The sequence below is a fragment of the Bombina bombina genome, chromosome 3 (genome assembly GCF_027579735.1).
Source record: "Bombina bombina isolate aBomBom1 chromosome 3, aBomBom1.pri, whole genome shotgun sequence".
Classification (NCBI taxonomy): Eukaryota; Metazoa; Chordata; class Amphibia; order Anura; family Bombinatoridae; genus Bombina; species Bombina bombina.
In genome coordinates, this window is record NC_069501.1 from 1,065,734,854 (window position 1) to 1,065,806,942 (window position 72,089).

Here is a 72,089-nt window from a genome sequence, read left to right on the forward strand (position 1 = left end):
TTATTGCTAGCCTGTCACTAAGCACTCACACTAAACTACACAGTTCTATCCCTATACCGGCGCCCCCGGAGCCTCCCGCAACTCAATAAAGTTACTAACCCCTAAACCGCCGCTCCTAGACCCTGCCGCAACTCTTATAAATGTATTAACCCCTAAACCGCCGCTCCTAGACCCTGCCGCAACTCTTATAAATGTATTAACCCCTAAACCGCCGCTCCCTGAACCCGCCGCAACCTATATTAAACCTATTAACCCCTATCCTGCCCCCCCTACACCATCGTCACCTATAATAAATTTATTAACCCCTAATCTGCCTCCCCTACACCGTCGCCCCTATAATAAATTTATTAACCCCTATCCTGCCCCCCACTACGCCACCGCCACTGTAATAAAATTATTAACCCCTAAACCTAAGTCTAACCCTAACCCTAACGCCCCCCTAACTTAAATATTAATTAAATAAATCTAAATAATATTTCTCTTATTAACTAAGTTAATCCTATTTAAAAATAAATACTTACCTATAAAATAAACCCTAATATAGCTACAATATAAATAATAATTATATTCTAGCTATTTTAGGATTTATTTTTATTTTACAGGTACCTTTCAATTTATTTTAACTAGGTACAATAGCTATTAAATAGTTATTAACTATTTAATAGCTTACCTAGCTAAAATAAACTGAAATTTACCTGTAAAATAAATCCTAACCTAAGTTACAATTACACCTAACACTACATTATACTTTAATAAATTATTCATATTTAAAAATAAATACTTACCTGTAAAATAAACACTAAGATAGCTACAATATAATTAATAATTACATTGTAGATATCTTAGGATTTATATTTATTTTACAGCTAACTTTGTATTTATTTTAGCTAGTTAGAATAGTTATTAAATAGTTATTAACTATTTAATAACTACCTAGCTAAAAGAAATACAAAATTACCTGTAAAATAAATCCTAACCTAAGTTACAATTAAACCTAACACTACACTATCATTAAATTAATTAAATAAACTACCTACAAATAACTACAATTAAATACAATTACATAAACTAACTAAAGTACAAAAAATAAAAAAAGCTAAGTTACAAAAAATAAAAAAATATGTTACAAACATGTTAAAAATATTACAACAATTTTAAGCTACTTACACCTAATCTAAGCCCCCTAATAAAATAACAAACCCCCCCAAAATAAAAAAAATGCCCTACCCTATTCTAAATTAAATAAAGTTCAAAGCTCTTTTACCTTACCAGCCCTTAAAAGGGCCATTTGTGGGGGCATGCCCCAAAGAAAACAGCTCTTTTGCCTGTAAAAGAAAAATACAACCCCCCCAACATTAAAACCCACCACCCACATACCCCTAATCTAACCCAAACCCCCCTTACAAAAACCTAACACTAATCCCCTGAAGATCATCCTACCTTTAGTCGTCTTCACTCAGCCGAGCCACCGATGGAACCGAAGTGGACATCCGGAGCGGAAGAAGTTAATCCTCCAAGCGGCGCTGAAGAAATCTTCCATCCGATGAAGTCATCATCCAGGCGGCGCTGAAGAAAAGTCTTCGATCCGGCCGATGTCATCTTCAAAGAGGCGCTGAAGAGGTCTTCTATCCAGGCGAAGTCATCTTCCAAGCCGGGTCTTGAATCTTCCTTCCGCCGACGCGGAACCTCCTTCTTCACCGACGGACTACGACGAATGAAGGCTCCTTTAAGGGACGTCATCCAAGATGGCGTCCCCTCAATTCCGATTGGCTGATAGGATTCTATCAGCCAATCGGAATTAAGGTAGGAAAAATCTGATTGGCTGATGGAATCAGCCAATCAGATTGAGCTCGCATTCTATTGGCTGTTCCGATCAGCCAATAGAATGCGAGCTCAATCTGATTGGCTGATTGGATCAGCCAATCGGATTGAACTTGAATCTGATTGGCTGATTCCATCAGCCAATCAGAATTTTCCTACCTTAATTCCAATTGGCTGATAGAATCCTATCAGCCAATCGGAATTGAGGGGACACCATCTTGGATGACGTCCCTTAAAGGAGCCTTCATTCGTCGTAGTCCGTCAGTGAAGAAGGAGGTTCCGCGTCAGCGGAAGGAAGATTCAAGACCCGGCTTGGAAGATGACTTCGCCCGCATAGAAGACCTCTTCAGCGCCTCTTTGAAGATGACATCGGCCGGATCGAAGACTTTTCTTCAGCGCCGCCTGTATTTCTTTTAGCTAGGTAGTTATTAAATAGTTAATAACTATTTAATAACTATTCTAACTAGCTAAAATAAATACAAAGTTACCTGTAAAATAAATATAAATCCTAAGATAGCTACAATATAATTATTAATTATATTGTAGCTATCTTAGTGTTTATTTTACAGGTAAGTATTTATTTTTAAATAGGAATAATTTATTAAAGTATAGTGTAGTGTTAGGTGTAATTGTAACTTAGGTTAGGATTTATTTTACAGGTAAATTTCAGTTTATTTTAGCTAGGTAAGCTATTAAATAGTTAATAACTATTTAATAGCTATTGTACCTAGTTAAAATAAATTGAAAGGTACCTGTAAAATAAAAATAAATCCTAAGATAGCTAGAATATAATTATTATTTATATTGTAGCTATATTAGGGTTTATTTTATAGGTAAGTATTTAGTTTTAAATAGGATTCATTTAGTTAATAAGAGTTAATTTATTTAGATTTATTTAATTAATATTTAAGTTAGGGGGCGTAAGGGTTAGGGTTAGACTTAGGTTTAGGGGTTAATAATTTTATTACAGTGGCGGCGGCGTAGTGGGGTGCAGGATAGGGGTTAATAAATTTATTATAGGTGGCGACGGTGTAGGGGGGGCAGATTAGGGGTTAATAAATTTATTATAGGTGGCGACGGGGTAGGGGGGGCAGGATAGGGGTTAATACATTTAATATAGGTTGCGGCGGGTTCAGGGAGCGGCGGTTTAGGGGTTAATACATTTATTATAGTTGCGGTGGGCTCCGGGAGCGGCGGTTTAGGGGTTAATATGTATAGAGTAGCTTGCGGTGGGCTCCGGGAGCGGCGGTTTAGGGGGTAATAACTTTATTTAGTTGCGGCGGTGTAGGGGGGACAGATTAGTGGTGTTTAGACTCGGGGTACATGTTAGGGTGTTAGGTGTAGACAGCTCCCATAGGAATCAATGGGATGTCTGTCAGCAGCGAACTTGTACTTTTGCTATGGTCAGACTCCCATTGATTCCTATGGGATCCGCCGCCTCCAGGGTGGCGGATTGAAAACCAGGTACGCTGGGCCGTAAAAGTGCTGAGCGTACCTGCTAGTTTTTGATAACTAGCAAAAGTAGTGAGAATGTGCCGCACTTGTGTGCAGAACATCTGGAGTGACGTAAGAATCGATCTGTGCCGGACTGAGTCCGGCGGATCGAAGCTTACGTCACAAAATTCTACTTTTGCCGGTCTCGAGCCTTTGATAACTAAGGCGTATCAGCCTCGCCACAAATACGCTGCGGAATTCCAGCGTATTTGAGGTTGACGGCTTGATAACTAGGCCCCTATAACTTTACACTTATTTTGTCACTTTTTAAACAACTAATGAAACTTTAAAAAATACATCTACATGTTAGTCATGGACTAACCTTTTCTTTGAATGCTCATTCTATCTAGCGTGTATTTCGTGTTTAATGTCCCTTTAAGTGACGTCATCCAAGATGGCGTCCCTTAGATTCCGATTGGCTGATAGAATTCTATCAGCCAATCGGAATTAAGGTAGAAAAAATCCTATTGGCTGATGCAATCAGCCAATAGGATTGAAGTTCAATCCTATTGGCTGATACAATCAGCCAATAGGATTGAGCTCACATTCTATTGGCTGTTCCAATCAGCCAATAGAATGCAAGCTCAATCCCATTGGCTCGCATTCTATTGTATGTAGGTGGTGGCGGTGTCCGGAGCGGCAGATTAGGGTTTAATAATTATAATGTAGGTGTCGGTGATGTCGGGGGTTGCAGATTAGGGGTCAATAAATATAATGTAGCTGTCGGCGATGTTGGGAGCAGCAGATTAGGAGTTCATTAATATAATGTAGGTGGCGGCGGTGTCGGGAGCGGCAGATTAGGGGTTAAAATTTTTATTATAGTGTTTGCAATGCAAGAGGACCTCGGTTTAGGGGTTAATAGGTAGTTTATGGGTGTTAGTGTACTTTTTAGCGCTTTAGTTATGAGTTTTATGTTACAGCGTTGTACCATAAAACTCATAACTACTGACTTTTAAATGCGTTATGACTCTTGACAGGGTAGGGTGTACCGCTCACTTTTTGGCCTCCCAGGACAGACTCGTAATACCGGCGCTATGGAAGTCCCATAGAAAAAAGACTTTCCGAAGTTTGCGTAAGTCGTTTTGCGGTAAGGCCAAATAAGGCCTCGTTTCCATTGAGTCGTTAAAAATGGAGCCGTAAACTACCGAAGCGGACGACAGCTAAAAGTAATTTACGGCTCCATTTTAGTACCAGGTTTCCATTGAAAAGATTAGCGTGTTGCGCGCAGTCGCTCTTTTCGGCCGTACGTAAGTTTGCGTTGCCAACCGATGTCGGATTTGTCGAAAAGCGCGCCATAACAAGTGCATTGCCATGGTAACCTGACCTCTGTCTATAAGAATAACGGTTTGCGCCTGCGCTCTTTACCTGTGATCGCCTCTAGAGAGAAAGACACGGGAGCTAGTTGCGTTGGTAGGAGTTTTGGGTTTTTGAGAGTTGTTTGAGAGTTAGTGGAGAGTTTGATATTTGATTTTCATATATTCTTATTGTAGGCCTCATATAATATTAGGAACACACACACACATCCATACATTAGTTAATTAACACACATTAGTTTATACACACAAATACACACACACACACATACACACTTTTATTTGATACAAACACATTCACTTTTTTTTTTTTTCATTAACCCCCATATCCCCATCTTCCTTTATTACTCCTTTCATTAATCCCCTTATTCCACTTCCCATCCCCCCTTTGACTACCCTTCCCTTCCTCACTATATAACTTGTTTTTTTATATATACATTTTTCCCATCCTATTTTTTTTTTTTTAGATCCCATATTTTTTGGTTCATTTGACTATATAGCTCACCCCTTTCTTCATTTGCATCCCTTATTATTTTTCTATAATTTTGTTCTAATCCTCCTTAGTTTTTCCTTTTTCATTTACATCCCTTTGTTTATTTTCACCCCCACAATTTTTTTTTTTGAGGGATATAGAATAGAGATAGTTAGGGGTCTAGATAGGTTAGGTAGTTAGTTTTGGGGCTATTTAATTTAGGGGTTTAGTTAGGTGAATTAGTGTAGTTAGGTAAGCTAGGGACTTTAGTGTTAGGTTAGAGTTAGGGAGGAAGGAGAAAGGGATGGATAGGCCTAGTGGAGTTGGGAAGGGGGTGGCTAGGGGGAGGGCAGTGGTGAGGGTGGATAGAGGGAGGGGGAGGGGGGAAGTAGGGAGTAGTATGGGCAGGAATAGGGGCCGAGGTTTGGGTGGAGGATTTGTCCTTCCTCAAACCCTGGCAGAGGAGGGAAGGAGAGAGGGTGGAAGAGGAATGGAGGTGGGAGGAGTGAGGAAGAGTCAGCCTCAGCTAGGCACAAAAAGAAAGGGAAAGTGGGGCAGACTGTGGCAACTGGGGGTGGGGCTGGTGGTAGCCTGTCACAGCCTGCAGGGACAGAGGAGGTAGAGAGGGCTGGTCCCCAGTCACAGGAGGGAGAGTCTGTGTCTGCTGGCCCTTCAGGGGGGAAGGGCAGGCTTAGAGAGGAGAGGTACTCTGAGGAGGAGAAGGAGGCTCTTGTTGAGGCATACTTGGAGAGGGCAGCTCAGCTGGAGAACCCTAACCTGAGGCCGGCTGTCCGGAATAAGCTGTGGGAGGAGATTCGAGTGGCAGTCAGCTGCTTAGGACGTAATCGTTCTACTGCCAGCATTAAACACCGCTATCATGACTGCAGGAGGGAAACCAAAGCTAAGCTGGCACAGCAGGCCAAATATGCACGTGGGACAGGTGGTGGTCCTAGCAAGAGAATACACCTAAGGTCATGGGAGGAGATGATGGCCAATGTCATCTCAGATGAATCTGTCCTAGGATGTAAGGGGACAATGGACACATCAGTGCCAGCTGAAGAGGTCCATGAAGGTGAATATTAAATATCATATGTAATAAATGTTTTATTTCTAACAAATATATGTTAACATCAGAAATATATATCGTCTTTGTTTTTTAAAATATAAATGTAATCATACACATGTGTAATACAGAATATAGAATGTTCATATATTATATATGTTTAGTAATCAATTGTGTTCAAGCATCAGTGGAAAACATACCTAGGTAGGATTAGTACAAGTAATGTTTTACATGGTTCAAAGTCTAATTTGCACAGTAACTTAAAGTGATAGTAAACCCAATTTTTTTATTTCATGATTCAGATAGAGCAGCAATTTTAAGCAACTCTCTAATGTACTACTATTATAAATATTTCTTTGTTCTCTTGGTATCTTTATTTGAAAAAGTAGGAATGTAAAGCTATGGAGACTTTGCATTTTTGGTCAGAACCCTGGCTAGCGCTCGTGATTGGTGGCTACATTTAGCCACCCAATAAGCAACAGCAACCCAGGTTCTGAAACAAAAATTGTCTGGCTCTTAAGCTTTACATTCTTGCTTCTCAAATAAAGATACCAAGAGAAGGAAGAAAAAATGATAATAGGAGTAAAATATAAAATGTTGACTAAATTTGCATGCTCTGTCTGAATCATGAAAGTTTAATTTGTACTTCATTGCCCCTTTAATGGCATCTTAACATAGTTGTAGTGGATATATTCATCCTGATTTCTGGAGTGGCTATCTGCTCAAACAAGCAAGGGTATAGATTTAAATTCTTTCTATCTATATCATATATATGGACTATGTGTAATACAAAGAGTCGCTTAGAGGCACAATCTTTAAATATACACCTCTGGTTAAATATGTTTAAGTTCATACAGAAATAATATATATATATATATATATATATATAATATATATATATATATATATATATATATATATATATATATATATATATATATATATATATATATATAAATAAAACTATATCTATATCTATAAAATTGATTTTCAAATGTTAGATGTTTCATCAGATTAATTTATAATTACAATTTATTTTCAGAATTGGAACATGAGTATGAGTCCTCAACAAGACCGGAGGCCAGTGATGTTCCGGAATTCAGTGAGGAGGAGGAGGGGGGATGTTATTGAAGCTGGATACTCCTACCTCAGCATACTTGAAGGAGATGAGCAACAGCCACTGGCCTATGAGGTTGAAAATGTTCCTGGCCCATCCCCATATTCATCTGGGAGGACATATCATCAGATGCAGCCTCCACCACCACAGCATTATCAGATGCATCCTCCACCACAGCATTATCAGATGCATCCTCCACCACAGCATTATCAGATGCATCCTCCACCACAGCATTATCAGATGCATCCTCCACCACCACAGCATCGGCAGATGCATCCTTCATCACCACAGCATCAGCAGATGCATCCTCCACCGCAGCATATGTACTATATGCCACCTCAACAACAGATTCAGCACCCTCCCATGGCACAACAAATGCCGCCACCACTACCACCACAACAACAATCACCACCCCCCCCCCCCACCAATGTCTGTCCTCAATTGGATATTGAGCCACCCACACAGTCCCCAAGACTGAGTGACGACAACCTCACACAGAGCCAGGAATATGTGCCGGAGACACCTATACAGCCACAAGTGCCCCCCATGGAATCCAATATCCCCGCACAGTCCCAGCAGGATGCTCTACTGAGGCTCATTCACAGGGAGCTTAGACTTACTAGGCTCCAGCAGCAGCAGGATTTCAGGAGGCTACAGAGCCAGATGGACATACATAATGCCGCACTCGTCCGCCTGGCAGAGGCAGTGGAGAGGGTTGCAGATAGGCCGCAAACTCCCTCCTCACTCGCATCCTCCGTTATCTCCCTGCAGGACCCTGAATCGCATGTTTTAGCCTCCCAGTCAGCTGGTGTGCGTCGCCCAAGACGCCACACTTCCATCCCAAGTACCTCTCCTCCAAAGGCCAAATCCCGCCGCAAGCATTAATAAGTATTTTTCTTTTTAAATTATTTCCAGATATATAATATCTAATTTTTTTTTATGAAGCACTTTCTTAAGTGTGATTTCCATCTCATAAATATGCATATATTTTTCTAATCAAAATTAGAAAAAATTTTTCAAAATTGTTTTAATAGCTGTTTATTTTCAAAACATTAACAGCTTTATTCATTTTTATTTCACATGATGTCAATTAATATGCAGGTGTACATTGTTGATAGGACCAATAAATGTAGCATATATAATGTTATTTGTACATTGAAACACTCATAAAAATTTTTTGATTTGCAATTTCAATGAGAAACAGGCCTCAAAAAGCTCTTTTTTCCTCCTTTACACCTAGTTGAGCTGGGGGTAATATGTCTCAATGTATCGACAGCCTCCGACAGTGTATTAACGGTTAGCGCTTTCAATGGAAACCTGGTATAATTTATCGATTAACGGCTTCTATTACTTTCTATGGGACGCGAAAATCTTTTCGGCAGCCGAAGTCCGGAAGCCGATATAGAGGTATAACGCGCCATTGGAAACAGTCGTTAAACGCTATTGCTTTCGACAGCATATTTAACGGTTTGCGAGTGCACGCAAACTGAATTACGACTCAATGGAAGCGAGGCCTAAGTGTGCTGTGACCCTAAACCTTCAAGACTCGTAATACCAGCGGGCGTAAAAAAGCAGCGTTAGCCCTTCGGAATATTTCACTTGCTTTCTCGAATCCCTTTTGAATATTGTGCTGTCTCGTGGCCACAGAGAGAGACACATGTGGTTGTAAGGAAAAACACAGACAAAGTGACACAGACAGGCAGACACTATTAAAATATTTATAATTATTTAATGTTGATTGTAAATAAATTATTATAAATCGTATGTGCTTTTGGTCTTTGTTATTTAATTATAATAGATTTTTCACTTGTTAATTGTCTAAAATTGGTTCTTTGGCAGTAGACATATGAAACAACTCAGTACATATTTAGTATAAGTTTAAATGTAGAAATGCAGGTCACAGAAAGAAACAATAGCTCAAGCCAACAACACAAACGACACAGAACTAAATAAATATAGCATTTTAATATAATTATAATTCAGTTTTCAATAAAAAGTAAGGAAATTCAATGGCAGAAAACCTGTTAATTCCAGAGTTTAAGTTCCAAATCAAGGGCAAGATAACACATGCGGCCTCGCCCGCAAAAGCCTGGCACGTATATTTCACCCATCGCCCGCTATTTTTACTCCCTTGAGCTAACATTCAGCGCCAGGACTTATGCGGTGAAAATTGAGAAATCTTACTCCATTTTCAGCTTGCCACACATAGGCAGGCACAGCAAGACTTGTGCTGAAAATGTGAGCACCGTAACTCCCTGAAAATAATAACTAACACCTAACGCATGCGCAATATCTATCTACCTGTCAATCACCAACCTCCACCGCAATAACTAATAAAGTATATTAACCCCTAATCCGCCAACCCCCACATTGCAAAACATCTAATTAACCTATTAATCCCTAATCCGCCAACCCCCACAACGCGATATACTTAATAAACACCTAGATTACGAGTTTTGAGCTAAACAGGGTGAGAAACTAACAACAAAAAGGTTGAGATATTTCACTCTCCATAGCACTGCTATTACGAGTTCCTGAAAAGCCTCCCTGTGCTTGCGATATGGTGGCGTTAAGCTCCATACCACACAAAATCTAAGGGCTGCTTTGATGTGCTCGTGCACGCTTTCCCCCATAGACATCAATGGGTAAAGAGTGTTAGAAAAAACCTGAAGTGCGGAATGAAAAATCTCTGTAACGCAACTCCATTGATGTCTATGGGGAGAAAAAAAGTTATGTATAAACCTAACACCCTAACATAAAGCTCAAGTCTAAACACCCCTAATCCGCCACTCCCCGACATCGCTGTTACTATAATAGAGCTATTAACCCCTAATTTGCTGCTCCCGACATCGCCGAGACTAATAAAAGTTATTAACCCCTATTCCGCCACTCCCCGACATTGCCACCACTATAATAAAGCTATTAACCCGTATTCCGCTGCTCCCGACATCGCCGTCACTATAATAAAGCTATTAACCCCTAATCCACTGCTCTCCGACATCGCCGCCACTATAATAAAGCTATTAACCCTTAAACCTCCAGCCTCCCACATCGCCGCCACTAAATAAACCTATTAACCCCTAAACCTTCCCCTCCCACACCACCCCCATTAAATAAACCTATTAACCCCTAAACCTTCGGCTTCCCACATCTCCGCAACTAAATAAACCTATTAACCCCTAAACCTCCGGCCTCCCACATCTCCGCAACTAAATAAAACTATTAACCCCTAAACCGCCAGCCGCCCACATTGCAAAACACTAAATTAAACTATAAACCCCTAAACCTAACACCCCCCCTAACTTTAAAGTAAAATTACAATATAACTATATTAAAATAAATAAAAACTTACCTGTGAAATAAAAATAAACCTACAATTAAACTATAAATCCTTACCTTACCTATTCTAATAAAATAAAAATTATTACCAATTAAAAAAACTAGCACTCCGAAAAAAAATAAAAAATCTAAAATTACAAAAAATAATAAACACTAAATTACGAAAAATAAAAAACACTAAGCTTACAAAAAATAATAAACTAAATTATCAAAAATAAAAACAATTCCACCTAATCTAATAGCCCTATAAAAACACCCCCTAGACTAAAATAAACTACCAATAGCCCTTAAAAGGGCCTTTTGTAGGGCATTGCCTTAAGTTAAACAGCTCTTTTACCTGTAAAAAAATACAAAGTCCCCCAAACAGTAAATCCCACCACCCAACCAACCGCCCAAAATAAAAAACCTAACTCTAACTAAACCTAACTAAGCTACCCATTGCCCCTAAAAGGGCATTTGTATGGGCATTTCCCTTAAAAAGGGCATTCAGCTCTTTTTCATTGCCCTTAAAAGGTCATTTAGCTCTTTTTCAAATTGGCCAAACCCTAATCAGAAAAAAACACCCCAAAAAATAAAAAAAATACCTAACACTAACCCCAGAATATCTACTCACGGTTCCTGAAGTCCAGACATCCATCTTCCTCCAGGCCATGAGAAGTCTTCATCCAGGCAGCGACATCTTCATCCATCATGGGGGCATCTTCTATCTTCATCCTGGTGACGCGGAGACATCCAGCACGGAGTGTTCTCTTCATACGGTCCCCGCCGTACACTGAAGCTTCAATGAATGGTAGCCGTTTCAAAATGGCGTACCTTGCATTCCTATTGGCTGATTTGATTCTTTAAATTCAAATCAGCCAATAGGATGAGAGCTACTGAAATCCTATTGGTTGTTCAAAACAGCCAATAGGAGGAGAGCTACTGAAATCCTATTGGCTGTTCAAATTAGCCAATAGGATTTCAGTAGCTCTGTAATCTAAAATTACAAAAAATAAAAAGGTCTTATACAAATAAACCAAAATGATCAAAAATAAAAAAATAAACCTAATCCCTATAAAAAAAAATAAAAAAAATAAGGCTAACCCCTCATGGTTCCTTAAGTGTGGCGGTGAAGTCTTCTACCAGGCAGGGACCTCTTCTTTCTTCATCCAGGACCAAGTCGGCGCAGAGCAGAGATGACCGCGGACCAGGCCCGGTGACCATGGAGCCATGGAGCATGGAGGATCCTCTTCGTACAATCACCACCGTACACTGACTATTGAATGCAAGATACCCATTTAAATATGGGGAACCTTGCATTCCAATTGGCTGGAAAAATTTTAACCATACAAAAGGATGAGAGTTACTCAAATCCTATTGGCTGATTTGAATTAGCAAATAGGATATCAGTAGCTCAAATCCTATTGGCTAATTCAAATCAGCCAATAGGATTTGATTAGCTCTCATCCTGATGGCTGATTTGAATTTTTCAGCCAATAGGAATACAAGGTACGCCATATTTAAACGCGTACCTTGCATTCAATAGTCAGTATATGGCGGCAATCCTCCACACTCCATGGCTCCGTGGTCACCGGTCCTGGCCCGTGGTCATCTCTGCTCCGGGTTAGTCCTGGATGAAGAAAGAAGAGGTCCCCGCTTGGAAGAAGACTTCACCGCCTGGAAGAAGACTTCACTGCCGGACTTCAGGAACCTTGAGTACCTATTTGGGGGTTAGATTTAGGCTTATTTTTTATTTATTTTATTTTTTAGATTAGAAAAAAAATGCCCCTTTGCGGGCAATGGGTAGTTTAGGTTTTTTAGTGTTAGTTTTTCTTATTTTGGGAGATTTGGTGGGTGGGGGTTTTTACTGTTGGGGGGACTTAGTATTTATTTAATGAAAAAGAGCTGTTTAAGGGCTATTGGTAGTTTAGATTAAATTAGGGAGTGTTTTTATTTTGGGGGATTAGGTTTAATTTTTTTTTTTTTTATAATTTGGTTTATTATTTTCTGTAATGTATAGACTTTTTTTTAATTTTAGATTAATTTAAATTCAGTTTTTTTATTTTTAAAGTAATGTTATTTTTTTAATTTTAATTGTAATTTAGTATTTTTTAATTTTAGGTAATTGGGGTTAATTTAGGGGTGTTAAGTTAGGGGGTTTAGTAATTTAATTAGTTATTTGCATTGTGGGGGGTTGGCGGATTAGGAGTTAATAGATTTATTAGGTTAGTTGTGTTGTGGGGGGTTGGGGTTGGGGGTTTAGGGGTTAATAGATTTATTAGGTTTATTGCGTTGTGGGGGTTTGGCAGATTAGGGTTTAATATGTTTATAAAATGCTTTGTGATGTGTGGGGTTGGCGGATTAGGGGTTAATAGGTATATTGCGATGTGGGGGTTTGGCGGATATGGGGTTAATACATTTATTAGATTGTGATGTAGGGGGATGGCGGATTAGGGGTTAATAGTTTAATTAGTTTGATTGCAACGTGTGGTGTTGGCAGATTATGGGTAATACATTTATTATTAGTTCCGATATAGGGGTCATGGCGGATATAAGGGTTTTACGTCTCGGCTTTATTTTTGGGAGACGGTATAGACTTTTACGGGAGATTTGTCTTTTTTTTTTTTTTTTTTCTTAGGAGCCAGCAGTTTCTAAAGTGCCGTGAGTCACTAGCGACTCCAGAAATGTGTATTTCTGCACATTTCTGGACATCGCTAGTTTATCCAATTTACGGCATTTTATGAACTACCGGCGGGGTTTATTGGAATCCCCGATGTGCAAGGTGAAATTACGGGTGACGTGGGTTTCAGCAGTTGCGCTGAAGCCTGCGACGTATATGTAATCTTGCCCCGAACAATAAAAAGTATGGGAATTTATCATTTACCATCCCCAACCCCCCCTTTGCAATCTCATAATTAATTATATGGCTAGTGACATCACCTTTGATGTAATCAATGATATCATTAATGACATCACTCATGACATCATCTTACAGGCAGACAAAAGATGTGTAGGTAGATTTGTGTAGGATACTAAGGACAATAATATCTGTGAGGGGTGTTGTGGTGAAGAGGAGGTGTGATTAAGAGAGTGGTAAAAGGGAGACTGAGTTACAGAGAAGGCAATGCTTAGAAAATAATGAAGAAGATGGTGTGTAATTGTAATAAAAATAAGGTGAACAGTGGTTGTGTAATGGAAATGGTGTTAAGGGATGAGATTGAGGCCCTGATATTCAAAACCTCTCTGCTCAGGTGAGATATTTTAAAATGGAGATTCCAAGTGACATTTTCATAAGGCAGATTTTGCTTTACTTCTCCAAGGGGCGTTTCCTGCATTTATGTACAGTATGTTAAGGAGAGACAGCAATACAGCAGTGTATTTAGGATTGTGATTTTACAAATTCAGATTATGACTTCACAGTTTCTGTGTAACCTTAACAAATTAGGCTCATACTTTGTATATGTATGTGTATCTTTTACAGATAGATTGCACTTTGCATGTCTTTTATTTTTAATAAAAACTGTAAAACTGTCAGCGTTAGTTTCCCAGAGAGCATCATTACTTTCTATGGGCCAGATAATCAAATATTCTATAGTTTGAAGAGAGATTATAGTGCTGACCTCCCAGGGGCAGAACTCACTTAATTTTCTAAGAAAAAAGAAGGAACCTGGAAATCTCAGAGAGATGAGAGTGTCACACTTGGTGTCGGGTCTGGAGAGTGAAGCTCATTTGCAGAGGCATGTTCCGTTACAGGCTCTAGTTTATTGAATGGGGCTAATGTAGCTTTCTTGCTTCTGGGCATAATGGCAAATGAGAAATACAGGAACTGGTACCACAGGCAAAATACTTGCAAGGCCAAGTATAGCAATGCTTAAACACAGGATACAGCAGAGGCTGAGCGATGGCAGGTCACAGCAGTCCAGGCAGGCAAGAGGTTAAGCACAGGCCATGGCTGTCCAGGCAGGGAGGCAAGAGGCTAAAAACAGGTCTTGGCACTTCAGGCAGGCAGGCAAGAGGTTAAGCACAGGCCTTGGCAGTCCAGGCAAGCAGGCAGGCAGGCAGGCAAGAGGTTAAGCACAGGCCTTGGCAGTCCAGGCAAGCAGGCAGGCAAGAGGTTAAGCACAGGCCTTGGCAGTCCAGGCAAGCAGGCAGGCAAGAGGTTAAGCACAGGCCTTGGCAGTCCAGGCAGGCAGGCAGGAGGTTAAGAACAGACCTTGGCAGTTCAGGCAGGCAAAGGTTAAGCACAGACCTTGGCAGTTCAGGCACTGCAGCAAAAGCAGGAAACAAGGTCAGACTAGCAGGGTTGGTATTTCTCTGGCAAAAACAGTACAAGGCAAATCTGGAGGCTTGGTCATAAAACAGGCAAGGTAGAAAATCCAGCAGGTCAGTCCAAAATCAGGCTTCAAGGCAAAAGGGTCACTCATGGAATCAGGAATAAGCTGAGGTCAAAACCAGAAAGTAAACGGCAAAAGGATTCTTCTGCCACTAAAGAGAGACACAGACTGAGAGAACTCAATGTCAGGGCCTAGACTGATTAGCCAGGTAGGTTTAAATAGTCTGTTGGTAATTGCACATTACCAACAGCTGACAGGAGGTGGAGCCAGAGAGCTTGAGAGAGAAAGCAGAAAACAAAGGAATACACAACTAAAGCCCTCTGGTGGCTCAGTGTAAAGTCATTGGGATACAACATGAGAGTCCACAGGTAGGAAAACAGCACACCTTTTGTAGGGGCACAGAGTCACAGACTTGCCAGGTCCTTATCCAAACAGGTATATCCAAGATCACTCCAGCCACCAGCAAAATCTTTTTAAAAAAAACGTTATTCTCATGGGTTGGGTTCAAAAGACAGATGAACAACGTTTCAAGCCTGCAATAGGCTCTTAGTCATGTACACTGATTACATGCAGGTTTGTACCTTTATACCCTCACCTGTTACATCCAGAGCTATAGGTAACATTATAGTGGCATCTATTGGTAAACAGCGGTATTACACCTCAATCATAATTTTCATATTAACCCCTGATGTACCTAACTCATAGTTAAAAACATAGATAAAGTAAAAAACTGTATGTACAATTAAAAACAGAAAAGCAACACAACATATGATATTATTGTTATTACACATGATGCTATTATCACTACAGAAGCAGACTCCAATCAAATTCTTTGTTTAGGCCTTAGATATCATTGTATCTAATTTATTGATCCAGAACTTCTCCCTCATCTCAAGAAGGTGTTCCCTGTCACCTCCCTTACTGGGTACAGCTACCTGTTCAATAATTTGAAATTGTCACTGACTGATGTTATGTCCCCTGGAGAGGAAGTGAGAGGAAACAGGAGCTTCCTTGTCCTTTCTTCTAAAGTTAGACTTATGCTCTGTAAGTCTTTCCCTGATCTCTCTGCAGGTCTTGCCGATATAAATTAGACCACACAGACACTTAATTAAATAGATCACAAAGATAAATCTATATGTAAGATATTCTCTAATTTGGAACTTATTGCACTTTGTTGGATGATAAAAGAATTCACCCTTTATCATTGATCCACAATGGCTACAATTAAGGCATGGGTAACATCCAGTCCTAGTATTACCTATTGTTTTTTGGATAGTCCTTTTGTTGCTCCCAATATCTGCATGGACCAACAAATTCTTCAAACTTTTATTTCTTTTAAAAGCTGTCATCGGCATATTCTTAAAGGCCTCCACCTGTGCAATTTTTTTTTTTTACAATTGTATTTATTTGGGGACTTAATCTATTATATTGAGTTGAGAAAATCCTCTCATGAGAGAGAATTCTCTCATGTTCGCCATCCCTGATTTTTCTTATATTGGTATTCTCTTGCATCACACTTTTAAGTTGGTCCTGTATAAGATCCCTTGGATAGTCCCTTGCTTCAATTTTTTTTGCCATTTCTTTCATTCTAAGTTTACATTTTCATCTGTAACTATACGCTTGACTAGCAAATTATTTTTATCTGTTGGTTTTGTGTACAGATCTGAGCACAAGAGGCCATATATGTGTACAATAAGTTCTCAACTGCAGAGATTCCACTTGTGTGTTTTATGGAGGTCTAAAGACTTGAAACATCCAAAGAAAAGAAAATACATTTGTTACCAATGTGGCCTAAATCTTTGATTTTAGATAAGAAGTCATTAGTATCCCTTACATAGGAGGTCATTTTAGTGACTAGAGGTTGTAATTACTTATCCAGAAAAATGGCTATCTGTGAAAAGACAGAACCTACACCAGCCACTATAGGGCACCCTAGCTTTATTTTGTTTTTCATTTATCTTTGAGAGTATATATATTACTGGTCTAATGGGATGTTTCACTACCAATTCATTTTTAAAGTTTTCTGAAATTATACCAATTTTCACAGCTCTGTTTGTTACATAATCAATGTCTTTGTTAATTTGGATGGTTGGATCCCTTGGTAATTCCAAATATACCTGATCATCTGCCAACTGATTATTGATCTCATCTACATAGTCTTTTTTATTCAGTATAACAACTGCTCCGCCCTTGTCTGCCTCCTTAATAATTATATCTTTGTTCTTTTTTTAAGGTATTTATTGTCAATTGTCCTGCCTTGTTTTTTGCTACCAATTGTCTTTTTTTATCTTTTTTGAAAAGATTGTCAATTTATTTTTGCACTAGGCTCATATATGTTAATACACTATGTGTAGATGTCGGTGTGAATTTGCTTTTCCCTACAATACCATATTTTTTAGTGTCCTGAAATTTAACAGTGCTAACATTCGTAGTTGCATTAGTGTTACAAATAGAGTCTTGTGTCATAGAAAATTTTATTTTAAGCTTCAATTTCCTAAAAAAAATCTTTGTAAATCTTGTTGTATTTTAAAAGTGTCATAATCACCAAAACAAAATGATAAACCTTTGTTTAAAACATCAAATTCATCCTTATTCAAAATATGCTCAGAAATATTGTGTATTAAATTCACGTCAAATTTATTATCAGTCCCAGAATATGGGAGTTGTGTATCTATAGTGACATCCCCTACATTATTATTTGTAATATTACACAATAATGCATTATTCAAATTCACATTAACAATCATCTTATCGATATGCCTAGCATCCAAGATGTCATTATTGGAAGTCTTATCTATTACAGCAATAGGCAAAATGTCAATCTGGTTATTTATTTTGTTGTAAGTTTTTGGAGGCTAAGTTAATTTAGTCACGGATTATTTTTTTCCTTTGTCATTTGTTGTAATCACACTGTTACAGTTATAAGTGTTATCCAATGATTGTTCATGGTTAGACCCCCTAACATTAAATACATACATACTGCCAATACCACTGCTTTTAACCCCTTCATTGTGTCTCTTATTTGTTATTTCTGACATTGCTGAAATATCCCATTTTGCAGCTCTCATATCTATTAGGGCCGTAGTGACTATTGCAGTGTTATCATGAGTAATTATTTCAGGGTTTTCATACCTCAATCCTTGCGCTGGACAATTACTGAGTCCTGTGACAGTTTCAATTACCTCCATCTCTACCGGTAGAAGCGTCGTTGGTTCCCACGTGATCTCCGTGGTCTGAATCTGTTCGTGTGGAACATCGATCTTCTTGCTGTGCCGCCTATGTTTTCTGCTGGCCTGATGTAATCCACATCTGAGTCCTCTGTTAAAAAATCGGCAGAGGACTCTGAGCCACTGTAGGCCTCCTCCGTGGCTCGGCGTTTGCGGCTCCTTCTCTTAGTGTCACGTGTTTCCACATTGTTGGTTCCAGTATAGCCAGTACTCTGGCACCACCTGTAGACAGCTCCAATGCAGTAATCTTGTTCTTCCCTGACAAATTTAAATCTTTTACGGCTTTCCAGCTGCTTCCTGTAATCTGCAACAGATTTTTCCAACTCAATGACAAGTTTCTTGTATTCATCTAAAGGTAGGAATTTCACAAGCTGTTCTTTGTGTTTATTGATTGATTCTTGTTTATCTCAATCTCTCTTTGGGCATATTCAACAGTCCAAGTGATCAGATCGAAAGAGCACATATTCAGTATACTCTCAAATTTCTCTAAATAGTCCTTTCGATCTGCAAACAAGGTAGGACAGGTGGACATGCGTAGCCCTTTTGGAATCTGTGTAACCTATGGTATTCTGCTAGGGTAATAGCATGTAGTTCCAGAATCATTTTTCTCTTGCTCTCCTTCTCAAACAGTCTGCTGGTAGTTTCTGTAGGTGCAATCTTAAGAAAGTCCCTGTTACCAGAGACTGATGCATATACTTGCTGTGTTGTTTCTTTATCATAAGCAAAAACTTTTGGTCCCATTTCCACCACTGTATCTTGTAGTGCTTCTTCTGCCATTTTAAGCTGTAAGGTGTATAGGGTATGCAGGTATTTCATATGTAATAACATCATGTGTAATAACAATAATATAATATGTTGTGTTGCATTTCTGTTTTTAATTGTACATACAAGTTGTTGCTGGTGGCTGGAGTGTTCTTAAATATACAACATGAGAGACCAGAGTTCAAGACCCGATGGAGGCATGACAGAGATATGTCTTCCATAGAAAGTAATGAAGCTCTATGGGATACAAAATTTCACATGGGAGAGAAAAGTAACTGGAAAACCACTGGGAATAATATAAAGGCTCAGTTTGCATCAATTAAAAATTAAAGTGAAATGTTTTCACTACAATTTAACTTGCTTTTGTCTATAATATAGTATATACTACTTTTCTGTTGATTAAAATAAGTGTATTGTGAATTTTGAGCAAATTTCATTAGACTACTGTTTCTTACACTATTTGCCAGCTCTGTGGTGGCAAATAGAAATCATAGAGAGCTTGTCTCGGTGGTTGACAGTCCCTTTTCTTGCGTGATTGGTTACGCAAATTAAGGGGCGGGCATTACACACTCAGCAGAGTATGTAATGGTACATACAGACCAGCGGATAAACAGATCCACTGCAAATATGCGGTGAAGGCGTGCGGATAGCTTCTCAAGCTAAAAAGCTGTCTGCACACCTTTTAATACATGTGGCCCAAAGTATGATCCTAAGTTATTAAAGTCACACAGAAACTTTCAAAGCATAATCAGAATATGTAAAATCACTGCTGGATCTAGATCTAAATGTATTAAAATATAAATGAGAAAGTGCAAAGCTTAAATACAATAATACTGAAAGGGCCCAATCTGAAATGTATAGTAATATAAAATACAAAGCACAAAGTGTAAGTGTAAGAAAACTCTCATATCATTGCACTGGGCTTATCTCTGCTTCACATACCTAAATGAGAGAGATATTGCAGTGCTGGAAAGTTCCGCCCTTTTTCTTATGAAAATTCAGTGAGTTCAGCCACTGTGAAGTCTGAACTACAATTTCCCTCCATTCTGGACAATCTTTGAATATCATGGCCTGAGAGTGGTCAGTTGGTTAGGAGGAGACTTTTTGTCAAGAAAAATATATGAGAGGAGGATATATGTGAGGTACATCACATAAATGAGGAGGTTGTTATTGAGGAAAATGACAGAATGAGTAGGCAATAGTTTGAGGGAGTAGGCTTTGAGCTCACAGATGTATATTTTCCTATGTGGGGAAAAATCCTTGCACTGACCCTGAGAATATGAGTCTATATAAGAGTTCAAATATTGCCTGTAATTGTACATACAGAGAGCAGGTATATAGTTTGCAACTATACACACAAGAAGTGAAAACATACTACCCAACATGGAAGAACAATTATAATAAATCACCTGACAAACACAAGGACGGATAAGGCATTACCACACAAAAGATCAGTTCCTCATACAGAAACAGTTATTAACTAAACTCCAAAGCAGCTATATTGTTTGCAAAAATAATCTTACTCTCCTCTTCATCAGACAATGCTGCTCTGCTTCTCAAAACTCTCTTCTGCTGAGAACCCAGTAGGCTACATGTAAACTGTAATATTTTTGTTTGCATTCAGTCCTATATTCTCTTTACATAATAATTAATTATGACTGTAATAACAGCATAATAATTATAATAAGGTACACCCTCTGTTAATTACCGTCTCCTCTCATTAAGAACCATTATAAGGTAGCTAACTATAAACTCATTCTGTTTATGAGTGATGAGTGCAACAAAATGCTTAACTCACAGTGACGTCAGTGGCAGATGTGGTGTCAATGATGTCAGTGGCATGTGGGTAATTAAACACACTCATTTAACACATCCATAAGATACTTTTGATCTGCATCATTAAAAAAAACTCCTATTTTTAGTACTAAGGCCACAAAATAAGGTTAGTAGAAAAATGTAAAAATGAAGCTCTCCAACATGCCAAAGTTTCAATGCTTTATTTTAGAAAGTGCAGAGTCAAACAGCCACGACGTTTCGGGGAGCCATGCTGCACTTTCTAAAATAAAGCATTGAAACTTTGGCATGTTGGAGAGCTTCATTTTTACATTTTTCTACTATTGTTGGGGAGTTTTGTAGTGACTCCTTGAAGCTCTAACCTGTGTGTATTGCTGCTGGATGTTTTGCACAATTTCACAAAATAAGGTTACCAAGTTGGTACCTGATCAAAAAAGGGACATTTCCCAGGACATCAATATATCTTGGATTCTTTACAACTTACCATGCTTGGGCCCACAGTTACATACATGAAGAAACCAACCCTCATCTCTAACACAGCATCAATAATTAAATACAGTTTGCATGGTTACCATTTTATGGTTCCTTTGTACAGCTAGGCATCACTTGTAGAATAAGAGCATAACTAACTAAATATGAGCACAAGATGTGTTACAGTTAAAGTGTTTAGTGCCCCCTTTAGCAGCCATGGTAGTTTTCACAGCAAAAGCATTTTTCTTTCTTTGTCTATTGATATGCTGTCTATGTTACAGCCTCCCTCATTGGTTTAGAGAGGTTTGGGGATGACAAACAATGATGTATTTTTAAACATTCACTTGATCTGGGCTGTGATATACACTCTGAGTTTCTAAAGATCTGCATGTCCATCTGGACTTCAATAAATGTCAATTTGGTCCTTAAAGACCATTATATATATATATATATATATATATATATATATATATATATATATATATATATATATATATATATTTACACACTGTATATATATATATATATATATATATATATATATATATATATATATAATATATATATATATATATATATAGAGAGAGAGAGAGAGAGAGAGAGAGAGAGGGAGAGAGAGAGAGAGAGAGAGTAAGTATGGATTTGCACTCTCACTAACATAAAGTAAGTAACAACCAGGGTGCTGGACGTTATAATAGTCATAAGAAAGCAATACAGAAAACACTCACTGGATTACATGAAGTGTTCATCAATCCTTTATTCAATAAACGATTGATGAACACTTCATCAAATCCAGCCACTGTTGTCTGTATTGCTTTTGTATAACAATATATATATATATATATATATATATATATATATATATATATATATATATATATATATATATATATATATATATATATATTGTATATATATATATATATATATATATATATATATATATATATATTTATATATATATATATATTTATATATTGTATATATATATGTATAGTGTGTACAACCTTGCAACCCCCCGGCATGATTAAGAGCAAAATGAAAGAGCTAGTTACAACATTTGGCCAAATGGTGATAGCCCAGGACAATATCAAGGTCTCTTCCTCCCTGGGTCCCTAACCTACAGCCACATAATGTAAACCTGTTCTAGTTTGGTGAGTGCAGTCCATTTCTGTGTTTTTTTATATACAAACTCTCATTTCTGATATTGACAACCACTAGGGTGCTTGCAAAATAAGTAATATCCAAAACAAACAGACAGCACTCTTTGGAAATGTATAATTGTGCCTTCTTTACTGCACATGTATATATATACAAAACACGAAGGGGACTGCACTCTCAGACTGGACTGGGTACACATCCAATGCCCTGTAACATGCACAGCTCTGGGTACTCAATTGCACTCACAGGTAGCTGTACCATCCCCAGAGTCCCAGGCAGATAACCCCTGACAAGTCTGGATGCAAGACCCATAGGAAAAATTACAAAAACAATTAACACAACACACAAAGGAAGTCTAGCACTCACTTGCAAGCACTCAGATAAGATTAAAAGCAGAAATGGAAGAGTTAGTTACTGCATCTGGCCAAATGGGACATGCCCAGGTACCACATCAAGGTCTCTTCCAAACTTGGGTCCCTAATACAGTCAAACAATGCAAGCTTATTTTTTTTAGTTAGTTTTTTATTTTTATTTTAGGGGTTGTAATGTTAGAGTTGTTAGTGTTTTTTTGTTTTGTTTTTTTAAAAAAAAAAAAAGAGCTAATCATTTTATGGCAATGCCCTACAAAAGAGCTATTGGTAGTTTAGTTTTAGAATAGGGCTGGGGGGGGAGGTATTAGAATAAGATAAATTTACTTTCTTTCTTTTTTTTGCTACTTACTTTTTTATTTTCTGTAATGTTAGTATTTTTATTTTTTGTAATGTTAGGTTTTTTTAAAAAGATAAGATTACACCTAGATTTAGAGTTCTGCGTTAGCCGTCAAAAGCAGCGTTAAGGAGTCCTAATGCTGCTTTTGGCCGCCCGCTGGTATTTAGAGTCAGGCAGGAAAGGGTCTAACGCTCACTTCCTCACCGCGACTCCAGGCTACCGCATATCCCCTTAGGCCAAATGCGTATCCTATCTTTTCAATGGGATCTGCCTAACGCCGGTATTTGGAGTCTTCGGAGAAGTGAGCGGTAGACCCTCTACCGACAAGACTCCTACCGCCAAAAAAAGTCAGTAGTTAAGAGCTTTATGGGCTAACGCCGGAATATAAAGCTCTTAACTACTGTGCTACAAAGTACACTAACACCCATAAACTACCTATGTACCCCTAAACCGAGGCCCCCCCACATCACCGCCACTCTAATAAAAAAATTTAACCCCTAATCTGCTGACCGGACACTGCCGCTACCTACATTATACCTATAAACCCCTAATCTGCTGTCCCTAACATCGCCGACCCCTATATTATATTTATTAACCCCTAATCTGCCCCCCCCAACGTCGCCGCTACCTTACTTACACTTATTAACCCCTAATCTGCCGACTGGACCTTGCCGCCACTATAATAAATGTATTAACCCCTAAACCGCCATACTCCCGCCTTGCAAACACTATAATAAATGTTATTAACCCCTAATCTGCCCTCCCTAACATCGCCGCCACCTACCTACAATTATTAACCCCTAATCTCCCGCTCGCACCGTCACCGCTACTATAATAAAGTTATTAACCCCTAAACCTAACTCTAACCCTAACCCTAAACCCCCCTAACATAAATATAATTTAAATGAAACAAAATAAAATCCCTAAAATTAACTAAATTAATCCTATTTAAAACTAAATACTTACCTATAAAATAAACCCTAATATAGCTACAATATAACTAATAGTTACATTGTAGCTATTTTAGGATTTATATTTATTTTACAAGCAACTTTGTATTTATTTTAACTAGGTACAATAGCTATTAAATAGTTAATAACTATTTAATAGCTACCTAGTTAAAATCAGTACAAAATTACCTATAAAATAAATCCTAACCTAAGTTACAAAAACACTACACTATCATTAAATTAATTAAATAAATAAACTACAATTAGCTAAATTAAAATACAATAAAATAAACTATTCTATAATACAAAAAAACAAAACACTAAATTACAAAAAATAAAAAAGAATTAAACTAATTACACCTAATCTAAGCCCCCTAATAAAATAAAAAATCCCCCCAAAATAAAAAAATGCCCTACCCTATTCTAAACTACCAAAGTAATCAGCTCTATTACCAGCCCTTAAAAGGGCTTTTTTCGGGACATTGCCCCAAAGTAATCAGCACTTTTACCTGAAAATAAAAATGCAATACACCCCCCAACATTACAACCCACCACCCACATACCCCTACTCTAACCAACCCAAACCCCCCTTAAAAAACCTATCACTAACCCCCTGAAGATCATCCTACCTTGAGTCATCTTCACCCAGCCGAGCCGAATTCTTCATCCAAGGTGCGCAATAAGTCCTTGATCCGGTAGAAGTCTGCATCCAAGCGGGGCAAGAAGAGGTCCTCCATCCAGTAGAAGTGTTCATCCAGGCGGCGTCTTCTATCTTCATCCATCTGGAGCGGATCAGCCAATCGGATTGAACTTCAATCTGATTGGCTGATTGCATCAGCCAATCAGAATTTTTCTACCTTAATTCTGATTGGCTGATAGAATTCTATCAGCCAATCGGAATTGAAGGGACGCCATCTTGGATGATGTCCCTTTAATTCTGATTGGCTGATAGAATTCTATCAGCCAATCGGAATTGAAGGGACGCCATCTTGGATGACGTCCCTTAAAGGAACCTTCATTCATCGGAAGTCGTCGGTTGAAGAGGATGGCTCCTCAAGGCGGGAGTGCGGCAGTTTAGGGGTTAATACATTTATTATAGTGGCGGCGAGGTACGGTCGGCAGATTAGGGGTTAATAAGTGTAGTTAAGGTAGCGGCGACATTGGGGGGGGCAGATTAGGGGGTAATAAATATAATATAGGGGTCGGCGGTGTTAGGGGCAGCAGATTAGGGGTTCATATGGATAATGTAGGTTGCGGCGGTGTCCGGAGCGGCAGATTAGGGGTTAATAGTTTAATGCAGGTGTCAGCGATAGCGGGGGCAGCAGATTAGGGGTTAATAAGTGTAAAGTTAGGGGTGTTTAGACTTGGGGTTCATGTTAGGGTGTTAGGTGCAGACTTAGAGAGTGTTTCCCCATAGGAAACAGGAGCTGAACGCTGCTTTTTTGCAGGTGTTAGGTTTTTTTTCAGCACAAACTGCCCCATTGTTTCCTATGGGGATATCGTGCACGAGTACGTTTTTCAAGCTTACTGCTACCGTAAGCAACGCTGGTATTGAGGGTTGATGTGGAGCTAAATTCTGCTCAACGCTCCCTTTTCTGAGCCTAACGCAGCCACTCAGACAACTCTAAATACCAGCGTTGTCTTAAGGGTGCTCTGGGAAAAAAAGCAGCATTAGCTACGCGGGTCTTTACCAACAAAACTCTAAATCTAGCCGTAGGTTTTTATTTAATTTTACAGGTGGTTTTTTTTTAGGTTAGGATTTTTTTTGGATATTTAGGGGTATTTTAATTTGGGTTAAGTTAGGGGGTGTTAGGTTAGGGGGTTTAGATGTTAGTTTATTACCTTGCCTTGTGAGGGGATGCCGGTTTAGGAGTTAATAGTTTATTTAGGTAGTTTGCGATGTGGGGGTATGGCAGTTTAGGGGTTAATAGTTTATTTGGGTACTTTGCAATGTGGGGGTGGTGGTTTAGAGGTTAATAGTCTATTTATGAGTGAAGTGTACATTGTAATGTATTTTTGAATTGTTTTGTGAAACTTTTTAGTTTTGGAAACCAGTTAACCACAGCTCTGAGATTGCGGTAAGGATTGAAGCATAAAATGCGATTTCTATAGCGCAATCACAATTTTGCTCAGCTTGTAATATCAGTGGAATGAAAATGGCTCACGAAAAGGCGATTGCGCTAGCGCAAAACCGTTTGCGCCTCACTTGTAATCTAGCCCTATGTAAAATGTAACTTGATAAAAAATGTTTTCCATTATTTAAATGCTTAAAAATGTATTTGAATAATTCACTCTTAATTTTTTTTCTTCTTTACAACAGTTATATGAGAAAAAGGAGCAAAATAAATGAACATATCACATACATTTTTGATATTAAAATTTTTATATTTTTGTCAGTATGTCATACCCTCATTAACAGTTTTAAAGGAAATGATGAGATGATGATGGTGACGAAAAAAAGCATTTACCATTAGGTGCTTTTCATCTTTACTAATGATGCAGGTGTGTCACAGCTTTGTATATTAATATATTTATATATATCAAACTAGGATGATTGTGATGTAAAAATACCAACATTGCAAATTTACAGGATGCAATTAAAGGGTCTTAGTGTACTTCAAAGTTGCCAAACCCATACAACTTGAGTATATAAAGGTTATATCTCTGCTGTTAAGTTACACCAGGACTCACTCTGCAGTCAACTCCATTATTTGCTTTTCTTCCTGATTCTAAAAGAAGCAACATGCTACATCAGTCCCATAAATCCTCTCATCACAGCACTGGCTCTGGACATAAGAATTTCAGCTCATCCTCAGCTTGTTTACCATCTCTGAGCAAACACAGTGTTAGTTCCTTTACTTCAAAGAAAGTATCCATTGGGCACAAAATGCTCCCAAGCTTTGGTAGCAGAAGCGTCTATAGCCTTGGATCAGGTGGACATAAGATCTCAGTTGCCAGCTCTTATACTTCTAAGGCTGGACATGGGCATGGAGGATCTGGTATTGGACATAGTTTTGGTGGTGGTAGCTTTGGATATGGAGGACCACATTGCTCTACTGGTATCACACCTGTTACAGTGAACCAAAGCCTCTTGGCACCACTCAACCTGGAGCTTGACCCAAACATCCAGAGAGTGAGGACAGATGAGAAGGACCAAATCAAGGGTCTCAACAACAAGTTTGCCTCCTTCATTGACAAGGTAATATATATTGTTTTTGTGTTGCAAATAAGTGTAACCTAATTACTGGTTAGTTTTTAATAGTTTTACATTTGATACCAACAAGTATAGCTACCGTATCCTACCATCTAGAAAGAACTACCCATATATTCTAATAATCCACAAAATGCTTATAATATTATCAGTCATTATTAGCAACTTTTGTATTGGCCAGCACCACACTATCAATCTTAGAATGTAATATTAGAATAGGAGCATTAAACAAAAACAATTGTTTCACCATTTCAAGTCCATTTATATAAGCTATCAATTCAACAGACTTATAGGCCACTGGCTGGATAAAGCTTTTCCCAACTAAAGGCTCTAATCCAATCCATTAGAAAAGCTGTGTGTTATCAGTATAAATATACAGCCACCAATCAGCAGCTAGGAACTAGGTTCTTTGCTACTCCTGAGCTTGCCAAGATAAACCTTTCAGCAAAGGATAACAAGAGAAGGAAGCAAATTAAATAATAGAAGTAAATTGAAAAGTTGTTTAAAATTGTATTCTCTATCTGAATCATGAAAGAAAAATCTGGGTTTCATGTCCCTTTAATTATATATCAAACTAAGCTGAATGACTTGCACACAAGTCATTTAAACATGTAAGGCAATCATGGTTAATACTGGATTATTTAACATGTTTTACTTTCATATTAACCATATATAATAGAATTACTTCCATGTAGATTTGTTTAAAACCATGCAAAAAAAAAAAACAACTTCTTGCTACTAAGAAAAATCTATAAAAATGTATCATCATTATTTGTATGTTTACTAAGTTCAAGTATAAGAAAAGCATTTTTCCTTTTTGTATCATTAGGCCCAACTTTTTCAAAGAAACACTGATAGGTTGGGGTTGCATAGAAAATAAATTTAAAGGGACGGTCTACTCAAGAATTTTTATTGTTTAAAAAGATAGATAATCCCTTTATTACCCATTTCCTAGTTTTGCATAACCAACATGGTTATATGAATATACTTTTTACCTCTGTGATTATCTTGTATCTTAGTCTCTGCAGACTGCCCCTTTATTTCATTTCTTTTGATAGACATGCATTTGAGCCAATCAGTGCTGACTCCATGGGAGTGAGCCCAATATTATTTAAATGACACACATGAACTAGCTCGTTTTTACTACCCTTGCTCTCATACAACCAATTGTGCAAAAGCAGGGATTTTTACCCCAAATGAGACAATCAATGGTTGATCGGAGGTGGTAAATGACTTTAGAAACAAACTGCTGCTTTTTAATTTGTGTGCGCAGTCTTGCATGAAGGCTCTGCTATTCATTGCATGGGCTTAAAATTGCTTTTGCAGCTTAATCAATAAATTAAAATGGATATCAATTTTCCAAATTTAAAGTCAAATATGGATTTTACACAAATATTATTATTTAAAGGACACTCCTCCTAAGTATTTTATGGTTTAAATAATTTTCTGTTTTAGGTCAGATTTTTGGAGCAGCAGAATAAAATGCTTGAGACAAAATGGAGTCTTTTACAAGACCAGAAAACAGCTAGATGTCAAATAGAACCCCTATTTGAGGCCTATATCAACAACCTCCGAAGACAGCTGGAGAACTTAGGAAGTGAGAGAGTTCACCTGGAGTCAGAAAGAAGAAATATGGAAGAAGCAGTAGAAGAATTCAAGAGGAAGTATGTAACTTGGGGTTGAATCATTATTTTGTATTCATTAAAGGCTGAAGTAGGATAAAGAATAAACTGGGTAAAATATTTTGTAAAGCTCACAAAAAGCTATAAGCTCTGAATGCTTGTGGAAAAGTAATGTATTTTACACCATAACACTATCTGGTGGCTCAACTTGCAGTTGTATCTACTGAAAAGTGGTTGTTTATTATCATTTGTGAAAGTTTCCCAAGGACAGAACTTTAAAAAACATAGACAAATTGTTAACATAATAGAACCAGATAGTCCTTAAAGGGACACTAAACCCACACAAGGGACAATGTACTCTAAAATAGTTTTCCCCTTAATGTGTTTTTAATGACTTGTTATACCATTGGTAGAATATTAAATGTATGGTAAATAGTTCATTTATGTTTATTTTTGTATATCTAATAGCTGTTTTTGCTTGTTGAAATCCATAACCTATATCGCAGATATTGATATTATCTTATCCCTCTATATATACACACGCTTATATATACACAGGTTTATATATTTTATATATCTAAACACAAATGTCAATATTTACAGAGAGCCATTGAACGTTTTAGTAACTGTCTCTCCAACCACCACTCAGCTGTTGCCTTTTGGTTACATAGCTTTTCAATTGTCAAAAACAGTTATTCAAATCATAAAGTAAAGCTAAATGCACACAGCGAGAAGTGCATTCACAGGAACGAACAACCAGCTCAATACCATTGTTAGCCTGTTCTGTGGCAATTTACCACCTGGGTGCAACTTCTTTTAGCCCAGTAATGCTTTTCACAGAGTAGAACTTCCCTGTAGTATATCAGTCTGATCCCGCCTATTACGGTCAGTCCAGTGCTGAAATACCAGGCAATTCCTCTCTGAACAAGAAACACAGCAACCCCAGACGATAGTTTCGGCCTTCATTGGGCCTCGTCAGTAAAGTAAAGCAAAAAGAGATACTTGTAAATCATATAATATACTCCAGTGGGTAAAATAAGGGGAGAAAAAAATTATTTTAGCCATCCTCTTTATAATCAGGAGCAGTCATATATTTATAAATTAAAGACATTTACGACCAGTCTATAATAATAAAAAATAAAAGTATGTAATAAAATATAATAAAATTAAAATTTTCACTTTAAAATTTGTCAAAAACTCAACAGATGACTTTATTGTAGACTTTTGATTTGAGAATTTTCTACCTTAACAGATATGAAGAAGAAATTAACAGGAGGACAGCTGCAGAGAATGAATTTGTTGGACTTAAGAGGGTAATTATAATGTGACATTATTCTAAAAATAAATAAAATGCAGTAAAGATAAAAGATAACAAAATATGAATGTATCCCCCATTTAGGATGTCGATGCTGCCTTTATGAAGAAAGCAGAACTGGAAGCTAAAGTGGACTCTTTAACTGATGAGATCAACTTCCTGCGGGCTCTATATGATGCGGTAAAGCCCTAATGGGATATGTTTCATTTACAGTATATATTTATATATATTTGTATTTGTTAAACCTTAAAACGAGGCTAGTTTAGAAAGAACACAATTTTCTTATAGGTTAAACTCATGTTTCTTTGTTTTCTTTATAGAGAACATAAATTTGAATGAGAACTTATTCATTTGTGGGTTATTTAAGTTTAAAGGGAAAATGTATTCCAGCAAGCAGCTGATAAGGGTTATTAGTATTCAGAGCAGCTGCAGAAAACCATTTCAAATGGGCTGGTCTCTCCCGCTCTCCTATTGGGAGGTATATATGTACTGCTACATTTTGATTACATAGCTTTTTTTAAAGCCAATACTGCAGTACTGAAATTTGTAGTATAGGTGGCAAAAATCGTTAGTTCAAATCATAAAATTAAGGTAAATTAGTTATTTAATACACCCCAGCAGATTATAAGTTTTATTGGCAACACATTAAAGGGACATAAACCCCAAATTTTTCTTTTATGATTCAGATAGAACATGGAATTTTAAACAACTTTCCAATTTACTTCTATTATCAAATTTTCTTTGTTTTCTTGTTATACTCTGTTGATAAGCAGGACGGTCAGTTCAGGAGTGTGCATGTGTCTGCAGTACTATATGGCAGCAGTTTCACAACAATGTTGTACATTAGCAAGAGCACTAGAGGGCAGCACCACTTTTTCCTGTCATGTAGTGCTCCAGACATGTGCATTTTAACTATCTAGATATCTCTTCAACAAAGAATAACAAGAGAACAAAGCAAATTAGATAATAGAAGTTAATTGGAAAGTTTTTTTAAAAGTTGTATTCTCTATCTGAATCATGAAATATTTTTTTTCGGGTTTCATGTCCCTTTAAAGGGGAGACATTTTTACAATACAATTTCCCATTAAGGGGCCGATTTAACAACCCCCGAATGCAGCTATATGCTGCTGTTTCCATGCGAACCTTCAGGCTCGTCGGAAACAGGAATTAAGAAGGAGCAGTCTTAAGACCGCTGCTTCTTAACTCGTCCCCCACCTCTGAGGCGACGGACAGCAATCAGCCCAATCAGATACGATCGGGTTGATTGACATCCTCTGCTAGTTCACTAGAAATGCTTGCGCAATGATAAATGCAGACAGCGTATGCTGTCGGCATTTATCGATGTGCGGCGGACATTGTTAAATCGGCCCCTGAGTTACAAGTCAAAGTTTGTTCTCAGTTAATATGCCGGTTTCCTTTTAAAACACTCAGTTTCTTGTTTTATATGTTTATATAATACTGATAATCCAAGTAATGCACAGGTGAGTATCCCTGTTATTTAACAGTAAGATGTTTTTATTTATTTCCATAGCTAGTATATCATTCCCCAGAAAATAGTTCAACAACATAATGAACAACAAAAAGCAGTAAAATGCATGATATTCACAAACTAGACGTAAAGAGCCTATACAGTTATGTACATAAAAGAATTTACAACCCAAAAAAAAATTATATGGTGGCCTATTTTTCCCATAATGCTCCATTATATTTTGATATTATCAGTCACATCTCCCAAGCTCTCTCTAGTCTAGAATGAAAGTCAATAGCCAAAACTTTCTAAATGGAGGAATGGGCTTTTATTTTTCTTCTAGGAAATTGCTCAGCTCCAGGCTCAAATCTCAGATATTTCAGTCGTTGTTTCCATGGATAACAGCAGAGAACTGGACCTGGACGGTATTATTGCTGAAGTTAAAGCACAGTATGAGGATATCGCTAACAGGAGCAGAGCTGAGGCTGAGGCCACATATCAGTCAAGGGTGAGCCTGATACAGTCTCAATTCCCTATAATAAATTAATATTTTAGCTGTCTAATAAACATTTATAACTGTATATGATTTACTCAGTACGAAGAGCTATGCATGACTGCAGGAAGACACGGTGATGATTTGCGCAACACTAAACATGAGATTGCTGAGCTCAACAGAATGATTCAGAGACTCAAAGGAGAAATAGAGGGAGTAAAAGCACAGGTAAAGTCAATACATAATCACATGTAAGCTATACGGATACATTTCTTTTTGCCCCTCTACTGTTATATTATAAAAATGAGAATGAACAATCTGTGCATACAAATATATATTAATAATATATACTATCATAATGTCTGGAATATCCTAAATCAGATGACAGCAGGGTTTTTTTCTCTCACATAAATGTATTCCTGTGCTATGTAAACCAACATTTTATGTTGTCCCTGCCAGACATTAACCAATAAATACCTGGGTATCTGTCTCCCTGTTAGTTTCACTTCAATTTTAAACAACTATACTTAAAGTGACAGTAAAGTCAGATTAAACTTTCAAAATTAAGATAGAACATGCTTTTTCTAACAACCTTCCAATTTTTTTCTTTTATCTAATTTTCTTTGTTTACTTTGTATCCTTTATTGATAAATATACTTAGGAAGGCTCTGGAGCAGCAAGGCACTACTGTGAGCTAGATTCTGATTGGTGGCTGCACATATATGTCTCTTGTCGTTGGCTTACCCAATGTGCCCAGCTAGCTCCCAGTAGGGAATTGCTGTTTCTTCAACAAAGGATACATAGGGAATAAAGCAAATTTGAAACTAGAGGGACATTGGGAAGTTTTTCAAAATGCATGATCTATCTGAATCATGAAAGTAACATTTTGAGTTTCATGTCTCTTAAGCTTTATTCATATAAAAATATTTCAACAATTTAACTGCTACTCTTTTATATACGAGTACATAAGCTTTTTGTCCAATATAGTATGGATTAGATACTATATAGAAAAGACACAACATCTATTATTATTATTATTATTATTATTATTATTATTTTTCAACAGTTCTTAAAATATAACTTGGCAAAAATGTTTACTATATTAATCATGTAATTGTAAAGACTGAACATTGCATAAAGGATTTGTAATATTGTATTCAAAATGATTAGTTATTCAGTATTGCATGGCTTTATTTTGTTAAACGGACAGTATATGTAAGTACAGCATATGAATATATGCAGTACACAGACAGTAACTGTAAAATATATCTGTCACAGCTGTACCACACTTGCTATAATGATAGCACATTGCAACAGCTCTGCACAGTATTAGCCTGTGTGAGAGAACTATAAAATTATAGTAAACAGCATGAATGGTACAGAACACATTTGAAGAGGGGTTGCCATTGCCAACTACATGGATAGTTATAATATTCACTGCATATTTACATTTGTAGTGCTTACATGAACTATTGATTACTGTCCCTTTAAGGATAAACACAGTTGGAAATGATGTATTTAACTGAATATGAGTAGCTGACACCATTTGTTATATTAGTCAGACAATGATAGAATGAAAAACATTTTCTTTTAAAATATGTAATTTACAAAGGTTTTAGTATAACTAATATAATGAGCTCACCATATTATATTCAACACATACAACAGTTATATAAATCGTAAAACCTAAAGAAATGAAGTATTGGCTTGATATCTAGTGATTAACAGGGTAGTCATGTGACTGACTTCAAAGAATAAAAAGCATTTTTTTAATTTCAATATTTACTTTGATCATAAGAAATATAACTTTATATTTTAGGGGTAAGCCATATAAAGTAGGTACATGGAGATGATATATAAAATTTTTGTCAGGATTGTTCACTGTGTGCAAATAGAACATCAATTCTATAAATTTTGGGGTAATCCATATAAAGTAGGTACATGGAGATGATATATAAAATTGTTGTCAGGATTGTTCACTGTGCAAACAGAACATAAATTATTTGTTGAGATGGTTGGTACTTTTTTGCTCCTGCAGAGGGAGCCCTGCACTTTCAGTTGAATCTATTTTTTTCTCAAAGTTGACCAACTAACTAATAAGAGAATACAATTATAATGATTTTGAAATGTTTGTTCATAATTATTCATTATTTACATAAAATGATCACATATTTTTGAACTAAAAAAATGATCTGCAATATGTTGTGTCATTTAATTATATTCCTTTTGGCAATAATCTTATAGCGTGCTAAACTAGAATCTGCTATACGGGAGGCTGAGGAACGTGGAGAAATGGCTGTTAAGGATGCCAAGAATAAACTGACAGAATTGGAGGATGCCCTGCAAAAAGCGAAGCAGGACATGGCGCGCCAGCTGCGTGAATACCAGGAGCTGATGAACGTGAAGTTGGCCCTTGATATTGAGATCGCCACCTACAGGAAACTGCTTGAGGGAGAGGAGAGCAGGTTAGTTTAAGAAAAAAAAAATACTTCTATTATCAAATTAACTTATTTATTTTTAGTATCATTGTTGAAACGTATCTTATGCATATAGGATCCAAAAACCCAAAGGCCGAATTCCAGACTCAAGGGTACATTGCTGACTGTAACTAAAGAGGAACAGGACTTGGGAATTATTATTTTGGAAGATTTCAAATTTAGTAGACAATGCAGCAGTGCAGCTTGTAGCGTGCGCTGGTATTACAAAGTGGAGCACAAATATCGCTTTCATGACAGCAATATTAAGTGCTCCACTTGTAATCTGGCCCTTCATGTGCCACTTGTAATCTGGCCCTTTATGTATAACATTGTTGGAAACACTACTGAAGTATTGCATTCAAAATACACACATGCTAATAGGCCTACCTAAGTATGCATGGAAATCAGCTAAGTATCAACAAAGGTTACCAAGAGAAAGAAGTACATTTGATTATAAAGAAAATTGGAATGTTTTTTTTAAATTTGCAAGCTCTATCTGTATCATAAAACATTAATAGTAATGCCTGTGTCCCTTTAAAATGTGACCTGTCTTGTCCAATACTTTGCAACGACAGAACTGCAATTACATAAAAGAGTCCTGGTATTATCTCAATCTATCTCATATTTCATGAATCACAATCCCTTTTGAAAATCATGATGTAGTGGTATGTTGGGAAAAGTCTAATCTATGTCTAAATGTCTAAACATTTCTAAAACAAATTGCTTAGCTAAACTCCACTCACCTTAGTCGGAGGAGCCAATCTGGACTTAAGTCTGCAGACGACAAAGCTAGTTACGGTCATTATGTTAGTATAAAGGACATTGTTTTGCAGTGTGTTATCTATTAAATTCAGTTAGGGAAAGATATTTGTATTTTGTATAAAATATATTCAATTTGAGGATACAGAACTTAAAGGGTTTTCTTTCTTTCCCTATTTTATGCTTTCTTATATCAAAAATGTATTATTTTCCTATTCCTTTAAAATATATTCTGTTGACAATGCAAGTTAAATCAACCCTGATGAATTTCTTTTTCTTTCTTTAACAGATTGGCTAATGATGGACATAACTCAGTGAGCATTTGTAAGTATATTTATATATTTATGTATTTATTTATGCATGCATGCAGGTACAAATATAATTGGGATATGGTTGCCATTGCCACCCGTCCCTTAAAATACAGAACACTTATAAGTTACACATGCTGCAGGGTGTGCAGGGAGGAATATGAATAGTGCTGTCCAGAAACTCAATACATGTTCCTCCCTGCACACCCTGCAGCATGTGTAACTCATAAGTGTCAAGTAAAACATGGCTGAGGTGGCAACCCTAAAATGATTGGGATGAAATATGAACAAACAACATAATAACATATGGAGCAGGGTTATCAAGACTTCCTTACTTATGTGTACAATTTGTGCTAAATCTCAAGTTAATTATACAAAACATCTGTTTTCTAATTGTGATACTATTGGTGCATAATATACCTGGTCAAGCACATTTATAATAGTTGTTTTTAACTTGAGGCCATATCATTATAACTGACTGCAAGTAAACAGGACATAAAAAAACAACCCTAATATTGTAAAGAAAAGCTACAACTTTTTTTTTCTTTCTTTTTTCTATTTCCCATGAGGCTCAGTGTCACAGTGACCTACAATCACTCTTCAATGTAAATTCAGTTGAGACACAGTTACAAATGTGCAGATGCATTAGACAGGTATAGGCTGGTCTTTGAGACTAAATAACAAATATTCCATGGGCTAGTTGTATGTCAGCCTATATAAGCTATTAGAAAGCAACACTGAAACTGCCCTTCTATTACAGATAAGCTTAGAACGATTTGATTGTATCAAGGTTAGCAGTTTGCTATACAATACACGTCATGGCTTTGTTCTTTAGTTATTCATAAAAATATTATTTGGCTTATTTTGCAAGAACAGTAATATTATACTCCCTATTTTTCCCCCTGTTCCTCCTCCCAACACAAGGACTATACACCCCCTTGGACATTGTGTCCAGAAGCATATTGTGTCCAAGTGCAACAGGGCATGTGCCATGTTTGCAGTATCAGGGAGTAGGTAGCAAATATTGATGAATAAATCTATAGAATGTCTTATCACTCCTACAAATAAATTGTCTTTGGTTGTTTAGGGGGAGTGCATGAACACTATCAAGGGCTATATACTATGGCCATATATAGAATTTGTGCTGCCCTAGGCACTGTGAAATCTGCTGTAATCATTATAATTAATTAATTAATTTTGTGGTGGTGTTCAGTAAAGAAAGGACTGGATATGGTGAATGCTTGGATATGGGAAGTGAAGGAGAGTGCTGAATCAAGTGTGACTTCTTATCAGCAAACCTGGGTAGAAGTGTTAATTACAGAATCTTCTTCTATGACTGAGAAGTCAAATATAAGCGTAAAGCAGTGGCAATACATAGAAGTGTAGTTTGGGGGATACTGAGCTATAAGTAGATGAGGAAGAAATAGCAGAAAGACAATTTGACACCTGATATACAACCCTCAGATTATACTATAAAAACTATTAAATCATGACATAGGTTTAAAGTGAATAGACAATGACAGAGAACAGCTGTTTTAATTTGCAAAGAAAAAAAACCAAGTGATAATATTTGCTATAATAAAAATAAGAAATGCATACAACACCAATACATCACTGCAATAGTTTGTATTTGCACACAGTGTACTTACAATTGCAAATGTCATTTAATTTCAGCTGTGATTAACTCATCACATGGAGGAAGTGGGCATCACCACAAGGCTGGATATGGTTCAAGCAGTCATTCCAAGGGAAAACATGGCTGCTAAACCGTCTGATGGACATTATGCTGGCTGCATCCTAAGTCTTCATCATACAGAATGTTATTCAAAACCATATGCTATAATTATTTACTAAAGTTCCAATGCAAATACTTCATACAAATAAAACAAATAAACAGGAACTGAATACGTTAATATAAATTATGAAAGGTCAAAAAATAAATCATGAACTGCCTTATACCTTCTATTGTGAGTGTGTTTTTCCTTCCTATTCTCTAGATTTTATTATCAACAAATATTCACCAACATCACAATAAAATATCACCGATTCCTGACAGGATAAAGTTTATCAATACAAAAATATAATACAAAATAAATTCATTTTTACATGATATTTCTATATTATTATTGTTAAAAAATATTTTCCTTTTATATTTATTTTCTTTATTAATTAATTTTATATTTTAAAAGTGTGTTATTTAAGAGAAAAATATTAGTCTGATTTTTCATTTATTTTTAAAATCTGTCCCTATATGACTCTTGGCAACTGCCATATTTATTTTTTCCAATTACTTGTAAATCTGAGTACGTGATTTGTATTAATCTGTTCATTGTCTAGTTTGTAGCAACTAAGGTTTCTCAGAGCAGCTCTAACATCACTCAGCAATTATCACAAGTGTGCCTGGTATACAATCATATTTCTAGCACGTGTCTACCTGTAAGTCTTGCAAATTGCAAGCATCAGCTCTAATAAGGTAGTCAATACCTCAATACTTTAGGACCCTGTATAAGCAACATACATTTTTTTTTATAAAAAAACACACACATACTTAGAGACTGTCCTCCTTTAAAGGGACATTACAGCCAAAAATGGAATCCACATGGATACATTCCAGTTTTGAACAGAAGCATTTTTGCAATATACATGTATCAGCAAAAATGCTTCAAATAAAAGCTATAGCTGTTTCAAAAGTGTATTTAAGTATACACCATGCACCAGCATTTTAACCACAGTACTTGCTCAGAGAGCCTTGTACCATCTGGTAATGACTAAATTTGCTAATTGCTCACATGATACAGGCCCCACTGGTTCTCTGAGCAGCTGCATTATGTAAAATGCTGGTGCACTAAGAATATCTAGCTATGTTTCACATGCACGTGCAGAGAAAAAACATTAAAACAGTGATGACTTTTACTAGAAGCTTTTTTACAAATACATATATACTGAAAATATGTTTCTATTCAGAGATGTAATTCTTCTATGTGCATTTCAATTTGTCCCTCTGAGCACTAGCCTGTATTAAACACAATGATTTGCGCCTCCAAATTTTTTTGAAAATGTTCTTACCCGTTGTCCTTGTCCAATTTGGGCCCTTGTGGAAGGAGGTAACATGTTTTTTATAACAGTATGACAAAGCTAAAAAAGAAATAGGCAGCGCTAAAAAGCACGGAACAAAAAGGGGATATTTATATATTTAGGATGATATTGATCAATCAATGATAGACTAGGAGGAAAAAATATAAAAATGTAAAAATAAGGAGGAAAGTCTAATCAGAGGCTGGAGAAATCATATGTTGATAAACTGATACAATTTAATATGTACAAAATGATATAAAATGTGGTGGGACGTCTCCCTGAATGAATAAAAACAATATAAAATAACAGTTTCTGGTCTAACCCACTTACAGGAGTAAAACTGTAGAAAAAAAGGGTAAATCTATCTATACATTAACCCATTACAAAACGGAATCCATAATAAAAATCCAAAGTCTTTCCAATAAAGTAGGCGTATATATCTCAATATCTAATAAAGGATCGATCACTAATTACAGAGGATGTCTGTATCTTAGCGGACAATGCTGCTGGTATAGCAATACCTTAACTTTGGATAGTGGATCACAGGGTTGCAGTTAGTTGTTTGAATCCTCTCTTCGGCTCTGTTCGCATCCAGGCGGATTGTTAGCTTACAACCGCTGTGTGGGCAATCACGTGACTTGTCTGACGTCACGTGGGGTTAAAGGTTGATGTTGTCTACGGTATTTCTGTAGCGCTACAGTTGAAGATATAAAGATGAAAAAACCTCTGTATTTTATAACAGTACCACAAAACAACATATATTTTTGTTTAAAAAAGGTCAGATTTCATAAATATAATTTACAGTTGTATACAGTCATACTAGTAGCACATGTCTACCAGTAAGTTTTGCAAATTGCAAGAATCAGCTCAAATAAGGTAGTGAATGCATCGTTACTTTAGGACCCTGTATAAGCAACATTTAAAAAAAAAAAATAGTCACACACACACAGAGGCTGTCTAAAATGTAATCTTATTTCTCTTTCGTGAATGGCTGTATGAAAATGTGTCACCTAAAATCAGGTTGCCACATGTCACACATCCATGGCATATATATATATAAATACACACACACACAATGAGAGAAGTGTACGCTTAGGAATCAACAACCAGCTCAATAACTTGTTAGCTTGTTCTATGGTGATTATGTCTCTCTAAAGGAAAAAAGGGCAACCAGGCGTGGACTCATTGCTCAGTGAGCTTAGAGGACTATGGTTGCACCTCACTGACTAGGCCCGATGAAGGCTGAAACAATTGTCTGGGGTTACAAAGTTCCTTGTTCAGAGAGGAATTGCCTAGTGTTTCAGCAGTGAACTGACGTTAAAGGGACATGAAACCCAAACATTTTCTTTCATTATTCAGATAGAGCATGTAATATTAAACAGCTTTCTAAATGTGCTTCTTTTATCTAATTTGTTTTGTTCTCTCAGTATCCTATATTGAAAAGGATACCTAATTAGGCCCAGGAGCTGCTGATTGGAAGCTGCTCTTATATGCCTCATGTGATTGGCTCCCCCAATCTGCAGGTCTAAAGCGGTGTTTGGTTAGCTCGCGAGAAATAAGTATTAGTTGTTTTTTCTAAAACGTGCTCCATTAAAGTCTAGAGGAGAATAATTTAACACAGTTACGATATCCAAAGTCCTGAAGTTAGCATTGGGTTTCCCTTGTGTGCAAACAATTTACTTTCAACTTGTAATACATGCACTAACTCGCCCCATTAAAAGTTTACTTCCAGCAGTGTTTGTACGCAAGAACAAACGCTAAATATTGCTCCACTTGTAATCTGTTCCAGATTGTGATCAACTCCCCTGGTATCAACACACATAGGGTCTGCCTATTTTCAAACTCAGCTCCTCCACAAAAAAAAACAACAACAATATGAAAAAAAAAAACAATAGGCATATGTACACTTAAAACCACAAGGGTGTGCCTCAAATAAATTACCCTTAATACTTCTATTTATAAAATTACTGAAATATTTAAGCTATTACAGGGAGGGTAAACTGTCCCCTTTTTAAAATCAGATCCGGAATGTTAGTCATTTTTTATGAATGAAGTTGCTCTGTAACTTACCTTTTAATATAGATATATAATTCAAATACCCCACTCTCTGCTGCCGACTTCAAACAGTTTGAATTGTTCTCCAATCAGCGCTCTAGCTACAACAAAAGTGCCATATGGGGAGAGCGCTGATTGGAGAACAATTCAAACCATTAGCTCACAGAAAAAAATGACTCTTGAAGTAAGTGGCGGAGCATGAGGAATTTGAATTTCATATCTATTTTAAAAACTAAGTTATAGCACATTTTCAATTTACATTTATTCTTAAAATCTTAATTAATATTACTAAAATATTATTACCTCCCATATTGTATATGTCCCGAATACCAAATTGAAAACACAATTTTCATCCAAAAACATTAATGCAAATACGTACATTAGATAAACAAATAATATAGCAATGCTATATACTGTATATACTATGTCATTGGAGTTTTATTTACTATGTCTGGGTTCAATTTCAAACCATCAGAATGCCCATTTAAGGTGTAGTGCGTGGCTTTTTGTGTTTTTATTTTTAATGTACACCTCTTCCAATCTGATCGAAAATCCCATGTGACCCACTTGCAAGCTTTTCAAAAGCATTTGTGGCACAATAACAATACTGGTGAATATTTTTTAAAGTGTTGTCCTTTTAGCTGTTGAATTTGAGAGTATTGAGAGTTTGATTCTGATCAGTCAAACAGGACTTGCACATGCATGGGGCCATTTTTCCTGCAAAAGAGTGCTTCATATAAACAGTGAAAATGGCTAATTGATAATTATCTGCATGTTAATGGTTGAAAAAGAGCTTTTTACAATGGACGCTATAACAAATATTAGATTGTCTTCAAACTCTAAATTTATACTCTACATGTTGCTGTATTTGAAAAAATATAACCGTGCTATTTAGTAGATATGTGCAATTCGGTTCGGTTCGATTCGGAAAATTCGGAAAATTCGGCGATTCGGATCAAACCGAATTTCCGAATTAAAATACTGCCGAATTTCGCGAATAAATCCAAATTACTTCGGATTTATTCGGTAAATTCGGATGGTCATGGATTACACTAGTATTGAACAGTATATTAGGTTATATCACTCTGCTATGGGTTACACCTAATATACAGTACATAATACTAGTCTAATCCCACCTAACACTTACCAAAATTCCGAATTTCCAAACCGAACCGAATCGAACCAAATCCAGACGAATTTCTTCGAATCCGAATTAATCCAAAACGAATCAGAAACAAATTGATTCAACATTTTCCGAATTCGAATCGATCCAGACCGAACTTCGAAAAATTGATCCGAACCGAACCAAATTTTTTCGCCATGCACATGTCTACTATTTAGCATTTCCTTTGAGCATTAACACAGCCAGAAATAATCTTTTTGTTTGCGCTGGTTAGCGCTCGTATTACAAGTTGAAAGTAAAAGTTTTGCATGCGAGCAAAACCCGATACACATTAACCAAAGGACTTCATATATTGTGACCACAATAACTTGATCTCCCCATAGAATTCAATGGAGAATGCAGAAGAAAAAACCTAACACTTATCTATTGCGTGCTAACCCGACAGGAGTAATTCATATTTCACATTCCAATGTTCTTTACAAAATGCTATTTTTATTTTAAATAAATATTTCTCTCACTCTCTCTCTCTCTCTCTCTATACATATATACAGTATCTCACAAACGTGAGTACACCCCTCACATTTATGTAAATATTTTATTATATCTTTTCATGTGACAACACTGAAGAAATGACACTTTTCTACAACGTAACGTAGTGAGTGTACAACCTGTATAATTTGCTGTCCCCTCAAAATAACTCAACACACATCCATTAATGTCTAAACCGTTGGCGACAAAAGTGAGTACACCCCTAAGTGGAAATGTCCAAATTGGCCCCAATTAGCTATTTTCCCTTCCCTGGTGTCAGGTGACTTGTTAGTGTTACAAGGTCTCAGTGTGAATGGGGAGCAGGTGTGTTAAATTTGGTGTTATCGCTCTAACACTCTCTCATACTGGTCACTGGAAGTTCAACATGGCACCTCATGGCAAAGAACTCTCTGAGGATCTGAAAAAACGAATTGTTGCTCTACATAAAGGTGGCCTAGGCTATAAGGAGATTGCCAAGACCCTGAAACTAAGCTGCAGCACGGTGGGCAAGACCATACAGCTGTTTCACAGGACTGGTTCCAGTCATAACAGGCCTCGCCATGGTCGACCAAAGAAGTTGAGTGCACGTGCTCAGCGTCATATTCAGAGGTTGTCTTTGGGAAATATATGTATGAGTGCTGTCAGCATTGCTGCAGAGGTTTAAGGGGTGGGGGGTCAGCCTGTCAGTGATCAGACCATATGCCACACACTGCATTAAATTGGTCTGCATGGCTGTCGTCCCAGAAGAAAGCCTGATGATGCACAAGAAAGCCCGCAAACTGTTTGCTGAAGATAAGCAGACTAAGTACATGGATTACTGGAACCATGTCCTGTGGTCCAATGAGACCAAGATAAACTTATTTGGTTCAGATGGTGTCAAGCATGTGTGGCGGCAACCAGGTGAGGAGTACAAAAACAAGTGTGTCTTGCCTACAGCCAAGCATGGTGGTGGGAGTGTCGTGGTCTGGTCCTGCATGTGTGCTCCCGGCATTGGGGAGCTACAGTTCATTGAGGGAACCATGAATGCCTACATGTACTTTGACATACTGAAGCAGAGCATGATCCCCTCCCTTCAGAGACTGGGCCGCATAGCAGGATTCCAACATGATAACGAACCCAACACACCTCCAAGATGACCAATGCCTTGCTAAAGAAGCTGAGAGTAAAGGAGATGGACTAGCCAAGCATGTCTCCAGACCTAAACCTTATTGAGCATCTGTGGGGCATCCTCATAGAGAAGGTGGGGGAGCGCAAGGTCTCTAACATCCACCAGCTCTGTGATGTCGTCATGGAGGAGTGGAAGAGGACTCCAGTGGCAACCTGTCAAGCTCTGGTGAACTCCATGCCCAAGAGGGTTAAGGCAGTGCAGGAAAATAATGGTGGCCACACAAAATATTGACACTTTGGGCCCAATTTGGACATTTCCACTTAGGGGTGTACTCACTTTTGTTGCCAACAGTTTAGACATTAATGGCTGTGTGTTGAGTTATTTTGAGGGGACAGCACATTTACACTGTTATACAGGCTGTACATTTACTACTTTACATTGTAGCAAAGTGTAATTTTTTTCAGTGTTGTCACATGAAAAGATATAATAAAATATTTACAAAAATGTGAGGGGAGTACTCTCTTTTCTGAGACACTGTATATATATATATATATATATATATATATATATATATATAAATACCTATATATGTATATATATATATATATATATATATATATATATATATATATATATATAGAGAGAGAGAGAGAGAGAGAGAGAGAGAGAGATATACAGTATATATATATATATATATATATATTCCTATAGATATATAGGTGTACATATATATTTCACATTAATAGTTACATTTTTTCTATGTGAATGTAAAATATGCGTAACACACTTTGGGTTGCCCAATTTATGTCTTAGTATATTAAACTGAACACTGAACCCAATTTTTTTCTTTTGTGATTCAAATAGAGCATGCAATTGTAAGCAACTTTCTAATTTACTCCTATTATCAATTTTTATTCATTCTCTTGCTATCTTTATTTGAAAAAGAAGGCATCTAAGCTAAGGAGCCAGCACATTTTTGGTTCAGACCATGGACAGCACTGTTTTATTGGTGCTGTCCAATCAGCAAGGACAACCCAGGTTGTTCACCAAAAATGGACCAGCATCTAAACTTACATTCTTGCATTTCAAATAAAAATACCAAGAGAATGAAGAAAATTTGATAATAGGAGTAAATTTTAAAGTTTCTTAAAATTGCATGCTCTATATGAATCAGTGTCCCTTTAAGTCGTGTTTAGAGCAAATTTTATTTTATTCCTAATCCTTTACGTGAGGTCTACACTTGAGCTAACCCGACATGCATTAAAATTGATGGCGAACATGTTTACTGTCAACTTATAATGTGAGCAAATTAATGCACCCATGATATTCCTATATTGCTTGTGCACAAACGTTAACGTGCCACTTGTGATATAGCCCATTGTCTCCATTTGTGATGTTATATAATATAATAAACTATTCAGCTGACTTGACATTATATCTGCTTCCTTTTACACCAAGTTTACATACTCCTCATTCAATTTTAATACCTCACATAACTGCACATTTCATAAGATGTTAACTTTAACCCTTCCCCATTGTCATTTAACAATCATTAACATTGTAAGTTTTAGAAGAAAGCAAGCATCTCAGAGTATTTTACAGCCTTTGACAAAGCTGTCTTAGCAAAATGCGTATCAGGTTTGTGGTCTAGCGCACCCCCTAGGAATCTATTTAAATTGTAAAGATATGATTGTACAGTTTTAGTAATTGTTCGTAACCAGTCTATAATTATTTTTTCAATTGCACAGAAACACCCTTTTTAGACTCACACATAAAATAGGCATTTTAAAGGGATTTTTTTTTTTTTACCATTATTGCAACCTACACCAATGGGGATAGTTAGCCTATCACAATACAGGATTGCAACCGCAGAAATAATCTATAGATTATAAATAGATCTGAAAATAGGTTAGTTATATATTTTTAACTAGCATTTTGAATTAATACTTTTTTACCAGTGTAATAAAAGTTATTTTATTTTACCACATTTTGGACCACTTTTCGCGATAACACATCTTTTTTTTTTTGTAGCTTAACTTAGAATGCTTTTTTTCTACATTTTAATATATGTATATATGCTGTAGAAGACCAACGTAGTGGACTCAGCTACAATAGCTATGCCCATATAGTTTTAAAATATGTACTAAAGCAATTAATTTACATCTACACATGTCAAACTCCTATGGTTATTAAGTTTTAATTTGTTTCACCGGTAAGTTTTTATTTATTTTAGGGTAGTTAGTATATTGTAGCTTTAATTTAAGTGTATTTTAATTTTGTTAAAGTTAGGGGGTGTTAGGTTTAGCGGTTAATAGGTTTATTTAGTGTTGGTGATGTGGGGGGGTGGCGATTTAGAAGTTAATAGTTTTTTTTAGTTTTGGAGATGTGGGGGGGAGGCGGTTTAGTGGTTAATAGGTTTATTTAGTGCTGGTGATGTGGGGGGATGGCGGTTTAGGGGTTATTAGACTAGGGGCTTATGTTATGGTGTTAGTTTTTTTTTAATAACTTTCATTTCTCCATAGATTTCAATTGGGGAACATTGTTTCTCCATTGATCTCTATGGGGGAATACAAGTTGGAACTTGGTTTGTGTGTGCGGTATGCAGGTTACTGCAGCATAACACACTTAAAAATAATGTTTTATTGTAACTTGTAATGGTGGCTCAATGGAAATTGCGGTACAGCCACATTGAGTGCAGTGTGTACGCAACAGACTTACCGTACAACTTGTAATCCGGGCCATTGTGTTTTGCTCGTGAGCTAACTTTCACTTTCAACTTGTAAAATGCAGGCTAAACCGGCAGTGTTAAAAGTTTACTTTGAGTGCAGTAAGCATACCTATGTGTGTATTTTACATGTTTTAAATTTGTTTCACATTGTAACATACCAAAGCTAAGGGGCATTTTGACACTTTACACCAAGGAGAGAAATATGTAAAGTTGAGCTCATTAATGTCAGCACATCAGAAGATGAAAGCTGTTAATGAGCTCAGTGACAGTGTACATCGAGTGCCAATTATTAATGTTTAGCTACTGTAGTTTGGTGAATACAAATATATATGGAATATAACTTTAGTAATTAATAATAACTTAAAGGGACAAAATACTCATATGCTAAATCACTTGAAAGTGCTGCAGCATAGATGTAAAAAGCTGACAGGAAAATATCATCTGAACATCTCTATGTAAAAAAGGAAGATATTTTACCTCACAATTTCCTCAGCTCACTAGAGTAAGCACTTTGTAAACAGTTCTTCAGCTGCTGTCTAGCTGCAGGTAAAAAAAAAAAGAAGAAGAAATGAACAGCAGCCTATCAGCTGCGGTCATGAATTGTTTTACTGTGATCTCATGAGATTTTGTAGTAAACTAACTTAAACTGAATAGGGAAATAACATGAGTGTGCATGAGGCACGCTCCCTTGCAAATCCTGGGACAGCATACTAATTTGCTAATTAAAGTCCTTTATAATAAGGTGTGAATACTTAGGACATTTAGGGGGGTAGTTATCAAGCCGTCTACTTTTCTGGCTTCGCCGGCCCAATACGCCCGCCTAAGCTCGCCTACCTTCGCCGCCGCGGACCTTGAATACGTTCGCCTAAGTTATCAAATAAAGCTGTCAAAAAGCCGCGGGGGGATGAGCAGCGGACTGTGACAGTTATCACTCATCCGATCTCGCTGCCCTTCGGCTTTTTCCCAGCTTTATTGCTAGCCTGTCACTAAGCACTCACACTAAACTGCACTGTTCTACCCCCTATACCGGCGCCCCCAGAGCCCCCCACAACTAAATAAAGTTACTAACCCCTAAACCGCCGCTCCTAGACCCTGCCGCAACTCTTATAAATGTATTAACCCCTAAACCGCCGCTCCCGGACACCGCTGCCACCTACAGTATACCTAGTAACCCCTATCCTGCCTCCCCTATACCGTCGCCCTCTATTATAAAATTATTAACCCCTATCCTGCTGATCCCGCACCTCTCCGCAACTAAATAACTAGTTTAACCCCTAAACCGCCGCTCCATGAACCCGCCGCAACCTATATTAAACCGATTAACCCCTATCCTGCCCCCCCTACACCGTCGCCACCTATAATAAATTTATTAACCCCTATCCTGCCCCCCACTACGCCGCCGCCACTGTAATAAAATTATTAACCCCTAAACCTAAGTCTAACCCTAACGCCCCCCTAACTTAAATATTAATTAAATAAATCTAAATAAATTAACTCTTATTAACTAAATGAATCCTATTTAAAACTAAATACTTACCTTTAAAATAAACCCTAATATAGCTACAATATAAATAATAATTATATTCTAGCTATCTTAGGATTTATATTTATTTGACAGGTAACTTTCAATTTATTTTAACCAGGTACAATAACTATTAAATAGTTATTAACTATTTAATAGCTTACCTAGCTAAAATAAAGAGAAATGTACCTGTGAAATAAATCCTAACCTAAGTTACAATTACACCTAACACTACACTATACTTTAATAAATTATTCCTATTTAAAAATAAATACTTACCTGTAAAATAAACCCTAAGATAGCTACAATATAATTAATAATTATATTATAGCTATCTTAGGATTTATATTTATTTTACAGGTAACTTTGTATTTATTTTAGCTAGTTAGAATAGTTATTAAATAGTTATTAACTATTTAATAACTACCTAGCTAAAAGAAATACAAAATTACCTGTAAAATAAATCCTATCCTAAGTTACAATTAAACCTAATACTACACTATCATTAAATTAACTAAATAAACTACCTACAAATAACTACAATTAAATACAATTACATAAACTAACTAAAGTACAAAAAATAAAAAAAGCTAAGTTACAAAAAATAAAAAAATAAGTTACAAACATGTTAAAAATATTACAACAATTTTAAGCTACTTACACCTAATCTAAGCCCCCTAATAAAATAACAAACCCCCAAAAATAAGAAAAATCCCTACCCTATTCTAAATTAAATAAATTTCAAAGCTCTTTTACCTTACCAGCCCTTAAAAGGGCCATTTGTGGGGGCATGCCCCAAAGTTCAGCTCTTTTACCCCTAATCTAACCCAAACCCCCCTTACAAAAACCTAACACTAATCCCCTGAAGATCATCCTACCTTGAGTCGTCTTCACTCAGCCGAGCCACCGATGGAACTGAAGAGGACATCCGGAGCGGAAGAAGTTAATCCTCCAAGCGGCGCTGAAGAAATCTTCCATCCGATGAAGTCATCATCCAGGCGGCGCTGAAGAAGTCTTTGATCCGGCCGATGTCATCTTCCAAGAGGCGCTGAAGATGTCTTCTATCCGGGCGAAGTCATCTTCCAAGCCGGGTCTTGAATCTTCCTTCCGCCGACGTGGAACCACTTTCTTCACCGACGGACTACGACGAATGACGGCTCCTTTAAGGGACGTCATCCAAGATGGCGTCCCCTCAATTCCGATTGGCTGATAGGATTCTATCAGCCAATCGGAATTAAGGTAGGAAAATCTGATTGGCTGATGGAATCAGCCAATCAGATTCAAGTTCAATCCGATTGGCTGATCCAATCAGCCAATCAGATTGAGCTCGCATTCTATTGGCTGATCGGAACAGCCAATAGAATGCGAGCTCAATCTGATTGGCTGATTCCATCAGCCAATCAGATTTTTCCTACCTAAATTCCGATTGGCTGATAGAATCCTATCAGCCAATCGGAATTGAGGGGACGCCATCTTGGATGACGTCCCTTAAAGGAGCCGTCATTCGTCGTAGTCCGTCGGTGAAGAAGGTGGTTCCGCGTCGGCGGAAGGAAGATTCAAGACCCGGCTTGGAAGATGACTTCGCCCGGATAGAAGACCTCTTCAGCGCCGCCTGGATGATGACTTCATCGGATGGAAGATTTCTTCAGCGCCGCTTGGAGGATTAACTTCTTCCGCTCCGGATGTCCTCTTCAGTTCCATCGGTGGCTCGGCTGAGTGAAGACGACTCAAGGTAGGATGATCTTCAGGGGATTAGTGTTAGGTTTTTGTAAGGGGGGTTTGGGTTAGATTAGGGGTATGTGGGTGGTGGGTTTTAATGTTGGGGGGGGGTTGTATTTTTCTTTTACAGGCAAAAGAGCTGAACTTTTTGGGGCATGCCCCCACAAATGGCCCTTTTAAGGGCTGGTAAGGTAAAAGAGCTTTGAAATTTATTTAATTTAGAATAGGGTAGGGATTTTTCTTATTTTGGGGGGGTTTGTTATTTTATTTGGGGGCTTAGATTAGGTGTAAGTAGCTTAAAATTGTTGTAATATTTTTAACATGTTTGTAACTTATTTTTTTATTTTTTGTAACTTAGCTTTTTTTATTTTTTGTACTTTAGTTAGTTTATGTAATTGTATTTAATTGTAGTTATTTGAAGGTAGTTTATTTAATTAATTTAATGATAGTGTAGTGTTAGGTTTAATTGTAACTTAGGTTAGGATTTATTTTACAGGTAATTTTGTATTTCTTTTAGCTAGGTAGTTATTAAATAGTTAATAACTATTTAATAACTATTCTAACTAGCTAAAATAAATACAAAGTTACCTGTAAAATAAATATAAATCCTAAGATAGCTATAATATAATTATTAATTATATTGTAGCTATCTTAGGGTTTATTTTACAGGTAAGTATTTATTTTTAAATAGGAATAATTTATTAAAGTATAGTGTAGTGTTAGGTGTAATTGTAACTTAGGTTAGGATTTATTTCACAGGTACATTTCTCTTTATTTTAGCTAGGTAAGCTATTAAATAGTTAATAACTATTTAATAGTTATTGTACATGGTTAAAATAAATTGAAAGTTACCTGTCAAATAAATATAAATCCTAAGATAGCTAGAATATAATTATTATTTATATTGTAGCTATATTAGGGTTTATTTTAAAGGTAAGTATTTAGTTTTAAATAGGATTCATTTAGTTAATAAGAGTTAATTTATTTAGAGTTAATTTATTTAGATTTATTTAATTAATATTTAAGTTAGGGGGGCGTTAGGGTTAGGGTTAGGTTTAGGGGTTAATAATTTTATTACAGTGGCGGCGGCGTAGTGGGGGGCAGGATAGGGGTTAATAAATTTATTATAGGTGGCGACGGTGTAGGGGGGCATATTAGGGGTTAATAAATGTATTATAGGTGGCGACGGTGTAGGGGGGGCAGGATAGGGGTTAATACATTTAATATAGGTTGCGGCGGGTTCAGGGAGCGGCGGTTTAGGGGTTAATACATTTATTATAGTTGCGGTGGGCTCCGGGAGCGGCGGTTTAGGGGTTAATACATTTATTATAGTTGCGGTGGGCTCCGGGAGCGGCGGTTTAGGGGTTAATATGTATAGAGTAGCTTGCGGTGGGCTCCGGGAGCGGCAGTTTAGGGGGTAATAACTTTATTTAGTTGCGGCGGTGTAGGGGGGGTCAGATTAGCGGTGTTTAGACTCGGGGTACATGTTAGGGTGTTAGGTGCAGACAGTTCCCATAGAAATCAATGGGATGTCTGGCAGCAGCGAACTTGTACTTTCGCTATGGTCAGACTCCCATTGATTCCTATGGGATCCGCCGCCTCCAGGCTGGCGCTTTGAAAACCAGGTACACTGGGCCGTAAAAGTGCCGAGCGTACCTGCTAGTTTTTTGATAACTAGCAAAAGTAGTGAGAATGTGCCGCACTTGTGTGCGGAACATCTGGAGTGACGTAAGAATCGATCTGTGTCGGACTGAGTCCGGCGGATCGAAGTTTACGTCACAAAATTCTACTTTTGCCGGTCTCGAGCCTTTGATAACTAAGGCGAATCAGCCTCGCCACAAATACGCTGCGGAATTCCAGCGTATTTGAGGTTGACGGCTTGATAACTAGGCCCCTTAGAGGTAAAATATGTTCCTTTTTAACATAGAGATGTTCAGGTGATATATTCTAGTCAGCTTTTTACTATTATGATGCAGCACTTTCAAGTGTTTTAACATTTGGGTATCATGACCCTTTAATTGTTTTAATAATATTATAAAAATAGACATATCAAGGCTAATATTTGACATATGCCTTGGCTCTTTTAAGCAAACTTGCATATATTGCTAAAGATAATCATACATCTGTAACCTAATGTATGCTCTGATATTCAGTATGATATAATACTAACTTGACTGACTCACTGACTCTTGCTAACCCACCCCTTCTATAAAAGCAGGTATGTTTAGTAATAAACGCATGACATTTAGCATTACTCAAAATTAATAAAACATATTTTGTATGACTGGACCAATTAGAAATTGGCCTTAGCTGTAGAACCAGCAAGTCAGCTCCTTTACTACATAGTGGATTTGCATAGTTTTCAATTTGTATTAACAGCTATAGAATTATGTGTCCATGAGACATCTTCTGTAGTTCACACCCTACATCCTCCAGCCTGTGTTTACAATAACCCATTCTGGTGCATATTACAAATCATTACAGTCCCTCCCACAAAGCAAAAATTACACATATACAGCAAAACCAAACACAGCAAAATTACTTCCAAAATTCCTTTCTTTGCAAAAAAACTTCCCATATGACAACATATTCATGTTATTTACTGTTGTTAATACTACTCAAGCACACAATTATTACCCCCCTTAAACAATACAAAATCATTATTTACCTTGTTAATCCCCTGATTTCATAATAAAAACAAACAAATGTGCAGGATTAAGAAGAAACCAAATGGAGATTTGTGTGGGTTTAGTGATTACATCAGAGGTTGAAGGGCCTGTACTTTGATTGGTAGTGTATGTATATGTGTAAGGGATTTGATCAGGGACATTATTATTATAGTAGGTTTTTATGTTTGTTGTGTTATTGATTTGGCACATTTGTATTAGCATAAAAGTGCTTATTATTATTAATTTAAATGATTTAGCAGGTTGTGTGTGTATCTGGTGATTTTGTGACCCAGTATTGTGCAAAACCAATGTTCTATTCCAAACCTTTTTGTGGGACTCCTTAATAACAGGAAAGGTGCTTTACTTGGTTTATTAAATATTTTAGCTGTATAATTTGATAAGTTGAAATTGGCCTTGTAAATGTGTTGTTGAGTATCAAGAATTTGGATTGTGATCAGTCAAATGGAATTGCCACATTTTTCATCAATAATGGAAAAAAGCGCTGCAAATTAATAAGGAAAATGGATGATTATGATTTTGTTAACATCAAAATGCTCACTAGAATCAGTTAAAGGGACAGTTTAGTTACATTATACAATAAGTTCACATAGCTAATGATGATCAAAATTTACTATAAACAATTGCAAAAAACCCAAAATAATAAGTTTGTTTTGTTACATAAAAGAATCCCACTCCAGTTAAATGTCAGGACACATTCCCGCAAATCAGATTCAGTATGGTAAACTGGAGATGCCTACATGTATAAAAAGTGCAGGTGCGCTATTGATGAGGGAGGTGCTGGTCTTGCAAGTACATTCACACGAGAGTATTCTCGTTCCCATGAAAGTGGTAATTAAACAACAACAAAAAATAATATATATATGCACTGCATATCGGATGGGATACTTATGTCCAGACAGAAGATATAAAATGGTCAGAGTATCCAATTTTACATAATACAACATAATGTACCCAGCTAAGGATAAGAGCTGTGCAATCTACAGGTAATGCAATAAACCACTGCAATGTAGGAACGCACTGGCTGGCAATAAAGGTTATTAAAATAAAGACTTGCTGCAAAAATAATAGTTGTCACCAGTATTAGGAAGTACAGGGAAACAAACAGCTGTGCTTACATTCAGCCCGGCACAACTCTTAACACTAGCAGTGATGTCATTGCTCCCTCCCTCAGGAGCGTGCACAATGGAGGAGAATTTGAGAGTGAGCAGGGAGCTGTGAGTTTTAACAAACTGGGGCTTGGCTGAGGGTGGTATTAAAACAGACTTCAAATAATTAAAATAATAAAAAATATACTAAAATTGTAAAAATGATCCGGATAGAAGATATTAATTAGGGGTGTTAAATTGATTTTAAAAAAGCATAGTTTTAGTATAGACTGTCCTTTATCATGCCGATAATTATCAAATGATAGATTGTTAGCAATAAATGTCATCACTGTTTGCAGAACTGCTGCCACATATTGCAAGCTACCTAGGTAGTAAACTTGATTACATAAATAAATTAGAATTTGTATTTGTGTGCTCCTTTAACTGAATCATGAAAGTTGAATTATTACTTTTATGTACGTTAAAATCATTTTTAAATCAGTCTTGTCCAAACTAAGGCACAACAGCCATAATGGCATAGTAAGTCATTTCTATGTGGCCTTCCACAAACGGAATACTCTATGTTTTTGAAGCAAGAAATTGTTTTTCAGTACTTTCATTTTATAATCGCATTATGCATATTATTAAAAATTTACAAGACATTTAGAGAAGACATTCTGTCTTGTATATAACAGATATATTAAAGGGACACTAAAAATATATTTAATGCACCTCCCTCTAACCATTGGTGCTACCATTATGAAATCTAGGTTACACTGCAGGTATCTGAAGGAGAGTTGCTGCACATGTGCAAACAGGTCATCACTGGAATGCAGGGAAATATATATTTCAACATGGCAGCACACATGACTGGATGGAGGTGGGGAATAACCTCAATACTATGCTTATAACATATTTTTAGTGTTTAATGTCCCTTTAAGGATAACACTAGTTAGACATTAGCACTTGTGCAAGCCAAATCATTGGCCCCACATGTAAAACTAATACCTCATGGAAAAAAATTGGTTTCACATTGTAACTCAAAAATTGTATTACACACATGAGCAGCGCGTTAAAGTGATGGTAAACTTAAACTAAATTGATTGTCCTAATGTGAAGTCCATACAGATATTAGCCTAATAGTACTTTTACAAATTTAAAGGCATACCTGTAAGTGTTAATTCAGCAACGGTATATTCTTGTAATTTTTTCCCCCCGCTTGCTGGCCCCCTTGTCACTCTCTTTTTTTTTTCTCAGTGAGATTTGACTGTCATCCAATCAGAAGCTTAGTCGTACGGAATGCTATTTTCAATGAGAATCCATCCACTCATACATAATAGCTTTAAAATATCCTGTCAATTAAGATCCTTCCCTCCGCCCCCTCAATGGCTCTGTTCTTCATTCTAGTGACGTATAGAGAGGGTGGTACTGCTCTACATTATACCAGAATGAAGAACACAGGTGTTAAAGGGGTGAAGGGAATGATCTTGATTGACAGGATATTAAATATAAGATATTAAAAAATGTAAGTGCTTACATTGAGAAATAATAACATGGTTTACTTTGTGATTATGTTATTTGTCGATCAGCATGTTGCAGTAGTGATATAGTTTACCATTACTTTAAGCTGCATTGCAATTAATGGCATCACATCTTATAACTGTTCGCTTTTCAGGGTGTAGAACCTTACAGAACAAATTAAAATAAAAAAACACCCCATTAAGAAAAACTGTCCATTATAATATATGCAAATACTATAGGAAACTTAAAAAGAGTTAAAGAGAAATAAAAATTAATAATTTGGCATCTATTTATCAAAGCGTCGACTTTCTTGCATTCGCCGGCACCAATACGCTCGCCTAAGATCGCCTAACATCGCTGCCACTGACCTGAATACGTTCTCTATAATTATCAAAAAAGCTGTCAAAAAACCGTGCACCAAGTACGGAGCGATGAGCAGCGGACTGTTGTTAACTAACAGTCATCGATCGCGCTGCTCTTCGGCTTTTTTACAGATTTCTTGGTACCCTGTCACTAAACACCCACACTATACTATATTGTTTACCCCCTATAACGCCGCTCCCAGACCCCGCCGCAACGCTAATAAAGTGTTTAACCCCTAAACCGCCGCTCCCGGACCCCGCCGCAACTCTAATAAATGTATTAACCCCATAAACCGCCGCTCCCGGACCAAGCCGCAACTAAATACAATTATTAACCCCTAAACCACCGCTCCTGGACCCTGTTGCAACTAAATACAATTATTAACCCCTAAACCGCTGCTCCTGGACCCCGCCGCAACAAAATACAATTATTAACCCCTAAACCGCTGCTCCCAGAGCCCACCGCCACCTACATAATACTTATTAACCACTAATCTGCCGCCCCCTACACCGCCGCCACCTACATTATATTTATTAACCCCTAATCTGCCCCCCCTACATTGCCGCCATGCCGCCACCTACCTACATTTATTAACCCCTAATCTGCCGCCCCCAACGTCGCCGACACTATATTAAATTTATTAACCACTAAACCTAAGTCTAGCCCTAACCCTAACCCCCCCCCCTAACTTAAATATAATTTAAATAAATCTAAATAAATATTACTATCATTAACTACATGATTCCTATTTAAAACTAAATACTTACCTATAAAATAAACCCTAAGATGTGAACTACCTTTTTATTTTGATGTATTCCATGTATTTTTAAGATCTGCTGTAAAACCTCAAATTATCTCAATAAAGCTCGTTGAAAATAAAAAATAAAAATAAAAATAAACCCTATCGGCTAGATTTAGAGTTTTGTCGGTAAGGACCCGCGTAGCTAACGCTGGCTTTTATCTGGCCGCACCATAAAAATAACTCTGGTATTGAGAGTCCACAGAAAGGCTGCGTTAGGCTCCAAAAAAGGAGCGTAGAGCATATTTAACGCAACTGCAACTCTCGATACCAGAGTTGCTTACGGACGCGGCCAGCCTCAAAAACGTGCTCGTGCACGATTCCCCCATAGGAAACAATGGGGCTGTTTGAGCTGAAAAAAAAACCTAACACCTGCAAAAAAGCCGCGTTCAGCTCCTAACGCAGCCCCATTGTTTGCTATGGGGAAACACTTCCTACGTCTGCACCTAAAACTCTAACATGTACCCCGAGTCTAAACACCCCTAACCTTACACTTATTAACCCCTATTCTGCCGCCCCCGCTATCGCTGACCCCTGTATATTATTTTTAACCCCTAATCTGCCGCTCCGTAAACCGCCGCTACTTACATTATCCCTATGTACCCCTAATCTGCTGCCCCTAACACCGCCGACACCTATATTATATTTATTAACCCCTAATCTGCCCCCCACAACGTCGCCTCCACCTGCCTACACTTATTAACCCCTAATCTGCCGACCGGACCTGAGCGCTACTATAATAAAGTTATTAACCGCTAATCCGCCTCACTAACCCTATAATAAATAGTATTAACCCCTAATCTGCCCTCCCTAACATCGCCGACACCTAACTTCAATTATTAACCCCTAATCTGCCGACTGGAGCTCACCGCTATTCTAATAAATGTATTAACCCCTAAAGCTAAGTCTAACCCTAACACTAACACCCCCCTAAGTTAAATATAATTTACATCTAACGAAATTAATTATCTCTTATTAAATAAATTATTCCTATTTAAAGCTAAATAATTACCTGTAAAATAAATCCTAATATAGCTACACTATAAATTATAATTATATTATAGCTATTTTAGGATTAATATTTATTTTACAGGTAACTTTGTAATTATTTTAACCAGGTACAATAGCTATTAAATAGTTAATAACTATTTAATAGTTACGCAGTTAAAATAATAACAAAATTACCTGTAAAATAAATCCTAACCTAATTTACAATTAAACCTAACACTACACTATCATTAAATTAATTAAATAAAATATCTACAATTACCTACAATTAAACCTAACACTACACTATCAATACATTAATTAAATACAATATCTACAAATAACTACAATGAAATAAACTAACTAAAGTACAAAAATAAAAATGAACTAAGTTACAAAAAATAAAAAAATATTTACAAACATAAGGAAAATCTTACAACAATTTTAAACTAATTACACCTACTCTAAGCCCCCTAATAAAATAACAAAGCCCCCCAAAATAAAAAATGCCCTACCCTATTCTAAATTACTAAAGTTCAAAGCTCTTTTACCTTACCAGCCCTGAACAGGGCCCTTTGCGGGGCATGCCCCAAAGAATTCAGCTCTTTTGCCTGTAAAAAAAAACATACAATACCCCCCCAACATTACAACCCACCACCCACATACCCCTAATCTAACCCAAACCCCCCTTAAATAAACCTAACACTAAGCCCTTGAAGATCATCCTACCTTGTCTTCACCATACCAGGTTCACCGATCCGTCCTGGCTCCAAAATCTTCATCAAACCCAAGCGGGGGCTGGCGATCCATCATCCGGCGGCTGAAGAGGTCCAGAAGAGGCTCCAAAGTCTTCATCCTATCCGGGAAGAAGAGTAGATCCGGACCGGCAACCATCATCTTCCAAGCGGCATCTTTTATCTTCATCCGATGAGGACCGGCTCCATCCTGAAGACCTCCACCGTGGACCCATCTTCATCCGGCGACGTCCAACTGAAGAATGACGGTTCCTTTAAGGGACGTCATCCAAGATGGCGTCCCTCGAATTCCGATTGGCTGATAGGATTCTATCAGCCAATCGGAATTAAGGTAGGAATATTCTGATTGGCTGATGGAATCAGCCAATCAGAATCAAGTTCAATCCGATTGGCTGATCCAATCAGCCACTCAGATTGAGCTCGCATTCTATTGGCTGTTCCAATCAGCCAATAGAATGCAAGCTCAATCTGATTGGCTGATCGGATCAGCCAATCGGATTGAACTTGATTCTGATTGGCTGACTCCATCAGCCAATCAGAATATTCCTACCTTAATTCCGATTGGCTGATAGAATCCTATCAGCCAATCGGAATTCGAGGGACACCATCTTGGATGACGTCCCTTAAAGGAACCGTCATTCTTCAGTTGGACGTCGCCAGATGAAGATCGGTCCGCGGTGGAGGTCTTCAGGATGGAGCCAGTCCTCATCGGATGAAGATAGAAGATGCCGCTTGGAAGATGATGGTTGCCGGTCCGGATCTACTCTTCTTCCCGGATAGGATGAAGATTTTGGAGCCAGGACGGATCGGTGAACCTGGTATGGTGAAGACAAGGTAGGATGATCTTCAGGGGCTTAGTGTTAGGTTTATTTAAGGGGGGTTTGGGTTAGATTAGGGGTATGTGGGTGGTGGGTTGTAATATGGGGGGGGTATTGTATGGGTTTTTTTACAGGCAAAAGAGCTGAACTTCTTGGGGCATGCCCCGCAAAGGGTCCTGTTCAGGGCTGGTAAGATAAAAGAGCTTTGAACTTTAGTAATTTAGAATAGGGTAGGGCATTTTTTATTTTGGGGGCTTTGTTATTTTATTAGGGGGCTTAGAGTAGGTGTAATTAGTTTAAAATTGTTGTAATATTTTCCTTATGTTTGTAAATATTTTTTTATTTTTTGTAACTTAGTTCTTTTTTATTTTTTGTACTTTAGTTAGTTTATTTCATTGCATTTATTTGTAGGAATTGTATTTAATTTATTTATTGATAGTGTAGTGTTAGGTTTAATTGTAGATAATTATAGGTATTTTATTTAATTAATTTATTGATAGTGTAGTGTTAGGTTTAATTGTAACTTAGGTTAGGATTTATTTTACAAGTATATTTGTAATTATTTTAACTATTTTAGCTATTAAATAGTTCTTAACTATTTAATAGCTATTGTACCTGGTTAAAATAATTACAAAGTTACCTGTAAAATAAATATAAATCCTAAAATAGCTATAATATAATTATAATTTATATTGTAGCTATATTAGGGTTTATTTTACAGGTAAGTATTTATCTTTAAATAGGAATAATTTATTTAATAAGAGTTAATTAATTTCGTTAGATTAAAATTATATTTAACTTAGGGGGGTATTAGTGTTAGGGTAAGACTTAGCTTTAGGGGTTAATACATTTATTAGAATAGCGGTGAGCTCCAGTCGGCAGATTAGGGGTTAATAATTGAAGTTAGGTGTCGGCGATGTTAGGGAGGGCAGATTAGGGGTTAATATTATTTATAATAGGGTTAGTGAGGCGGATTAGGGGTTAATAACTTTATTATAGTAGCGGTGCGGTCCGCTCGGCAGATTAGGGGTTAATAAGTGTAGGCAGGTGGAGGCGACGTTGAGGGGGGCAGATTAGGGGTTAATAAATATAATATAGGGGTCGGCGGTGTTAGGGGCAGCAGATTAGGGGTACATAGCTATAATGTAGGTGGTGGCTCTTTGCGGTCGGCAGATTAGGGGTTAATTATTGTAGGTAGCTAGCTGCGACGTTGTGGGGGGCAGGTTAGGGGTTAATAAATATAATATAGGGGTCGGCGGTGTTAGGGGCAGCAGATTAGGGGTACATAAGTATAACGTAGGTGGCGGTCGGCAGATTAGGGGTTAAAAAAATTTAATAGAGTGGCGGCGATGTGGGGGGACCTCGGTTTAGGGGTACATAGGTAGTTTATGGGTGTTAGTGTACTTTAGAGTACAGTAGTTAAGAGCTTTATGAACCGGCGTTAGCCCAGAAAGCTCTTAACTACTGACTTTTTTCTGCGGCTGGAGTTTTGTCGTTAGATTTCTAACGCTCACTTCAGCCACAACTCTAAATACCGGAGTTAGAAAAATCCCATTGAAAAGATAGGATACGCAATTGACGTAAGGGGATCTGCGGTATGGAAAAGTTGCGGCTGAAAAGTGAGCGTTAGACCCTTTTTTGAGTGACTCCAAATACCGGAGGTAGCCTAAAACCAGCGTTAGGAGCCTCTAACGCTGGTTTTCACGGCTACCGCCAAACTCCAAATCTAGGCCTATGATAGCTACAATATAACTAATAGTTACATTGTAGCTAGTTTAGGGTTTATTTTTATATTGCAGGCAAGTTTGTATTTATTTTAACTAGGTACAATAGTTATTAACTATTTAATAACTACCAAGTTAAAATAAAGACAACTTTACCTGTAAAATAAAACCTAACCTAAGTTACAATTACACCTAACACTACACTATAATTAAATTAATTCCCTAAACTAAATACAATGAAATACAATAAAGAAAATTTATCTAAAGTACAAAAAAAACCCCACTAAATTGCAGAAAATAATAAAATAATTATAAGATTTTTAAACTAATTACACCTAATCTAATCCCCCTAACAAAATAAAAAAGCCCCCCAAAATAAAAAAGCTCTACCCTACACTAAATTGCAAATAGCCCTTAAAAGGGCCTTTTGCGGGGCATTGCCCCAAAATAATCAGCTCTTTTACCTGTAAAAAAAAATTACCCCCCCCAACATTAAAACCCAACACCCACACAACCAACCCTACTCTAAAACCCACCCAATCCCCCCATAAAAAAACTAACCCCTTGAAGATCACCCTACCTTGAGAAGTCTTCACCCAACCGGGCCGAAGTCCTCCACAAAGCCGGCAGAAGTGGTCCTCCAGACGGGCAGAAGTGGTCCTCCAGACAGGCAGAATTCTTCATCCAGGCGGCATCTTCTATCTTCATCCATCCGGCGCGGAGCATCTCCATCTTCAAGACATCCGACATGGATCATCCTCTTCTTTTGACGTCTTCTTGCTGAATGAATGCTCCTTTAAATGACGTCATTCAAGATGGCGTCCCTTTAATTCCGATTGGCTGATAGAATTCTATCAGCCAATCGGAATTAAGGTAGGAAAAATCCTATTGGCTGATGCAATCAGCCAATAGGATTGAGCTTGCATTCTATTGGCTGTTCCAATCAGCCAATAGAATGCAAGCTCAATCCTATTAGCTGATTGCATCAGCCAATAGGATTGAACTTCAATCCTATTGGCTGATTGTACCAGTCAATAGGATTTTTCCTACCTTAATTCCGATTGGCTGATAGAATTCTATCAGCCAATTAATATTTAAAAGAATATTAATTCAGCAAGAAGACGTCGAAAGAAGAGGATGCTCCATGTCGGATGTCTTGAAGATGGAGCCTCTCCGCGCCGGATGGATGAAGATAGAAGATGCCGCCTGGATGAAGAATTCTGCCCGTCTGGAGGACCACTTCTGCCCGTCTGGAGGACCACTTCTGCCGGCTTCACGGAGGACTTCAGCCCGGTTGGGTGAAGACTTCTCAAGGTAGGGTGATCTTCAAGGGGTTAGTGTTAGGTTTTTTTAAGGGGGGATTGGGTGGGTTTTAGAGTAGGGTTGGTTGTGTGTGTGGTGGGTTTTCTTGGGGGAGTTGTAATTATTTTTACAGGTAAAAGAGTTGATTACTTTGGGGAAATGCCCCGCAAAAGGCCCTTTTAAGGGCTATTTGTAATTTAGTGTAGGGTAGGGCTTTTTTATTTTGGGGTGGCTTTTTTTATTTTGTTAGGGGGATTAGATTAGGTGTAATTAGTTTAAAAATCTTGTAATTATTTTATTATTTTCTGTAATTTAATGGGGTTTTTTGTACTTTAGATAATTTTTTTAATTGTATTTAATTGTATTTAGTTTAGGGAATTAATTTAATTATAGTGTAGGTGTAAGGTTTTATTTTACAGGTATATTTGTCTTTATTTTAACTAAGAAGTTATTAAATAGTTAATAACTATTTAATAACTAAAGTAAAAAAACACAGAATATGGGTCACACACACAGCCTGAATAACGGTTCAATAACTGCCAAAAATAAATAAATCTGAGTCTCCGTCCACTTAAAGTAGTAAGTCGGTAACGACCTTCACACAAAGCCACTGCTTCAAGCACTCCGTTCCTTTAGGACACACTCGTCTGCGGACATGCAACTACGCTATCAACAACACACCGGGGACTTACTTGCCGGAGGGGAATCTGGAAGCACATACGCTCATCTTTCCTCCACACTGCTTGCCGCGGTTCAATCCGTGTCCTTCGGAAAACACAATCTGTGCTGACTCCTCCTACTCCACTCGGCAAAAATAACCACTGTAGCCACCACAGTCAGGATACGGTCCGCAAGAAATTAATGGATACCTCACTCCATAAATAAGTATAAAAATAATGAAAAGTGGACCGAAAATCCTTAAAAATCGTACATCTTTATTATTCCTTCTTATGGCGTCATTAACAAAACAACAACAGCGAACCACCTCGTAGCCAACTAGGCTCAGAAAATGGTCTTACATGTTTCGGCTTGAGCCTTAATCATAGACCATAAGGTACCTGTGTATAATACACATTTTAAAGAAAATCGTGGTCGCTTGTTATTTGTTAAAACTTAAACACACCTATTTTGCACCTTAACCTATATTAACACAGCGTGTGATACATTTAAGCACATAGTAGCTAAACATCATACAATAACATAGTAGCTAGAGCAATTGGTTGTAGACACAACATATATCAAAACACACACATATATATATATATATATATATATATATATATATATATATATATATATAAATTTATTTTTTTTAATATACGATTAACGATTCTGTAATGGGTGTCTATAAAAGGGAAAAAACATAAACAGAAAGGGAGAAATATAAACATATGTACTGCAAAAATACAAATCAGAGAAATAATCTCTTATTATACAAAATATAATTATACTTTTACAGGCAAAGCTCCCTATCTAGATATGTGAATAGCAATCCATCTATGACGGCTTATTTATTCTATTAACCCTAAGTATATGTTCTTAGCTCAGTTATTGTGTCAGAATATGCTAACAGGGTACCTTGATATACATGTGGTAATATATATAATACATCCTAATAGACAATAGAAACAATTATACGTAAATCTCATTTTATATACAATAATAAAGGAGAATACTTCTAATTCAGACAATGGATACCCTCTCTACATAGTTTTACATTATTCCCAATAGTTCATAATGTCCATATCAGAGTTATAATCTTTGGGCATTTGGGTTTGCAGCTTATGGATCCAATACACTTCCTGTTTGCAGAGGGTACGAAATGTATTGCCCCCTCTAGGATGGTTTTTAACCTGTTCTATAGCAGACCATAAAAAGGAATTCACATTTTGAAAATGCACATCTATAAAATGTTTGGAAAGTGCAGAGTATCTAATATTGTTTGTGATATATGATAGGTGCTCTCTAATTCGGGTACGTATGTCCCTTGTGGTCATTCCGATGTATTGACCTTTACAAATGGAGCATTCTATCAAATATATCACAAACTTGGAAGTGCAATTAATTCAACCTCTGGTTTCAAAAATCTCTCCTGTGGAATGCGACACAAATCGATCTGTGACATTAATATAGTCACACGCTTTGCATCTTTTATTACCACATTTATAAGTCCCTTTATGACTTAGCCATGAGCTTACAGGAGGAGGGGCTTTGAGCATACTTGGGGACAGAATACTTTGTAAGCTAGGGCCTTTGGAGTATACAAATCTACATCCTTTGCTTTCTATATCTTTCAGTGAATCATCTCCATATGCTATAGGAAGATATTTCTTTACTATTTTACAAATATCCTGCTATTGGTTAGAATATTGAGTTGTAAAAATGGGACATGTATCCCTCTCTTTAATATCCTTTCCTTTTATAAGAGACCTCCTATCCATATTTGATACTTCTCTTTCTGCCCTAGTAATAACTCCTTTCTGGTAGCCTCTTGCAGATAGCCTATTTTTTAGTTGGGTACTTTCTTCATTGAAAGCATTGCTACTAGAGCAATTCCTTTTAACTCTCATTCCACCAAATACATGCTTCGGGTGATTACTTGTTGCATGTAAAATGGTGTTACCGGAAATAGGCTTTCGATATAGGAGAGTATCCACTTTACAGGTTTCTACATTCCCTCTGAGAGTTATATCAAGGAAATTTACCTCTCTTTTGTTCAATTCGAATGTGAAAGAGATGCCACTATCTGATCTATTTAGATGGTTAACAAAAAGTTCTGCATCACGCTCATTCCCATTCCATTTAAAGACCAGATTGTCAATAAAACTCTTGAATAAACAAATATTGTTCAAGTAAGGATTACTATCCCCATAGACCACGGCTCTTTCCCACCAACCTAAAAATAGGTTGGCGTAAGATGGGGCAAAACGAGCCTCCATCGCCGTGCCAAGTCTCTGGAGATAATAATCTTCCTCGAACATGAAAAAATTATGTTCCAATAGGAACTGTGTAACTTCTAGAATATATTCTATCTAAAAAATTCGTATTTTCCTCCAGAAAATATTTAACAGCTTTCAGACCTAACTGGTGAGGAATAGTGGAATACAATGACACTACATCAACTGTTAACAAGCTGTGTTCATTCCTCCATACAAATTTCTCCATGGTGTTAATCACATCAGTAGTATCTCTAGTATAACTGGGAAGCTTACAAACAATGGGCTGCAGAATATCATCTAACCATTCTCCTAATGGCTCTAAAAGAGAACCATTACCTGACACTATAGGGCGTCCTTTTATATTGTCAAGACCCTTATGTGTCTTAGGAAGATGGTAGACAATTGGTGTACGGCGGTATTCAACAAGTAGAAGAAGTGTATTTATCAATATAGCCATTCCCAAAACCTACATCCAGTATGTGAGGTAATTTGTTTTTTAAAAATGTAACCAGGATTTCTATTTAGATGTACATAAGTATTAATATCCAAAATTTGTCATTTAGCCTCTGCCACATACCAATCTCTGTCACACACCACAACACTACCTCCCTTGTCTGACCTTTTAATCACAAGATCTTTATTATTCTGCAGGTGTGCCAATGCTTCCCTTTCTTTATAGGAAAGATTAGATCTATTAGGTGCATGCTCAATTTTAAGTTTTTCCAAATCCTCTACCACCCTTTTATGAAAAAGTTCAAGGGACTTACCCCTAGTCTGTAATGGATAAAACTCTGATTTACATTTATACCCAATATGGCTATTGCAGCCCTCTTCAGTTCCCATTCTCAAACTCTCTTGTTCTAGATTTTCTAGCATAGTCATAGTTTTAATATCATCAAAACTCATACAGTTGTCTTGTCCTGTTAAATTGTGCCTCTTACAGAATCGTTAATCGTATATTAATATATATATATGTTTTGATATATGTTGTGTCTTCAACCAATTGCTCTAGCTACTATGTTATTGTATTATGTTTAGCTACTATGTGCTTAAATGTATCACATGCTGTGTTAATATAGGTTAAGGTGCAAAATAGGTGTGTTTAAGTTTTAACCAATAACAAGCGAGCACAATTTTCTTTAAAAGGTGTATTATACACAGGTACTTTATGGTCTATGATTAAGGCTCAAGCCGAAACATGTAAGACCGTTTTCTGAGCCTAGTTTGCTACGAGGTGGTTCGCTGTTGTTGTTTTTTAATGACGGCATTAGAAGGAATAATAAAGATGTACTATTTTTAAGGATTTTCTGTCCACTTTTCATTATTTTTATACCTATTTAATAACTATTGTACCTAGTTAAAATAAATACAAACTTGCCTGTAAAATAAAAATAAACCCTAAGCTAGATACAATGTAACTATTAGTTATATTGTAGCTAGCTTAGGGTTTATTTTATAGGTAAGTATTTAGTTTTAAATAGGAATTATTTAGTTAATGATAGTAATATTTATTTAGATATATTTAAATTATATTTAAATTAGGGGGTGTTAGGGTTAGGGTTAGACTTAGGTTTAGTGGTTAATAAATTTAATATAGTGTCGGCGACGTTGGGGGCAGCAGATTAGGGGTTAATAAATGTAGGTAGGTGGCGGCGGTATTGGGGGGCAGATTAGGGGTTAATAAATATAATGTAGGTGGTGGCGGTGTAGGGGGCGGAAGATTAGGGGTTAATAAGTATAATGTAGGTGGTGGTGGGCTCCGGGAGCTGCAGTTTAGGGGTTAATAAGTTTATTTAGTTGCAGCGGGGTCCGGGAGCGGCGGGATAGGGGTTAATAACTTTTATTTAGGTGGCGGCAGTGTAGAGACGGCAGATTAGAGGTTAATAAGTATAATGTAGGTGGCGGTGGTGTAGGGGGGCAGATTAGGGGTGTTTAGACTCTGGGTACATGTTAGGGTGTTAGGTGTAAACATTACCATAGGAATCAATGGGATATCTGGCATCAGCGAACATAAGCTTTCGCTGCTTTCCGACTCCCATTGATTCCAGGGCGGCGGATTGAAAACCAGGTACGCTGGGCTGGAATAGTGCCGAGCGTACCTGGTAGATATTTGATAACTTCCAAAAGTAGTCAGATTGTGCTGAACTTGCGTTTGGAACAACTGTAGTGATGTAAGCATTGATCTGTGTCGGAGTGAGTCCGGCGGATCGTATGTTACGTCACCAAATTCTGCTTTTGCCGGTTTGTAGGTTTTGATAACTTAGGCAAATCGGGCTCGCCACAAATACGCTGTTGAATTCCAGCGTATTTGCGGTTGACGGCTTGATAAATAGATGCCTATAAATGAGATAACCTTGTCAACTATGATAAAGTGTGACATGTCTGTGAGATGAGATACTTCACAGGGACAACAGACTTTTTATAAATGTTCTATGCTGTGCCCACCTGTACGGGAAAAGGAAGTCATGGCCAGTGTTCCTTAAAGGGACAGTATACACCAATTTTCATATAATGGCATGTAATAGACACTACTATAAAGAAGCAAATGCACAGAAACTGATATAAAAATCCAGTATAAAACCTTTTAAAATGTACTTAGAAGCTTCCAGTTTAGCAATGTTGACAAGGTTAGTCTGGGACACCCACTGAAAGGGGCTGGGAAAACAAGAAGAAGAGACACTCCCCCTTCCCTGCATTTGAAAAGACAGATAACATAGACAGGAGCCAAAAGGAGTCTGTAAACGCCTGTATACAACTGACACTGTGGGGCTTGGTTAGGAGTCTGAAAATCAGCACAATATTATTAAAAAATAAGCAAAACTATACATTGTTATAAAAACACTCCCAGATGGGCAATATAAATGGATCATCTACAAAACATTTATGCAAAAAAAAATTCTGTCCGTCCGTTTAAGTGCGTCGGTAATATAATTATTCTTTCTATGGGTTGCTAGCAGTTCTGGTTTGAGGTGCACTATATATGTTAATGGCAGAAAAACCTACAAAATGCTAAAAAATATAGGTAAAGTGAAGTTCAATGAATTTCACTTATATTCTCACCTTTATAACGAGGCCTCTCAACAACCTCACAAGCATCTATAAATCTACATATACTGTATATGTCTTATCCGTGGATAAGTTTATTGTACAAACTGTAATTGTTTTGCTTTTCAGTAATTATCCTATCGTAACAAATGCACATTTTGAGCTAGATTACAAGTGGAGCGCTAATGTTAGCTCGGCACGTGATAAGCAATATTGCGACCGCACTAACTAATGCGCATATATGTCTAAATATTTGTATGTGTGTGTGTTTGTTGTATATATATAACACTTCCACTTTTTTACTTTGAGCACAGTGAGTGTGCAAGTGAAAAAAAAAAATTATTGTGCCACTTGTAATCTGACCCTTTATGTTTGTTGACACCGGTCTATATTATAATACAGATTTTGATGTTGAAGGGCCCTAAAATTGACTTTGCTATTGTCACAGAAAATATTAGACAATATTTTTTTACAGAAACTTGACAGAAAAATATGCACCTATGATTTAGATATAATCATCATTATCATCATTATATATAGTCATTATAGAGCTGTGGCCTCACCCTGCTCTTGAATTCATTTTATAAACGTAATAACTAATATAAACATATGAACCATTATCTATAAATACTTTAATGAAAACAACTTTGTCTCACCGTGACTAACTTAATTAAGGAGTCGCTGTACGCAGTGATGCTTTCATTGTTTTTTCAGAAATCTTCAGTTCAGTTTGTGCATTACTTACAGAAGTATTTCCTAATTGTACATATTCAGTAAATTTCTGTAAAGACTGATTAAAGGGACATTATACACTAGATTTTTCTTTGCTTAAATGTTTTGTAGATGATTCATTTATATAGCCCATACAGGGATTTTTTTTGTAAAAATGTATAGCTTTGCTTATTTTAAAATAACATTGTTCTTATTTTCAGACTCCTAACCAAGCCCCAAAGTTGTAAGGAGTATACTGATGTACTGTATACCTACTCCAGGTTACTCCTGCTTGTGCAAAGAGTCTTTTCATATGCAGAGGAAAGGGGAGAGGGGAGAGTCTGCTTTCACTGGGTGTTCCTGTCAACCTAATCAAAAGTGGGAGCTTCTAAGTAAGTTTTTAAAAGGTTTTATGCTGGATTTTTAGATCAGTATCTGTGCATATTACTCTTTATAGTAGTGTCTATTACATGCAGTTAAAGAAAAATTGGTGTATACTGTCCCTTAAAGGGCCAGATTACGAGTGGTGAAAGGAAAAAGGGGTTTATCGTGGATAAAAGAAAAGTGTCACAAAACACATCAAAAATACAATGAAAAGTAGAGTTACGCTCATAATAACACTATCTAATAAAAATTATTAAAAACAACATAGAGATACGTACATACACACAAAAACCTCTGGAATGTGATCAATAGGAAGATGCCCTCAAAGAAAGCCGAGCTGCTGGAATTTTTGCACCAGGAGTGGCATAAATTCACCCAACAGCAATGTAAAAAAGACTGTTGGAGAGCATGCCAAGATGCATAAATGCTGTGATTGAAAATCAGGGTTGTTCCACCAAACATTGATTTCTGAACTATTGTTAAGTTAAAACATTAGTATTGAGATGTTTGAAAATGAGTATGAACTTGTTTTCTTTACATTATTCAAGTTCTGAAAACTGGTCAAGATAACAAATAAGATGCGGTATCTTATGTTGTAATTTTCTACAAATAAATGCTCTAAATGACAATATTTTTATTTGGAATTTTGGAGAAATATTGTCAGTAGTTTATAGAATAAAACAAACATTTTACTCAAACAAATACCTATAAATAGTAAAACTAGAGAAACTGATACTTTGTGGTCTCTTAATTTTTTTTTTTCAGAGCTGTACGTATGTGTATTTATGTATGTATATACATACATATATAAACACATATATTCACATGTACACACATTTATAGACATATATATATACTTTGGAATCTTTTCCAGTTAAATACCTCAGAACTTTAAAAAAAAATAATAATAATTTTAATATTTTATAATGTGTTTTGCTATGTATTTAATGTAAATATTTTACATTCCAATGTTCTTTACTTAGAAGAAAATGTTCTTAGTATTTTTAAAAATATATTTCTATAATTATCTGTATGTATATATATACAGTGGGGCAAAAAAGTATTTAGTCAGCCACCAATTGTGCAAGTTCTCCCACTTAAGAAGATGAGAGAGGCCTGTAATTTTCAACATAGGTATACCTCAACTATGAGAGACAAAATGTGGAAACAAATCCCGACAATCACATTGTCTGATTTGGAAAGATTTATTTGCATATTATGGTGGAAAATAGTATTTGATCACCTACAAACAAGCAAGATTTCTGTCTCTCACAGACCTGTATCTTCTTCTTTAAGAGGCTCCTCTGTCCTCCACTCATTACCTGTATTAATGGCACCTGTTTGAACTTGTTATCAGTATAAAAGACACCTGTCCACAACCTCAAACAGTCACACTCCAAACTCCACTATGGTGAAGACCAAAGAGCTGTCGAAGGACACCAGAAATAAAATTGTAGACCTGCACCAGGCTGGGAAGACTGAATCTGCAATAGGCAAGCAGCTTGGTGTGAAGAAATCAACAATGGGAGCAATAATTAGAAAATGGAAGACATACAAGACCACTGATAATCTCCCTCGATCTGGGGCTCCACGCAAGATCTCACCCCGTGGGGTCAAAATGATCACAAGAACGGTGAGCAAACATCCCAGAACCACACGGGGGGACCTAGTGAATGACCTGCAGAGAGCTGGGACCAACATAACAAAGGCTACCATCAGTAACACACTACACCGCCAGGGACTCAGATCCTGCAGTGCCAGACGTGTCCCCCTGCTTAAGCCAGTACATGTCCGGGCCCATCTGAAGTATGCTAGAGAGCATTTGGATGATCCAGAAGAGGATTGGGAGAATGTCATATGGTCAGATGAAACCAAAGTAGAACTGTTTGGTAGAAACACAACTTGTCGTGTTTGGAGGAGAGAGAATGCTGAGTTGCAACCAAATAACACCATACTAACTGTGAAGCATGGGGGTGGCAACATCATGCTTTGGGGCTGTTTCTCTGCAAAGGGAACAGGATGACTGATCCGTGTACATGAAAGAATGAATGGGGCCATGTATTGTGAGATTTTGAGTGCAAAACTCCTTCCATCAGCAAGAAGATTGAAGATGAAACGTGGCTGGGTCTTTCAGCATGTCAATGATCCCGAACACACCGTCCGGGCAACAAAAGAGTAAGAAGCATGTCAAGGTCCTGGAGTGGCCTAGCCAGTCTCCAGATCTTAACCCCATAGAAAACCTTTGGAGGGAGTTGAAAGTCTGTGTTGCCCAGCAACAGCCCCAAAACATCACTGCTCTAGTGGAGATCTGCATGCAGAAATGGGCCAACATACCAGCAACAGTGTGTGACGACCTTGTGAAGAATTACAGAAAACGTTTGACCTCTGTCATTGCCAACAAAGGATATATAACAAAGTATTGAGATGAACTTTTGATATTGACCAAATACTTATTTTCCACCATAATATGCAAATAAATTCTTTCCAAATCAGACAATGTGATTGTCTGGATTTGTTTCCACATTTTGTCTCTCATAGTTGAGGTATACCTATGATGAAAATTACAGGCCTCTCTCATCTTCTTAAGTGGGAGAACTTGTTGGTGGTTGACTAAATACTTTTTTTGCCCCACTGTATATATATATATATATATATATATATATATATATATATATATATATATTTATATTTATATTTATATAGATATATAGGTATAGTTATATACTTTACAAAAAATATACCTTCAGGTTTAGAGCTGTAGGTCTTACGCGGTGTCGGGTTAGTGCGCGAGTGATGTGTTAGTTTTTTTTAAACTACTTCATTGAAGTTTATAGGTAGAAGTTAATATGGTCACAATATCCAAAGTCCTGAAGTCAGCTTGCTTTGGGTTTATCTCACTCACTTTTAACATTCAACTTGCAATGTGCACACTCACCCTCCCGCGTTTTTGTTTCTGCTTGTCACATTAAGTCTTCAGTTCCTGTATAAATTAGACAAATTTGCTTGAAATACTAAATTTAGTGAGTGGAAATTCGAATATTAAAAAAACATCTGTCACATAATGAAGTTTTATCAGTATTTTAGAAGAAATCTTTAAGATGTTACATACATGTGCAGACAGACAGACAGATACATAGATAGATAGATAGATAGATAGATAGATAGATAAATAGATTACACTTCTATATTTATTTTATACTATGAGCTCTCTACGCCTTATCTAGATAAGGCTGTACTTCGGATAAAATCGGGGTTTCTACCTAAGGTTGTTTGAACTCGCAAACTGTGTTGCATGCAGTACCAGTATACTAAATCCATAAGAATTTAACTTTAACCTCCCCAGTTTTATACTAGTATCCATGTGATTCTGGAAAGAGCAGACCATCGTTCAATATAAAGGGTTATAAATAACATATTTTCTTTATGACAAACTGTATAGAACCATAGAAA

At 37.0% G+C, this 72,089-nt stretch overlaps 1 protein-coding gene across 1 annotated transcript; it reads left to right on the top strand.

Moving 5' to 3' along the window:
- The first annotated feature begins 26,748 nt into the window (after positions 1 to 26,748).
- On the top strand, positions 26,749 to 37,616 carry LOC128652616 (keratin, type II cytoskeletal cochleal-like). Its single transcript, XM_053705547.1, has 9 exons — positions 26,749 to 27,204; positions 28,672 to 28,880; positions 30,091 to 30,151; positions 30,238 to 30,333; positions 31,965 to 32,129; positions 32,217 to 32,342; positions 34,359 to 34,579; positions 35,640 to 35,674; positions 37,333 to 37,616. Exons 1-9 carry the CDS (start codon positions 26,749 to 26,751, stop codon positions 37,422 to 37,424), a joined length of 1,461 nt encoding a protein of 486 aa, XP_053561522.1. The 3' UTR covers positions 37,425 to 37,616.
- The last annotated feature ends 34,473 nt before the right edge of the window (positions 37,617 to 72,089 follow it).

Bases quoted from the DNA above. Each gene is read 5' to 3' on its own strand.
- LOC128652616 (XM_053705547.1), top strand. From the start codon at position 26,749: ATGCTACATCAGTCCCATAAATCCTCTCATCACAGCACTGGCTCTGGA. The intron at 30,152-30,237 runs GTAATTATAATG...TCCCCCATTTAG, and splicing joins AATTTGTTGGACTTAAGAGG to GATGTCGATGCTGCCTTTAT. The intron at 30,334-31,964 runs GTAAAGCCCTAA...TTTTTCTTCTAG, and splicing joins TGCGGGCTCTATATGATGCG to GAAATTGCTCAGCTCCAGGC.